The sequence below is a fragment of the Macaca thibetana genome, chromosome 3 (genome assembly GCF_024542745.1).
Source record: "Macaca thibetana thibetana isolate TM-01 chromosome 3, ASM2454274v1, whole genome shotgun sequence".
Classification (NCBI taxonomy): domain Eukaryota; kingdom Metazoa; phylum Chordata; class Mammalia; order Primates; family Cercopithecidae; genus Macaca; species Macaca thibetana.
The window spans coordinates 4,173,617-4,245,705 of NC_065580.1; the positions used below are offsets into that span (position 1 = coordinate 4,173,617).

A 72,089-nucleotide genomic window follows, 5' to 3' on the forward strand; every position below is an offset into this window, starting at 1 on the left:
TCCCCTCGACGCCCAGCCACTGTGTGTGTGCCCGCTGGGGTCTCAGGGTTTTTATAGGCACAGGATGCGGGTGTGGCAGGCCAGGGTAGTCTTGGAAAATGCACCATTTGGGTGTGAAAACAGGAGTACCTGTCTTCACCTAGGTCCGTGGGCACAGGCCTGAAAGTGGAGCCCTCACCAGGGACCCTGCCTTTCTCAACCCAGCACTTCTCTGCCCCCCTCCCGTATCACCCCTACCAAAAAATGGGTATTTTGAGACTAGTATAAAGAATTGTTAGATAATGTAGTTGTCAGAATAAAAAGAATAAAACACGACCCCCATTATTGCAATTTTGGAAGAGGATGGAGACTACATGCACAATAACGAAAGTGGGTGAGAGATTAGAAAGGACAGGCGCGAACCCTTCCAAACCTTTGCCTAGCTTATTTCCTCTGTACTCAGAAAACAGTCTAGAAAGGTGAGGAGGCCTCCTGTGCCGCCAGCCCCTACTTTTAGGCAAGGGGAAACGCAGGCCCTAGAGCTCCCAACGCAAGGACTCACTGGGCAGAGTGGATTTTCCTTTGGTGGACCCCAGCGGGAAGCCTGAGCCCGAAGAAAATGCAGATTTGCTCAGATGATGGTTTGGGTAGAACTGATGCTGCTGCAAAGCGTCTGTATTGGCTGCAGTTTTTAAAACGGAAGGGTGCAGACGGTTGACTGTCTAGCAATTCCGACATGACAAAACCAGTTTGCAGTTTTTCTAGGGCTATGTTAGAGTGAGACCAAAGGTGTTCTAAATTCCTGGGACTCATCTGTTTTTCAAAACTTTTCAGGCAACGTTTTGCCCCAGAGGACTTTGTACTTATGTCCTCATTTATCTAAAATTCAGTTTCTTGATGAAAAAGTCAATATCTTTAAAGAAAAAAAGTAAGTCAATGACTTTGCAAGAGATTGGACACACGAAACTTACCGTCTCATCTGCGGGGAGGATGCTTTTTGGGAACGACTGGAACATTTTATCACACGATTACAGTTGCCAGGTGTGAAGGGAAGGCTTGGGGAGCTCCAATCATCCCTGTACCCTGGAACTCACACCTGGTACAACACCACCTCCCTGGAGTGTGACTCAGACTGGCTTACTGGCTTCTAATGAAGATAATAAGGCATAGATGGTGGATGCCAGATCCAGTATTGGGCAGGGCTGGCCTCTTGGCCACTCCCCTGTGCCCATCCTTCCTTGCCAGGTGTGGTAGGGAAGACAGCGGCCAGGCCGTAAGGCATCCCCGTGGAGAGGGAAGTTAGAAGCCAATTATTTGAGACTTGCCCTCAGCCTCAGCCATTTGAATGAGCTGACCCTGAGCCAGGAGTCAGGAGCCCCATGAGAGACCCTGAGCCAGGACCACCCGCCACGCTACTTCCAGATTCTTGGGTGGCGAACGCTGCGAGCTAACACATCCGCTGTTCTCACCCTCACAGGTTGGAGTGGCTTGCACAGCAGTAGGTAACTCATATACCTGGTTTTGCCATTTACTCGCCATAGGGCCTTGTACACCTCTGAGTCTTTGTTTCCTTATCTTTATTGTTATAAGGCTTGGAGGTAACCTGGGCAGGGCAATGCCCGGCACCCCCAAGAGCTTCAGAGAGACCCCAGCCAGGTTATCACGATTTGCATAATCATATTGCTGTATTATCATCACTTTACAGATGAGGAAGCCATTGTAAAGATGATATGGATCTTCCTTCTTGGAATGGTCACGTTTTTGGAATTGTGTTAACATAGAAGCAACTGGGGATTGGAGACCCGTCACTGAAGGAGGCACTAGGGAGGGACATGATCTGTCAACTCCTTTGTATCCGACGCTGAGACCAGGTGCCCATCTCTGCACCTGGCCTCACTTACAGCTCCTGGCTCTGGTGGAGGTGGAAGACGTGGGCCGGAGATGCCGGCCTATGTTTGCATTCTGGCTGTACCACTTACTAGCTGGGTGACCTTGGGCCCATAATTTGACTTCTGTGAACCTCAGCTTCCTCCTACACAAACGAGGAGAAGCTGGCTCACACCATTGTGATGAGGATGAAATCAGTGGAAACAACAGACGCGCAATGCCGCCTTCACAGCAGCGCCACAGTAAACAGTCTTGCCCTCCTTCCCTCCTCCAGAGTCTGCCCGGTTAGAATTTCTCTACGCTCGGGATCACACAAGTGGAAATAGGAACACGTAAGTAAAAACATGGTACATCCTACACATCCCGTGACTTGACCGGCAATCCTTGTGCAGGTGTTCGATTATGCCGAAAGCCCCGAGGAAGGCAGAATCACACGGACTAAAACAGTGCTCAATACTGCACAGTTCTTCAGTGGGAAAGAGCTTGCCAGGTTCTTAAATTCACTAACAGGAGCTGAGTCCCTTGTTTACCTTGGGCATAATCTCTTACAGAACCGGTCACAGGGCTGAGCTGATGCACCTGTTGACAACTGGTAAACGTTTTGTAACTTGAAATTGAGTAAGTCAGTTTGTGGACAGAAATATACATTTTAGTGATACAATCATAGTTTTAGAGCTGAGGAAACTTTTAGTCGACACAATAGAGAGCTGCATTATTTTAAAGAGGGGGGAAAAAACCCTTGACTAGTGGTTCTGTAAAGCAAAGAACTCAAAGGTGGACCTTTATAAAAGTGCAAAATAAAACCACAGTGATGATGGCTGGGGTGGTGCCTCCTGCCTGTAATCTCAGTGCTTTGGAAGACCAAGGTGGGAGGATTGCTTGAGCCAGGAATTCTAGACTAGCTTCGGCAACATAGCAAGAGCTCATCTCTACTTAATTTTTTAAAAACCCACAATGACAGCTAATGGCAGACCAATCCATGGGTCATATCTTCCTACCCAACACTGGTAAGAATTTGGCCATGATCTGTCATCTTCTGCAGAAGTCATCGCAGAAGGGAAAGAAATATGGAATACCAAGTCATTATTTTGGAAAAGAGAAAACACTTTATATAGTCAATTCACAGAAGAAAATTCTATTTGAATATTCAAAACTATCAAAACTATTAAAAGTATCCAATAGTTTTGAATATTCAAATATAATTTTTGAATATTGAATTTTTAATTTTTACTATTGAATCTACTATTCAATAGCAAAAACTTCCCAATCCATGGAAGACAGAAGGGAATATTCTATTCAATTATTCAATTATTGCTCCTTTCAAAATTGTATTTGCAAGCTCAGCATCTTAACCTCAGGAAAATAAGCTAATAAGTTGTTAAGTCACTTAAAAAAAGTCTTAAAACCAAAGTCATTTGAATAACCAAGAAGAACAGGAATGGATAGGGACAGTTTTAACATGTGGTTAGTGTTCTTCATACAGAGAATGACTAGATATTTAGACCGTGTTGTTTCATGTATGTCTTAGCTTGCTACCCTTTCATTACAAGAGGGCTTTGCTAGAGCTACTGTCTGCCTATCTGAGTTCCTTGCATTAGTCCTTAGTACCTCAAGCAAAGTAGATGAATCTCAAATAAACTGTTTGATTTTCCTGAGCAAAGATGTGTGTGTGTATTTGTGTGTGTGCATATGTGCGTGTGTCTGAAGTTGTATGAAGTTGAAAAGATGAGGACACTGAGAATCCTGTTTTCACAGAAAACTTCTGAATTCTTTCTGATTGTTCTCTCTGAAGCTAGAAGTATTTCCTTCGAGTTGGTACATGTTAGACATTCAAAAAACATTAGAGGATCCTGGGCTGATCAAGAAAATGTATATGAACAACTCTTTTCTTGTTAAGGCGAGGCATGAGCCTCCAAGGAGATTGCTTCCTTCTGCGATTTTTCAACACAAAGCCTTTCTTGCCACTTGTGTAAACACTGGCCGTCAGCTTCTGAGTCAGGAGTGTTTTGTGTTTGTGGGATTTGGCCCAGGTGTCGTCATAGGTCATGAAGATGAGACAAGGGCGTGAGTTGCACGGGATGTGATGAAAAAGTCTGTAGCACATGGGAGCTGTCTGGACCAGGTCTTCTTCCCCTGAGTTCCTGTCTCTCCCTTGACATCTGTGATGTGTTCCACCACCGGGAGGGAAGCTGGTGCAGCCTCACCGCAGGCAGCATTGACACGTGCAGCCCTGATGTGCTACTGAGCAGTTTGTTTCAAGTGTGTTTGATATAAGTGTAGGTGTCCATTTCAGTATCTTATGGGATAGGAACACTTTTCCTGTATAACGGAGTCACTATCATAAATTCTGGAGGAATGGGTATTAGTATACATTAATCAATTTGAGAGGCGCTGACTGATTCTTGTCTGCTTTTAAAGGTGTTCACATAGAGACAATGCCTTTGCCCACGCCAATGCTAGGTTTTAGAAGCATGTGGATTTCTGCATTAATAAAACATCTTAACAACAGAAATTTTTTCTATCCAATAAATGATCCCATTACATGTATTTATTACAAAGGATTGCAGTGGTCTGGAGTTCTATCCAATAGATGATCCCATTACGTGTATTTATTACAAATGATTGCAGTGGTCTGGAGTTCTATCCAATAGATGATCCCATTACATGTATTTATTTCAAAGGATTGCAGTGGTCTGGAGTTCTATCCAATAGATGATCCCATTACGTGTATTTATTACAAATGATTGCAGTGGTCTGGAGTTCTATCCAATAGATGATCCCATTACATGTATTTATTACAAACGATTGCAGTGGTCTGGAGACAGCCACTTTTAGGGAAGATAGGACATCTCCATGATAACGTAGTGGCTGAAGTTTCATTCACACTTTAGAAATGCTATTTGTATAAGAAGTCTCATTAAAATGGGAGAGCCTAAGTCCACAAGGCACCTAGAGACATAAGCAGACTGGAGCTCCATGCATGGAGAATGGCTAGAAAACTATTTTTGACCATCTTAACTTTGAGCTCTTGGTCATTTGCACCAACGCTGGTTGACTAAGTCCACGGATACACAACGGGGATGGCTGCTTGGGCTGAGAGTCTGGAGAATGTGGCTCTTAGGGCTGCTGCCAGCTCTGAGGTTCTATGGCCTGGGAACCAAGGGAGGGGTGGTTAGGAATAGGTTAGATAAATGAACTCAATAAAAGAGCCCAACAAAGGCAGGAGATTTCCAAGATAAGTTAAAGGAGTTAAAGGTAAGAATAGTCTCCTTAACAGGTCAGGCAAACAGCTGATGTTTTAAGACTGAAGTTCTTCAGTTCCAACCTAGGTTTTCCAGCAGAAACCAAATAGAAGTAAAATCTTGCTCCAGGTATCCTGTATTGAGGGACAAAAGTTGGTAGAATAAAAGGAAGGGGACCTGTATTGAGGGACAAAAGTTGGTAGAATAAAAGGAAGGGGACCTTGGGTTATCCTAAACGAGCTGTGAATTAATACAAGGAAAGTGATAGAAAGTCTAGTAATTCAGATGGTGAAAATTAAAATATAGGACATAGTTACCTATATTTTAACTATAAAATATAGTTTCATAACTGTTAGATGGCACAAATAAAAATTATACAACCAAAATGTGGTGGGATTGCAATGAAACTGGCACGCTTATTGTATGACTATTAATAGTATATACCAATATAATTTTGGGGCAAACTATTTATTATATAAAAGTCCACAAAATATTCAAGTAATTTAAAATAGTAATCTTACTCTTGTAAATGTAGAACAAAAAAAAATTCCAAGTGATCATGACAATGATGACTCTCAGGCAGCACAACGTTGCATGACTGTTATTGTTATAGGAGATTTTAAAGCCCAAGTGTGCTCCTCAGGGGAACAATGTACTCTTGTCTGTCTCTAGATCTGTGTGCTTTTTCCTTCTGCAATAATCAAATTATAACAGAGCTTGAGAGAGAGACAGTCACCACTGTAATGATCACTTTGAATTATAGATATACATATATAGAGATATATATCTATATTTATCAATCTATAAATATGTGTATATGTTTGTGTGTGTGTGTGTATATATGTATAGAGAGAGAGAGAGAGAGAGAGAGTGTACATTTCCTTTACATCTTAGCTTGCTGCCCTTAATTACAAGAGGGCTTTTCTGGAGGTATTCTCTGCCTATTTTTAAGTTCCTTATATTAGTCATTAGTACTTCAAGCAAAGTAGATGAATCTCAGATAAATTGAATTTGATTTCCTGAGCAAAGGGGTGTGTGCATGTGTATGTATCTGTCACATATGAACATATGCACACTGACATGCACATATGTCAGTGTGCGTACGTCTATGTGTCTGAAGCTGTAAAAAGTCATTAAAGTAAGGACACCAAGAATAGATGTATATATACATATATTATGTATAATATATAAAATGTATACATTTAACTTACTAATATGAAAAATGATAGTAATATATTTCCTAATATTGAACAACATTTCTCTTCTTAGTATAAATCTCACTTTAACATGGCGTGTCTCCCCCTAAAAATTCACAGGTTGAAATTCAAACCCACAATGTGACTGTATTGGAAATAAGGCCTTTTAGGAGATGATTAAGGTTAAATGAGGTCATAAGGGTGAGGCCCTGACCCAATAGGACTGATGTCCTTCTAAGGAGAGGAAAAGACCTCCAGGCTGCACATGCCCAGAGGAAAGACGGTATGAAAACACTGAGAAGGTGACTGTCTGCAAAACAGAAAGGCCTCAGAGACATCAACCTTGCTGGCACCTCGATCTTGGACTTTCTGCCTCCAGAACTGTGGGAAAATAAATCTCTGTTGTGTAAGCCATTCCATCTGTGGTATTATGTTCTGGCCACCTGCTGTGATTTAAATGTGTCCCCCAAGTCTCATGTGTTGGAAGCTTAATCCCCAGATTTATATGTTGATGGCGTTTGGAGGTGGGGCCTGGGAGGTACTAGGATTAGATAAGGTCATCAGGGTGGCTCCTGTAATTGGACTGGTGGCCTCGTAAAGAGGAAAAGAGACCTGAGCTGTCATGCTCTTACCTTTTTTCCATGTGATATAGCAGGAAGGTCCATGTCAGATGCCAGCACCATGTTCCTGGACTTCTCAGCCTCTAGACCCATGAGCTGAATAACGTCTTTTCTTTCTTTCTTTCTTTCTTTCTTTCTTTCTTTCTTTCTTTCTTTCTTTCTTTCTTTCTTTCTTTCTTTCTTTTTCTTTCTTTCTTTCTTTTTCTCTTCTTCCTTTCTTTCTTTCTTTCTTTCTTTCTTTCTCTTTCTCTCTTTCTGTCTTTCTCTCTTTCTTTCTTTTCTCTTCTCTTCTCTCTCTCTCCTTCCTTCCTTCCTTCTTTCTTTTTTCTTTTCTTTTTTCTTTTCTTTTCTTTTCTTTTCTTTTCTTTTCTTTTCTTTTCTTTCTTTTTGACAGAGTCTCACTCCATCGCCCAGGCTGGAGTGCAATGGCACAATCACAGCTCACTGCAACCTCTGCCTCTTGGGTTCTAGCAATTCTCCTGCCTTAGCCTCCCAAGTAGCTGGGCTTACAGGTGCCCACCACCATGCCCAGCTAATTTTTTTTGTTTTGTTTTTTTGTATTTTTAGTAGAGACAGGTTTCGCCATGTTGGCCAGGCTGGTCTCAAACTCCTAACCTCAGGTGATCCACCCACCTCAGCCTCCCAAAGTGCTGGGATTACAGGAGTGAGCCACCGCGCCCAGCCTGCAACAAATATCTTACAGCCCTAATGTGCACATGGTAATTAATTAATATCACCTTTCATTTAAACTGTGTTTCACATTCGCATTTCATTTTCACACATGTTCAAGACAAAATAAAACAACAAATCATGACTTATTATCAACTCTAGTCTGTATCACGGACTATCCCTGATTATACCAGGAAAACTGACTTACTATTTCCATCCAAATGTTGAAAGTTTGAAACATACCAATCTGTTGATGTTCAACTATGTTCAGGGCACTAACTGGAATTCAATTAAGTAAGTATTTACTGAACCCTTACTATGTGCACAGAGGTCCCTGTCCAAGCTTCATTTGCAAATAATTTCATTTGAAAAAGATGAGAAGTGGACATGCAAACTACTCTATTGTGAAGAAAAAGGAAATAAACTTGTATTTGAATAAATAAATGTTGTCTTCACAAATCTGTGGCCTTAGTCAAAAGCTCTTCACATTCTCACCCAATCAGATCAATCCATTCTGCCTTTCCACTTATCAATCTTATTTATCTATAAAGGTCCAGTAAAAATGTTACTATATCCTGTGAACAGTCTAGTTGTGAATTCATAAATCTTGGCACCTGAAGGATACGTAGGGGTCTGGCTTCTCCCTTAGTGTTACTGCTAAGAAAAGTGGATGCAATTGATGGACACCTCCGGGATGGCCAGCGACAAGGCCAGGAGGAGCCCAGGCACCCTCCCTTCTGGGTACCACTACTCTGGGGTTTGTGCTCTCCGTGGCTTTATTGTACGTTTACCCCTTGACCCCCTGCTGAGATTATAAGCTCTATCTGGCAGGAATTGCCACTTGGGACTTTTGTTCCACCTACGTGGCATTACATGTAGTAGGACCTCAGTAAACATTTTTGCACAGCGTTTTGAAGTATAATTGGTGTATGATAAACTGCATATACCTAAAGTGCACCCTCCATGAGTTTTGATGTATATTTATGCACCCATGACATCATCCCCACAACTAAGACAAAGAGCATCTCCATCGGTAAACATTTTGTTCACGGAAGAGACAGCCCACACATGACAGTGATGAAATGGTGCGAGAAGACAGATGTGGCATCTTCAGGGAGATCTAAGGACTCCGGACTCACGGAAGTCAGGGCATTTTGTGTTCTCACAGTTCTAAGCACACGTTTTCAAATGTCCTTGCCCTGCCTTTGTCATACCTCACTCATTTGTTCAGTTCTGTTATAATTTGATTATTGCAGAAGGAAAAAGCACACATATTCAGAGACAGACAAGAGTACATTGTTCCACTGAGGATCACATTTTGGCTTCAAAATATCCAATAACAATAACACCAATGCAGTATTGTGCTGCCTACAAAGAACAGCTGAGTTTGGGAGACTAAACATTAATACTCACTGTCAAAAGATGGCCAAGAGTAGCTCCCAAGTGTTGGGATGATGAAGGAGACCTGATGCACTGAGTCCTGTGCAAGCCAGTGAGTCCCTCAGCAGCCAGGACAGGGTTCCACATTCCATCTGCAGAGACTGCTCTGGGCTATGGTGCAAAGGGACTGCTTTAGCTTTCTTTCTCTATGTCCACTCATACAGAAAATAAAGTAAAATATTATTTTTAAGAGGCTAAAACTACTTAAGAGGGTTTATGTTTTAGTCACCTGCCTTAAACACCATTTCCCCTGAACTACCTTAAGGCTTACACAAATATGGATTAATAGGGGAGAAAACTGCCCCTGTAATCCCAGCTACTCAGGAGGCTGAGGCAGGAGAATCGCTTGAACCGGGGAGGTGGAGGTTGCAGTGAGCCAAGATCACGCCATTGCACTCCAGCCTGGTGACAGAGCGAGATTCCGTCTCAAAATAATAATAATAATAATATTAATTGCTGCAGGCGTGAATGACTGAGGCCTAAGAGGCTCTTTTGATTAAATGGTCTGCAAGGGCAAAACAAGCCCTGCTACTGTTGTCATGCTGGGACTGCAAACACACTCGCTTTGCCACTGGCTCCCTGGAAGGCTCTGCCAGGCAGAGGAGGATGGCCCCCTTCTTCCTGTTCCCTGTGAGTGCCTTCCAGCAGTGCCTCTTTACTCTACCAGCAGCAGCTGCCCCATCTGACTCCATTTGGCATTTGTCTGCTGCTCTATCTAGCACCCTCCTGCACCCAACCACAGTCACCAGCACCCACTGGGCAGTGCACCTCCATCAAGGTCTGGGGTTCGGCCTCACAGTGCTCCTTCTACAGGCCTAGAGTGACTTCCCTCCTTCCCTCCCCAACTGTGATACCTGGGTGCTTTCTTTGGCCTTTTAAAAAATCTAAAGTAACTGGTCGATAATCTTTATGTTAGCTTTTTTCTGTTAAAAAAAAAAAAAAAGCCGATATGTTTGCTATCTGCTCAGTGGACTCTGGCTGATGTAATAGCTTTTTCTATTTCTCAATACCATCAAAATGTTCTTAAGTTGGATGTAGATACTACATTATGAAAACCACGAAACAATGTCAAAATAATGTACTTACAACAAGTTATTCAAGTGAATTAAACTAGAATATTATATTATGCTTAACTGTAATTAGGTAAATGTTAAATATCCACATAGGTCAAGAATTGAATAGAACCTGAACAGATGAAAGCAGTAATTGTTCATTGGTGGAATTAAAGGAGATTTCACTGTTTGCTTTTGGGTTTGTAGTAGATGTATTAGTTCATATTCACATTGCTATAAAGAAACCCCTGAGACTGGGTAATCTATAGAACACACAGGTTTGTTTGTTCCACAGGTTATACAGGAGGCATGATGCTGACATCCACGCCACTTCTGGAGAGGCCTCAGGAAACTTACACACATGGCAGAAGACAAAAGGGAAGCCAGCACTTCACATGGCCAGAGTAGGACGAAGAGAGAGAGAGGGGAGGTGCCACAAACTTTTAAACAATCAGATCTCATGAGAACTCACTCACTATAGAGTACCAATGGTAGATGGTGCTAAATCATTTCATGAGAACTCCACCCCCATGATTCAATCACCTCTCACCAGGTCACCTGCAACATTGGGGATTACAATTCAACATGAGATGTGGGTGGGGATAGAGATCTAAACCATATCATTCTGTCCCTGGCCCCTCCAAAATCTCGTGTCCTTCTCGCATTTCAAAATACAATTATGCCTTCCCAACAGTCCACGAAAGTCTTAACTCATTCCAGCATTAACTCAAAAGTCCAAAGTCTCATCTGAGAAAAGTCCAGTCCATTCATCCTATGAGCCTGTAAAATCAAAAACAAGTTAGTTACTCCCAAGATATGACAGAGGTACAGGCACTGGGTAAATATTGCTGCTTCAAAAGGGAGAAATTGGCCAAAAGAAAGGGGTTATAGGCCCCATGTAAGTCTGTAATCAAGAAGGGCAGTTATTAAACCTTAAAACTCCAAAATAATTTCTTTTGACTCCACGTTTCACATCCAGGGCACACTGGAGCAAGGGGTGGGCTCCCAAAGCCTTGAGCAGCTTGGCCCTTGTGGTTGTGCAGCATTCAGCTACTGCAGCTGTTCTCATGGGCTGGCATTGAGTACCTGTAGCTTTTTCAGGCACTCAGTGCAAGCACCTGGTGGATCTACAATTCCAGGGTCTGGAGGACAGTGACCCTCTTCTCACAGCTCCACTAGTCAGTGTCCCGGTGAGTACTCAGCGTGCAGGTTCCAACCCCACATTTCCCCTACACACTGCCCTAGTAGAGGTCTTGTGTGAGGGTTCCACCCTGTAGCAGGCTTTTGCCTGGACCTCTGGGCTTTTCCGTATCTCTTCTGAAATCTAGGCAGAGGCTCCCAAGCCTCAACTCTTACATTCTGTGCACCCACAGACTTAACACCACCTGGAAACCACCAAGGCTTATGGTTTGCACCCTCTAAAGCAGCAGCCCAAGCTGTACCTGGGCTCCCTTGAGCCACAGTTGGAGCTGGGATGAAGGTAGCAGCATCCTGAGGCTCTGCAGGACTGTGGGGCCCTGGGCCTGACCCTTGAAACCATTCTTCCCTCCCAGGCCTCTGGGCCTGTGATGCTCTGGAGAGGCTGCTGGGAAGGTCTCTGAAATGCCTTCAAGGCCTTTTCCCCATTGTCTTGGCTGTTAGCAATTGGCTCCTCTTTACAAATGCAAGTTTCTGCTGCCTGGTTGAATCCCTCCCCTGAAAATTGGCCTTTCTTTTGTACCATATGGCTAGGTGGCAAATTTTCCAAACTTTTATGCTCTGCTTCCCTTTTAAATATAAGTTCTAGTTTTAGATCATTTATTTGTTCTCACCTATGAGTATAGGTTGTTAGAAGCAGCCAGACCACATCTTAAATGCTTTGCTGCTTAGAAATTTCTTCTGCCAGATGCCCTAAATCATCATTCTCAAGTTCAAAGTTTCACAGATCCTTAGGGCAGGGGCACAATGCCTCCAAGTTCTTTGCTAAAGCACAGCAAAAGTGACCTTTGCTCCAGTTCCCAATACATTCCTCATCTCCATCTAAGACCTCCTTAGCCTGGACTTCATTGTCCATATCACTATCAGCATTTTGGCCACAACCATTCAGCAAGTCTCTAGGACATCCCAAAATTTCCCTTATCTTCCTGTCGTCTTCTGAACCCTCCAAACTGTGCCAACATCTGCCTGTTACCCAATTCCAAAGCTGCTTCTACATTTTCAGGTATCTTTATAGCAATGTCCCATTTCTTGGTAACAATTTTCTGTATTAGTCCATTCTAACATTGCTATAGAGAAATACCTGAGGCTGAATAATTCATAAAGAAAAGAGGTTTAATTGGCTCAGGGTTCTGCAGGCTGTATGGAAAGTGTAGTGGCTTCTGCTTAGCTCCTGGGGAGGCCTCAGGAAATTTACGATCATAGTGGACGACGAAGGAGAACAGGTTTGTCTTACACGGCCAGAGCAGGAGGAAGAGAGAGAGGAGGGAGGTGCCACAACCTTTTAAACAGTCAGATCTCGTGACGACTCACTCACTATATGGCACCAAGAGGAGATGGTGCTAAACCATTCATAAGAGATCTGCCTCCACGGTCCAGTCACCTCCTACCAGGCCCCTCCTCCAACACTGGTGATTAAAATTCAACATGAGATTTGGGCTGGAACACAGGTCCAAACTTTAGCAGTAGAGTTGTCATGTTATTGTCTATTTAACAAGCTTATTTATAGTATTGATTATTGTGTTTTAATTTTGGTTATCACTTTTAGCAAATTGGGGAAGATATTTTTCATATATAACAAACAGTGAATATACTTGTATAAAGAGCTCTTTCAAGTCTGTAGGAAGGAGAAAAAGTTTAAAGATATCTGGCAAAATAATACAATGGCCAAAACCCCCAAGATTCAAACCTATTAGTAATCAAAGAAAATTCGGTGGAGACAAGAAGAAGCCATTTTATAACCTATTAAGTTATTAACAATTAAAAAACACTGGCAGTAAGTGTGTAATGACTTGGCAGTTTCATATATGTAGGAGGATGAACTGATAGAATCTTTGTTAGACAGTTTGATAATATGAGTGGTAGACAAAAGCCATTTGGGTGCATCTTTACTTATAAAAATGCCAGAAATATGAACTGTCCTTTAAAAATGATGAAGCGTCTACGCAATTTAGTGATTGCTAACAACACTGAGGTTTTAAGAAAAAGTTTCCAAGATGATACATTTTGCAATTCCATCATACCATATTGATACTGCTTAAGCTTCTGAAACCCAAGCAGGAAATATAAATTCTCATGTTAGGTACATTAAGGACCCTTAGTCTTTTAGTTACTTCATAAGTTTTAAAACATGGTTAAGATAATTCGTGTGTCACGGAGCTAAGAGTTGGTGTGAAAAAGAATGGTAATTTCTAAATTTTACTGGTTGATGCAAAAGCGTTTCATAAAGATAACATATTCAAAACCTATACAAAATCTACCCATCTTGATGGTATTAAGAAAAATAACCCATGTGATCACTGTCCTACTGTAGTGCAATTAAATACAGATGCTTTTTGACTATTTATTTTCTGAGAACATAAACCCAACTCAATATGTTTTTCATTTGTATTATTTTCCCCTTTCACAAAACCAAGAGAATTTAAAATAACTGTGGTTTGACCCAGTAATTTTCTCTTCTAATAATATATCTTAAGAAAATGAAAGATATTACTGAATGTTGATGTAATGGGATGTTCATCTCAATATTATTTATAAAAGAAATCATTTAAATGTCTCAAAATAAGAAATGAATAAGTGATAGAATTCTATCTAAATGATACATGCAGCTATTTAAATTCCCTTTCTGAAGAACAATATGAGAAAATGCTCCTAGCATAATGATTAATAAAGACAGTCATTTTAGAAAGAAAGGGAGGGAGGGAGGAATAGAGGAGAGAGAAAGGATAGAAAAAGAAGTGAAATTAAGTATGCCTTTACCGGACTTAGTGGATTTCTCTGGGTAGTGAGATTATTGCAGATTTAATTTCTCCTTTGCCTTGTTGAAAATGTTCCAAATATTCAATGGTTAACATCTGTTCCTTTGATATGGGTGGGGAGGATTAACAGTAATAATTACTTGAAAACAAAAATACACATACACCCTCCAATTCAGGAATTTCTAGAGGAACTTCGGATCCCCCAGGAGAGTGCCTGGAGCCTACAGAGGCTGCCTCACTGATGCAGTGGATCCTGCTGTGAGTGGTGCAAGGTCAGATGTAACCAGGTCCACGCACACTTGTGTCTCTCCACAAGGTCAGACTCTACTGATCCTATTTCAATCACAAAAGCCACGAGTTCCATGGGCTTCCCGAGGAGGCAGTTCTCCTTAGAGCTTCCTGTTTACTCAGGAGTCAGAGCCACAAGCATGCAGGCTCAAGCCACACCACAGATCAATCAGTATTGCAAACCATACATGATAACATACTTAATCAATATATACATGTTACAGATTAAAGTTTTCACATCAGGGTAACATTTAACATCAAGAGAAAAGGGCATAGGAAAAAAAGGATGAATGAACCAATTCGATGAGAGAGGCGTGGACGAAGAGTGTCCTGGCCTGATCCTGACGGTCCTCAACCTCTTGCAAGGAAGAGTCTTTGATTTGGGCATAGCCTTCGTTGGCAGATGGCTGGTGCTGATCATGGGTGACAGTAAGGCGGGGTGTTTGGAGATGCCAATGTCAAGCTGGTGAGGTCTTGTTCTTTTACAGCCCATGAGTCCTCTGGTGAGGACAGATGGTAAAGAGTGTGCCTATGTATGCCCTTGTCTGGTTGGGTGCCATCTCTATTGATTGGGTGAACATCTGATCCCTGCTGGTGTGATGACTTTGAAGTGTAAGATGGGGTCTTTCTCTAAGTAGGAGTCACTAAGTCAAGGGTGCTCTCTACAGACCCATCCACAGTATTCTAGCCCAGCTTTTTTCATGCTGAAGATAGTGAAATCAATTGAGAAACTGAGGACTAAGTGTTTTTACAAGTTGGAATCAATCACAGTAGAAAATAATGGAATTCTTCACATACAGTAAGCTTCATGAAACTTTGTCAGTTATCTGTACACATGCTTTTGTGGTTTGCCACGTGAAAATATACTTCTTCTTGTGAGTGATGGTTAACAGCATGTGAAAGCCACCGGCCCCTCTTACACAGAGTCCTTCACTCACACCCTGTGCCAACCAGGCCATTAGTATGGTGATACGGTTTGGCTCTGTGTCTCCACCCAAATCTCACCTCAAATTGTAATCCCCGCATGTGGAGGGAGGGACCTGGTGGGACGTGACTGGATCACGGGAGCGGTTTCCCTCACGCTGTTCTCATGCTAATGAAGGAGTTCTTACAAGACCTGATGGCATTAAAAGTGGCAGTTTTTCTTGTGCTCTCTCTCCTGTCACCATGTAAAGAAGGTCTTAGCCTCCTCTTCGCCTTCTGCCGTGATTGCAAATTTCCTGAGGCCTCCCCAGCCATGCAGAACGTGAGTCAGTTAAACTTCTTTTGTTTATAGTTACCCAGACTCAGATAGTATCTTTATAGCAGCTTAAAAATAAACGAATACACATGGCAATCAGTTGCCACAAGGAAGCAAAGATAATTCCAGATGCTCTTACTCCCAAAGCCTGGGTGCTTCCTGGACACCCTCATTTTAATGTGCCCTTCAGGGGTAGATGCAGGCAGCCAAAGGCAGGTTTGCTAGAGGATGCCTCCAGCTCTCCTGCTCTAGTGGAGGTCCTCAGAACCAGCACGCAGCTAGCTGCAGCCAGTACCTGCCAGGTGGTCAGAAGGGGCTGAGGGTGCACGGGCAGCCAGACACCTCCCGGGGTCTGCAGACCAGGAGTCTGTGCTTCCTGCCAGAGTTGGGGAGGTCCTTCAGCGTTCAGCCTGAGACCTGGCTCTTTCCCTCAGCGGGGTGAGCAGGAGTCTGACCCGACTCTTTCATATTCGGCTGCTGACAGCATTGAAGTTTCTCCCTCCTCCCCTTCACTCCACATCTGGGCAGCTGTTGGGAAAGCCAGGGGTGGGGGATGGTTCCCTCCTTTGGCACTAGTGGGAGATTAAAACCCCACAAATCCCTCCCATTGGGAACTCTCGCCCCAGCCCACCATCAGTATGAGCTGTCTCTTATTTTCTGTATGTGATGTTCTGATACCTGGGACCCTGCTGACCCTGGGGAGTGGCTCCTCCCACAAACATACAATTCCCTGAACCATCGTCCACCCCACACAGACTTTCCCTATGCAAACCCTGCAATCCAGAGCCCACACCTGCCACCTCCTTTGTGGGCTCACACTCCAGGCCACTGTCCACCCACACTTGTTCCGGGACCAGACACAGGGCAACTCCTGTCCCCAGAGGACTAGAATTATTCAAGCTGGGCAGTCCTGAGCCTGCTGACCCTGCCTCGGCCTCCCTTATCGTGGAAACCACAATAGAAACTTCTGCTCAGTTTCCCTGCCCCTCAGCTTCCTGACCAACCCTGGGGCATCCCTGTGTGGCCCCCATGGCGTGGCCTGACCCCTCCTCTGGGGATCTGTAACACACCATCTTTTCAATGGCAGCCATTCCCAGATCTGACCTGAATAATAATAAAGTCTACATCAAAACACGTCCTAACCACAGAGAAACCCAGGTCGGTCTCTTGTTCCTACTTTTAAGCCTTTTTACACGAGCTAGAGGCTGACTGGCTTTTCCCAGAGTCCCCAGTTACGGGAGTCATAAACTTTCCTTGCCCTTCCATGTATGATGTCACCTGAAGCACGTTCTGGGTGGGGGTTGTCTGCCTCTGCAGAAGACTGTCCCACTGGGCTCACCGTACTGTGCCCTTAATGCAAAACTTCTGTAAGAACCACAATTCATTTCTGTTACGATTTTTAAGACACCAGTTAAACTGACCAGCCACATCATCTTTGACAACTACTCCGGGTCCAGTCAATAAAACGGGAATAAATTGGTCTTTTTCTCAGATGTTTTGTAAGGAATTAAATGGATATTATGTGTAAAATAGTTAGCATAATGACAGGCATCATTCAGTCATTCAGTTAATAATTAGTCCAGTCACTTATTTTTTATTGAGTAAAATTGTAATTCCTAGCACAGGTAAGGCTGCGGAACGCCTTCAGGAGGACTTGTTACGGCAGACACAGGCAGCACGCCTTCACGCCCTGTGCGCTGCGAGATCAGTCTCTGGAAATCAGAAACTGTGCACCCAGCCTGGGCATGAGGATCAGAGACTGCTCTTCACGCACTCAGCTCTTATCACATCTCTGTGGGGTCAATGAAAACATTTAGGGCTACACCACGTGGATTATATTTGATGTAAACCAAGTAAAATGTGCAGAATTTTGAGGGATCTTTTGCTACGATAAAGTGAGGGTGAGGAACAAGTTAGAATTTCTGCTGGATTTCTGTACTGTGAGGAGATTTTCTTGTTATTAAGACATTGAGCCAGAGAGCAGCTCTGCTGGGCTGATCAGAGAGCCCTTTCCCTACTCCTCTGACCCCAAGGGTATGTCAGGGAAGCCTTAGGAAATGAGTGCCTGACTTTGAGGGGACAGAGGAAACACAGATCTGGAAAGCACTGACATGGGCGTGGTTGCCTGAGAGCCCGGGAGGGTGTTAACAACCCCTACTCAGGGAGAACCCAGACAGCAGGCATGGAAAGTCTGAGTTTGGCCAAAAGTTCCGAGGGTCTGAATGTTGCCTTCTCAGAAATCGTGTATGGGGCACACATTAAAATTCTCCCTGTAACTTTCTTATGCTATCCATTAGCAAAACCACCCAAAGAGCCACACTTTTCATATCTGTTACAATTTGTAAGACACCAGTTAAATTGACGAGCTGTGTAATCTGGGGCAGTTACTTACTATTTTGATGCCTCTGGCAAAGTGTGTATGTGTATGTGTGTGTACGTGCGTGTGTGTACGTGCATGTGTGTGTATGCACTGTGTGCATGCATGTGTGCGTGTGTGTGTCTGTGCCTGTGCATGAACATGCATGTGTGTTTGTGTGTGTGCGTGTGCGGGTGTATGCACACCCACAGGGAAGGAAACACAGTTCTGCATGTTGGACCCTACATGCAGTTATTCCCAAGTATTATGAGTAGAAACGTCACTAAAAATCAGTATGCCATTGAATCATATCCTAGGAAAGTGGGTCTGGCACTAGTGTTCTAAATTCCATGGAGCTAGAGAGGGAGAAGAGGGAAGGAGGCAGGAGACAGATAAAAGCACATCCAGGGACTATGCCCTTCATAAGGCTTCTGGGAAAAGGCTTGGGGCCTCTTAGCCAGAAAGATCTTTGGGTGGGGACAATGGTCTCTGGGTGTTTTTCAGTCTCTGACTCCTTCCTTCAGGCAACTAGAGCAAGGAGGTGAAAGGAAACCCCTTGGCTGTTGTTTTAATCCGAGAAATTGCATTGCAGTCTGAGGAAATAGCAAGCTTCTAGGGGAGCAGCTGGGGAAACAGTAGGAGCACAGGAAACAGTCTGCCCTGTGGGCGTGGGCTCAGCTGGGTGCTGGGAGAATTGTTGTGTGGAGCTCTCAGGCGGCACAGACCTGCAGGGCAGCCTGGACATGCTGTTGTGCTATCACAGCCAGCACAGTCTTGCATCCTGGCTCAGGGAGGGACTTCGTAGCTGCAGGCTGGGGGCCTTCAAAGTGTTCTTGCTAACAGTGTATTGTTTCATCGATTGGAAGTGCTTCATACCCAGACTTTGAAAGTGTGATCTGGCCCTTCTCACTACTGAGAACAAGTACATGAGCAGCCACATCTTCCTCTCACTCTGCTGGGGACTCTTTTCTCTTCTTCCAAGGCATGGCCTGCCTTCCACCACGGAAATTTAAGATACATCTGTTCCCATTCCAGCCTTCCTTGCAGTCAGGGTGCAAGCATGTGACCAGGCTCTGCCATTGCTGCACCTGCTCCAGACTCTGAATCTGAATCTTGAAAGGAAAAACTGCCGAATGCTTGGGTGCAGAGGTGCTGGGATTGAGGGAGTTTGGAGTTTGGGGATACTGGGGCTCAGGAATGCAGGAGTTCAGGGATGCAGGGGCCGAGGAATGCTGGAACTCAGGGATGCTTGGACTCGGATGCCAGAACTGAGGGATGCTGGTACTAAGGGATGCTGGGGCTCAGAGATGCTGAAGCTCAGGAATGCAGGGGTTCGGGGATGTTTGGACTCAGAGATACTTTAACTCAGAGATGCTGGGACTCAGGCATGCTTGAATGGAATTCTGGGGCTCAGGAATGCCTGGACTCGGGGATTCTGGGGCTCCCAGGTGCTGAAACTCAGAGGGACTATGGCTGAGGGATGCTGAGTTTCAGAATACTTGGATTCAGTAATGCCGGGATTCAGGGGTGTTGGAACTCAGGGATGCTTGCACTCAGGATTTCTTGGATTCAGGGATGCTGGGGATCAAGAATGTTTGAACTCAGGGATGCCGGGGCTCAGGGATGCTGGGGCTCAGGGATGCTGGGGCTCAGGGATGCTGGGGCTCAGGGATGCTGGGACTCAGGGATGCCGGGGCTCAGGGATGCTGGGGCTCAGGGATGCTGGGACTCAGGGGTGCTTGGACTCAGAAATGTTGGGACTCAGGGATGCTAGGTTAATGGATCCTGGTGCTGAGGGGTGCTCGGACTTAGGGATACTGGGGCTAAAGGATGCTGGGGCTCAGTGTGACTCATAGTGCTTGAGACAACTGAGTGCCAGTCACTCCCCACACCTCACATCCTGGTGCCGAAGACAGCAAGGCTCACACCAAATTCTGGCACATATATCAAACATTTATTGGTAAATAAAAACAAAATAAATTATGGACAAAAACACAGGTCTATTCTTTTACAAATTTCCACCAGCATTTCTGGGACCCTTGGGGATACTCAGACCCCAGAAGGGATGTGGGAAGTGGTGGAAGCTGAGTAAAAAACTAGAGACTGTGCCTGCTGAGTGATCTCATGTCTCCCCCTCTCTTCCCAGAAACCTTTCATCTCACTGCTCAAGGGAGTACGCTTTGCTTCCAGGTTGGCCAGTGGCACGATTGGAATAGAAATGAAATACAAATGACATAACCTTCAAGGGTCCCCCACTGCTGATGGTCCTGTATCCCACATTCCTTCACCAAAATTAGGATTTGTCATTTTTTTAATTGCTTGCAAAAGTCATTAAACTTCCTACACAGCATGTGAAGATATCCATTGTAGTTATCAGGATAAATATTTTGGATACATTTAGGGAACAAGTATCATTTTCATCTATGACGCCGAGCACTAGGCAGGCGTTAGTTAAAGCTGTGGAGGCCACCTCTCTCCTCCTTCACTCTCGCAGGAAGAACCTGAGCCATGGGGCTGTGACCTGCCCACAATGGGGTTGCAGATGGTAGTGCGGAATGAGAACCCAGCGTTCCGACTCTTCCTCTCTGTGTTGTGTTATTCCATGAGGACCACTGGTAAAATTACTGCAGTCAATCAGAAGCCCTGAGTCCTTATGGTTTAAAATTTTTATGGGTATCTTTGAGATGATTCAGGGTAAAGCTGAAAAAGCAATGAAGCATATCTCCGGATTTATTTGTTTAAATGTGTCCAAGGATATTTCTTTACCATTACAACATAAGTCTATCTCAACCCAAAACCTAGCACCATGCTTAATGTAAAATGCTCAGTTCCCATTAACATAGGAAGAAGACAAGGAAACCATGATCACTGCAATTATATACTCGTCTTCTACTGGGATTAGCCAAAATTGTTACGAAAGAGACACATATTAGAAATATAAAACTGATTTTTATTTGTAGGAGAGATGATTGTATAACTGGAAAATCTAAAACCACAACCCAAATCTAAAATCAAACAATAGGAGAATTCAGTAAGAGCCAGTAAAAAGTTATACTGTAGCAATCAATAGCTTCCATGGATCAAACGCAATAAACAATTAGTTGGAAGAAATGACCCTACTGAATAACACAAAACTTAAAATTATTAGAAATAAGCCTAACAAGAAATGTATAAGATCTGTACAAGAAGTGCCTTAAAATATTCTTAAGGCCCAGCATTTTCCGCGCTGAGGTCAGGAGTTCGAGACCAGCCTAGCCAACATGGTGAAACGCCGTCTCTACTGAAAATACAAAAATTAGCTGGGCATGTGGTGATGGGTGCCTGTAATCCTAGCTACTCAGGAGGCAGGATAATCTCTTGAACCCAGGAGATGGAGGTTGCAGTGAGCTGAGATTGCACCATTACACTCCAGCCTGGGTGACAGAGTGAGACTCCATCTCTAAATAAATAAAATAAAATAAAATAAAGTAAAATAAAGTAAAATAAAATACTCCCAAAGGATACAAAAGACACTTCAAGTGCAAAGTCATATGTATTCTTGAGCAGGAAGAACTTCCATAAAATTCTGTTCATTAGTGAGTAATGAGGTCCAACCTACAGACTGAATGAATTAGCCTCTACCTTGTGAGGGAGGGAATATCAAAGAATATGTGGCAATATATTTTTAAATTTTGATGACATATTTTGTTTAATCAAAAATATTCAAAATATTGCTATTTCAATATGTAATCAATATAAAATTATTAATGTTGTAGTTTACATAATTTTTTAAAGTCTTTTTTAAGAGCAGTTTTAGATTCACAGCAAAATTTAGAGGAATGTACAGAGGTTTCCCATGTATGCCCTGCATGGTCTCCCCCAACATCAACATCCACACCAGAAGGTACATTTGCTACGACTGACAAATCTACAGTGACACATCATTGCCACCCAGAGTCCAGTTCACATTTGGGTTCCCTGCTAGTTTTGTACACCTTATGGATTTAAACAAAATATAATGACATGTACCTATCACTACAGTGTACAGAGTGGTTTCACTGCCCTAAAACATCCTCTGTGTTCCATGTGGCGATTTTTTTTTTTTTTCCAGACGGAGTCTTGCTGCATCACTCAGGCTGGAGTACAGTGATGTGATCTTGGCTCATTGCAGCCTCCGCCTCCCGGGTTCAAGTGATTCTCACTCCTCAGCTTCCCCAGGAGCTGGGATAACAAATGTGAGCCACCGCACCTGGCCCATGTGGCAATGTTTTAAAGCAACCACAGAGGGCAAATGGTAAGCATTTGTAAAACAGTTACATTGGATTTGTAGCCCATACCTGATTCTAGGATAAATTCCAAATGAATTTAAAACCTAAACGCAAAAATATTACCCTTGAGTGCTAAAAGAATTGGTGGGAGATTTATAGCCTGGAGCGTTAACATGAAACATAAAATCCAGAAGGCACAAAATTAAAGATTAATAAATGTGACTGTGTGTGGTGCTTTTGCCATGCAGAAATTTGTTTCTTTACATATAGTCAGAAGACAAAATGGGAAAAACACTGGTTACTAATACCCCAGGCAAAGGGTTAATTTTTCTGATACATACAGAGACCACAAGTTGATACAAAGATCTATAACCCAATGGAAAAATGAGAAAAGAGTAAGAAAAATTCACCAAAAAGGAAATTGGAAAGGCACTTAAGATTGAAAAAGGGGTTCAACTTGATTTATAATAAGAAATGCAAATAAAACTATTTTGAGATTTTGTTTTCTACCACTCAATTTGACAGAGATTTGAAAGTTCAACAACTCTTTTATTTTATTTATTTTTATTTTATTATTATTATTATCTTGAGACAGAGTCTCACTCTGTCGCCCAGGTTGGAGTGCAGTGGCACGATCTCGGCTCACTGCAACCTCCGCCTCCTGGGTTCAAGTGATTCTCGTGCCTCCGCCTCCTGAGTAGCTGGATTACAGGCAGGCGCCACCACGCCCGGCTAATTTTCATATTTTAGTAGAGACGGGGTTTCACCATGTTGGCCAGGGTCGTTTTGAACTCCTGACCTCAGGTTATCCACCCGCCTCAGCCTCCCAAAGTGCTGGGATTACAGGCGTGAGCCACCGCACCCGGCCCCAACTCTTTTAAGTCTCATACCTGGTCCATTGGCTAAAGTAGAGAAAGCAGCACTCTACCTGCTGGACTATTGTATGATTGCCTGTGTGTGCAGCTCTTGGAGGATGAGCCAGCAACACTTATTACAATAATCAATCATACTCTTTGACAAAGAATGCTACTTCTGAGAGATGTAGATTATTTATTGTGTTACTGGTTGTAACTGCAACAGATGAGAAACAGTATAAATATCCAACAACAGAATGAATAAACTAACAGGACAGAATACCCCACTGATCCCCACCCCTCACATACTCACACACAAAGATGAAATTCTTATATGCTGATGCAGAAAGAGCGTCACAATATGCTGTGTAAAAAGGAAAAACAAGATGCACAGCAGTGTAAACTGTGTGCTGCCTGTTCTTGTCCTAGAGTGGGTGAAGGAGGTAATATGTGACTGCTGTGAAGGTAAAATCTGAGACGTGCATATTCATCCACAAAGTTAGCTTGGCTTTCTTGAGAATGAGACGCTTCCCGGTCCACTTCAATGTCTGTAAATCATTACTCACGTCCTACGTCACATTTCTGTGAAGGTAAAACCTGAGATGTGCATATTCATTCACGAAGTTAGCTTGGCTTTCTTGAGAATGAGACGCTTCCCGGTCCACTTCAATGTCTGTAAATCACTACTCATGTCCTACGTCACATTTCTGTGAAGGTAAAACCTGAGATGTGCATATTCATTCACAAAGTTAGCTTGGCTTTCTTGAGAATGAGACGCTTCCCGGTCCACTTCAATGTCTGTAAATCATTACTCACGTCCTACGTCACATTTCCGTGAAGGTAAAACCTGAGATGTACACATTCATTCACAAAGCTAGCTTGGCTTTCTTGAGAATGAGACGCTTCCCGGTCCACTTCAATGCCTGTAAATCATTACTCACGTCCTACGTCACGTTTCTGTGAAGCTAAAACCTGAGACATGCATATTCATTCACAAAGTTAGCTTGGCTTTCTTGAGAATGAGACGCCTCCTGGTTCACGTCAATGTTTGTAAATCACCACTCACGTCCTACCTCACGTTTCCTTCTAGACAAGTAGATTGTCATTGAAATCATTCCTCTTTAAGAGGAATTATAGCCTCCTGCTTGAGAGCCATCCAGCTTGCTCCAGAATAAAGGGCTAACTTTAAAATGTGGCTGGACACGGTGGTTCGCACCTGTAATCCCAGCACTTTGAGAAGCCAAGGGCAGATCACTTGAGGTCAAAAGTTCGAGACTAGCCTGAACATAGCGAAACCCTGTCTCTACTAAAAATACAAATAATTAGCCGGGCGTGGTGATGCATGCCTATAATCACAGGTACTTGGGAGGCTGAGGCAGGAGAATCGCTAGAACCTGGGAGGCGGAGGTTGCAGTGAGCTGAGATCGTGCCATTGCACTCCAGCCTGGGTGACAGAGTGAGACTTCGTCTCAAAAACAGTAAGTAAATAAATAAATAATAAAAGTAAAATGTGCACCTATCTATATCTCTGATGTTGTCCAGACACTACTTGCAATGCCAAATGCCTCGGGCTCAGTAAGAATGAGTAAGAGCTAGACTGTGTTTGCAGGAAGCAGATGTTCCCAGAGGAAGGGACAGAAAACTAAGAAATAATGATGCACACTGCACTTGGGGAGATCGCATCACCCCTCAGACCCCTCCCCAAATAAAGCCTTCAAAGCACTGCCATCTGCCTGGTGTGGACTTGGCGGACCTTGTATAGGTGGGCAAACTTTGCAGACTTTCGACCCTGGACTGTTGGGACAGGAGCCACAGTTCCTCTCTCTCATTTCCCTGACGGAGCTGACGGTCAGCTTCAATGTCCTTGGACCCAGATAAAACATCTGTCGACTGAGCCCTCGAGAAAGTGGGCTCAAATTCAGAACTATCAATGACGATAGAATTGGCATTTTGCCCCCAGATCTGTAAATAGAATATGATTTTGGACTGAGGCTGAACAGCTTGGCTTGAAGATTTTCTTCCTCTCTATGCTGCGATGGAGTCTACAAACTGACACAAAGAAAGACTAATGACTCGATGTTTAAAATAGGAAAAAATTAGAGAAATTTCACAGAAAAACAAATAAAAATGTCCCTTAACACCAATGCCGGTCTTCAGGTTGTAACTTAAGCCCACTCCTTGTGCTCATTATTCTAAGCGCGTCTTTCAATACGTACTCCGTGATCAACTGTGGAATTGCTTGAGCTGTTTCTTCTTTCAACTAAGCACGATGTCAATCCAACCTTCTCAGCTGGAGGTATGTTTTGGAGGAGAAAGCTAAAAAAAATAGTCTCGGCTAGGCGCAGTGTCTCACTCCTGTAATCTCAGCACTTTGGGATGCCAAGGCAGGCAGATCACGAGATCAGGAGTTTGAGACTAGCCTGGTCAATATAGTGAAACCCCATCTCTACTAAAAATATAAAAATCTGCCACGCATGGTGGCACACACCTGTATTCCCAGCTACTTGGAAGGTTGAGGCAGGAGAATCACTTGAAGCCAGGAGGCGGAGGTTGCAATGAGCCAAGATGAAGGCACTGCACTCCAGCCTTGGTGACAGAGAGAGACTCTGTCTCAAAAAACAAAACAAACAAACAACAACAAAAAACAAACAAACAAAAACAGTCTCTGTATGCCACCCCCACTCTCCATCCTCCCACCTCACCTGCACCCCCACACGGCCCGTGTGCCCTGACCCCCGCTGCACCCCATGCCCCAGTGGCTGGTGCCATGCTACGCCCATACACAGGAGAGCCAACCACTCCTTGCCCAGAACTTCCAGACCAGATTGGGTCAGGGGCCTCAGGCAACAAGACCGCCTGTAGTTGCCCCCCAGGAGCTGTCTGGGTGGTACCCTCGAGAAACCAAGGCCCTCAGGTGCATCAAAGAATCCCACAGCCCAAGAGAGGGGCAGGGCTCAGCAGAAGTCAATGTGGAAATGTGAGTCTCTCGGAGGGCAAGAAATATGGATGGTGGCAGAGCCGACTCTCATGTTTTGACCTGAAGCCAAAAACACGAATAATAAACCATCTGTAGTAATAATAATGATAAAACTAGTAAAACAAGCATCAGATACCCCTGAGGGATTTTAGCTACCCACAGTTAATAAGTTAATATTATGCCATATTTGTTTCAGAGTTTTCATAAATATGTATGTTCTGTTAACACAGCGTATAGCTTTGTGCCCTAACAATTTATGTAAATAGTACAATGAGGCTAACTCTCTGTGATTTGTTTGTTTCTCTCTCAACATTAAGTTTAAGCCTTAGTCATGTTATCAGGCACAGAGTACTTCATTCATTTTGATAGCCATGAAGTGCTCTGTCGTAGGTATGACTATCCCACAATTTATTTGTCCATTTCCCTATTGACAGATTTTTCCAGTTTTTCACTACTTCCAAGTGAAGGAACATTCTTATATGCAAGGAAGACTCTTAGCTTCTTTCTTAGGCCGGGTGTTTCTTTAGGATGTGTGTGCGCTGGGTGCCCAGGTTGGGGTTCCTGGGAACAGATCCTGGGGTGGAGAAGAGGATATGGGCATTTGGGGTATGTACTTGGCATCAACAAGTGTAGGAGAGAAAAGGAAGTGGGTTGGGCATTAGGGGCCGGGGAGCTGCAAGGAGGTAACCACAGAGAGTCCACTGATGCCACAGGGCACTCTGGATCCCAGACAGCCCTGCAGAATTGGCCTGATTTGGGGCTAGTGTTTGGAGGCAGATGCTTCTATGCCCACTGCAGTAAACAACTTAACCTTACCCAAAGGGAGGGCTGGCCTTTGCCTCTGGGATGCAGAAGCCCTTGGATTGTCCCATCTGGTAGGATACCTTTCTTTCCCTGGGGCCCTGGGCCAGGCCAGATAGTGTGTGCTAACAATGTGATTTATGGTGGGACCTTGGGTCACACGGCATCAGTCTGACTTCTGGGGCGCTGGAGACGGAAGGCCAGCCACACCTAGAGTCAGTCAGGTCTGTGCGACAAAGCTCCAATAAAGACCCCAGACCGCAACTCCACATGCGCTTCCCTGGTTAGCAACGCTCCCTGGTATTGCCCCAGGCTGCTGCTGGGGAAGTGGGTGCCACGCGCACAGCTCCACGGGGAGAGACGCAACAGTTCCACGCTTGGAGCTCTCTCGGGCCCTGGCCACACACCTCCTTTCTTGACTGATCTTCATTCGAATCCCTTCACTGTCAACCGTGCTCATGCATGAGTATGTGTATGTGTGTGCATTCATGCACAAGTACACGTGTGGGTGTGCATGTGTGTGTGTGCACGTGAGTGCTCCTGCACGGGTACACGTGTGCATGCATGTGTATGTGAGTGCTCATGGACAGGGATGTGTGTGTGTGTGTGTGTGTGTGAGTGCTCATGCACGGGTACACGTGTGCATGCATGTGTATGTGAGTGCTCAGGCACAGGGATGTGTGTGTGTGTGTGTGTGTGAGAGTGCTCATGCACGGGTACACGTGTGCATGCATGTGTATGTGAGTGCTCATGCACAGGGAAGCTTGTGTGTATGTGTGTGCGTGTGTGTGTGTGAGTGCTCATGCATGGGTACATGTGTGCGTGCATGTGTATGGGAGTGCTCATGCACAGGGATGCATGTGTGTATATGCACGCGTGTGTGCGTGCGCACATGAGTGCTCATGCACAGGTATGCGTGTGTGTATGTGCGCGCATGTGTGTGTGTGTGCACGTGAGTGCTCATGCACAGGTATGCGTGTGTGTATGTACGTGCGTGTGTGTGTGTGTGTGAGTGCTCAGGCATGGGTATACGTGTGTGCATGCGCTTGTGTGTGTGTGTGTGTGTGTGTTGCATCTGGTTGTCGAGTTGTTGACTCAGGGATCCTTTGTGTGACTCTGGGGTGTGGTCACAAGAGAATGGGGGTGGCCGAAATGACAGACGGAAGTTTCCACCACCCTTTGGGGACAGAGGCTTGGAAATGCATCTAAATTGATTTTGAAAATTAAACGTTTTTGGAGGAGGTGGGTTGGAGAAATTGTAGTTACCACCTCTGAGGCAGCTGGAGTGTGAGGGAAAAACAGCTGCCACTCAAAGGCTTAGGGGAGACAGTGGCATCAGGGAAGAGGCAGGTATCAGGTTAATGAAATAAAATACCCTATTTGCTTGAAATTAAGTGACGATTTTTGTCATTTTGAGAATCTGCATTAAATGCACATCTAATCCGATTGTTGAACTTGGGAGGAGAGAAGTCTGTCCTGTCCTACCACCCTTCTCCGTGAGAGGAGGCTCACTCCTATTCCCACTTCCGACCTTCTCCGTGAGAGGAGGCTCACCGGGTACCGCGCCCTCCTATTCCCACTTCCGACCTTCTCCGTGAGAGGAGGCTCACCGGGTACCGCGCCCTCCTATTCCCACTTCCGACCTTCTCCGTGAGAGGAGGCTCACCGGGTACCCGCCCTCCTATTCCCACTTCCGACCTTCTCCGTGAGAGGAGGCTCACTCCTATTCCCACTTCCGACCTTCTCCGTGAGAGGAGGCTCACCGGGTACCCGCCCTCCTATTCCCACTTCCGACCTTCTCCGTGAGAGGAGGCTCACCGGGTACCGCGCCCTCCTATTCCCACTTCCGACCTTCTCCATGAGAGGCTCAGAGTACCGCGCCCTCCTATTCCCACCTCCGACCTTCTCCGTGAGAGGAGGCTCACTGGGTACCGCGCCCTCCTATTCCCACTTCCGACCTTCTCCGTGAGAGGAGGCTCACCGGGTACCGCGCCCTCCTATTCCCACTTCCGACCTTCTCCGTGAGAGGAGGCTCACCGGGTACCGCGCCCTCCTATTCCCACCTCCGACCTTCTCCATGAGAGGAGGCTCACCGGGTACCGCGCCCTCCTATTCCCACCTCCGACCTTCTCCGTGAGAGGAGGCTCACCGAGTACCGCGACCTCCTATTCCCACCTCCGACCTTCTCCGTGAGAGGAGGCTCACCGAGTACCGCGACCTCCTATTCCCACCTCCGACCTTCTCCATGAGAGGAGGCTCACCGAGTACCGCGCCCTCCTATTCCCACCTCCGACCTTCTCCGTGAGAGGAGGCTCACTGGGTACCGCGCCCTCCTATTCCCACTTCCGACCTTCTCCGTGAGAGGAGGCTCACCGGGTACCGCGCCCTTCCGACCTTCTCCGTGAGAGGAGGCTCACTCCTATTCCCACTTCCGACCTTCTCCGTGAGAGGAGGCTCACCGGGTACCGCGCCCTCCTATTCCCACTTCCGACCTTCTCCGTGAGAGGAGGCTCACTGGGTACCATGCCCTCCTATTCCCACTTCCAACCCTCCCTGTAGCCACGCTGGCTTTGGCCCGGGTGGCCTGCCCCATCCTTGGTGCGGTCACATCCACGCAGCCCACCTTTCCACCCCTCTCTGTTTTGTGACCTCCAGTGACCTGTCTCCCATCCCACCGTGCCCACACACTCCCAGGACCACACCCTTTCCCGTGAAGAACTGAATTGCCCCTGAAATCTTTACTTTGAGCTTTGAACCCCTTTGTTTTGAGCCCCCACCTCCTGTCCTTCCAGCAGTGACACAGACGTCTCCACTGGTGATTCGGGCTCAAGAAACCTCCAAGTCACTCCCCCTGTGACCTTCACTACTGACCTCCCTTCTCTCCCAAGGGTGAGGCCATGGCCCACCATGTAGCACTTCATGCAAACTCTTCCAAAACCGAAGCTGATATTTAGAAATAAATTAAAGTTAGAAGTGAACCTGATCTTACTTTAAAAGTTGTTTATTTTTTACTATTAAATCCAACATCTGCATTTTGGTTTCTGAACACTAAAGAGCACAGCCAATCACATCGTGTGGCTCCACCACCGCTTGGGCCTTGCTGGCGGGAGTGCGTCCACTCGGCACTCTACCCACACCCCTCACCCTTCAGTGCGTGCTGCCTCGATGTCCCCCTGCAGAATCCCAGTTCTCGCGGGAGCCTGGGGTCTTCTTAGGGCCTGATGGGCTGCTCCTATGGCAAGTCAGAAAAAGCAAGGACAGGTCCCAGGACAGGTCCCACAGGGACTGAGGTTCCTCTCTGGTGGGCTGCGTTCCACTCTGGCCCAGAGCCAGGCCTGCGTGTGAAGCTCTGTTGGCCCCATGGTGGCATCCTGATGACACCGTCTTCATTGTGTGCACCTCCACCTGTCCCACCTTCCTACTCCGCTACAGGGCTTCCCGGATCATCTCCCAGATGAAGGACACGCACCGATCCTTGTCTCACGTCTTATTTACAGTTTCTGTTCACATTCAATGTATAGACTTGTGTTGTGGATGTGAAAGAATCAGAAACAAAGGATTTCCCCAGCTTCATGTTTATTTTATTACGCTTCCGGTATATGTTTAGATCTAAGTCAAAAGAGGTTCAAGAGAAAGGTTCTTTAATGCAGTTCAGTGATACTCATCTATTACTTGGAAACACAAGGTAGCACCAATTTTCTCTCTCTTTCTCTCTGCATACATCCTAGGCTCGTGCTATTCAGGAGTTATGTGCTGGTTAGGAAGGCACCCTGATACAGTGCTTGGTGATGTGTTCAAAGATGATAAACCAGTGAGTAGCACAAGTTTCCGAAGGATATGAGGGCCCCTAAAGCAAGGGATCTATTTTAGTTGGGAAGGTGTATCAGCCCATTCTCACACTGCTAATAAAGATATACCTAGGACTGGGTAATTTATAAAGGAAAGTGGTTTAATTGACTCACAGTTCCACAGGGCTCAGGAGGCCTCAGGAAACTTACAATCATGGCAGAAGGAGAAGCAAACACATCCTTCTTCACATGGCAGCAGCAAGGAGAAGTGCAGAGCAGAGCAAAGGAGGAAAAGCCCCACATAAAACCATCAGGTCTCATGAGAACTCACTCAGTGTCATGAAAACAGCATGAGAGTAATCACCTCCCACCGGGTCCCTCCTATGACACGTGGGGATTATGGAAACTACAGTTCAAGTTGAGATTTGGGCGAGGACACAGCCAAACCATATCACAGTGTAAACGTTTAACAAGGAAAAGGGTTTTAGGGTTGGGCACAGTGGCTCACACCTGTAATCCAAGCACTTTGGGAGGCCAAGGCAGGTGGATCACTTGAGGCCAGGAGTTCAAGACCAGCCTGGCCAACATGGTGAAATTCCCCTCTACTAAAAATAGAAAAATTAGCTGGGTGTAGTAGTGCATGCCTGTAATCCCAGCTACTCAGGAGGCTGAGACAATTGCTTGACCTTGGGAGGCAGAGGTTGCAGTGAGCCAAGATCGCACCACTGCACTTCAGCCTGGGCAACAGAATGAGATTCTGTCTCGAAAAATAATAATAATAATAATAAAAGAAAAAAAAAAGAAAAGGGTTTTAGGGCACTTAAAAATTCATACAAAAATCATTTAATATTCATTGTAGAAAATACAAACTTCTAACATTTTTAAATGCCCATAGAACTAACCACTGTTAATTTTCTTGTACATATACTTTTATCCTTGTTAAAATAAAAATACTCAATATATGCGTATTTCCTACGAAAAGAGCATAATAATGTTGATTTTCTTCATTCTACATGATAGATAATGCCAATAAACACTCATCTTCGTCTGTTGCTTTCATGTTTTGCTCCTTAGGGGCTGCCACAGAGGGAGGCAGCATAACAGGGCTCTGGGCCTCACCCCAGCCCAGCCAGAGGAGCTCCACTTTCAGCTGTTCTCTGTATTGGGATTCCACTTTGGGTTTTTTAATTCAATTTTGTTATTTGGTTTTTAAACAAAAGTTGCCATCTTAAAAATGTTAGAAATATAACTAAAAATAATGTGTTTGAAAGCTTAATAGTATTTTTTAAATGTCATAATTTAATCAATCCATGGTTTGCTGAATATTTGTATTGTTTTCAACTTATTTTTACTATTTTAATAAAGCTATAAACAGGTTGAATTGCTTACTAAAGATATGCACATATTTTATGTTTGGAAGCACATTTCTAAATTGTCCTCTAAAAAATGTGTATTTTCATTGTTAGCGTGCAAAATTACCTGTCCTTGTTAAACTTTGGCAAACTCTAGGTAATCTTATCTTTAGTTTAATAAAACATGCTGATTATGTACCTATAAAGCCTAGAGAAAAAGAAAAATCATGAATCAAAATTCCAGTGCCCAATGGTAACTATCATTAATATTTTGGTGCCTTGCCTTTCAAACATCTCCAATTCTCAATCTCTTGAAGTTTTAAAAATTTCACATGATACAAAAAACTAGCCGGGCAAGCTGGCGGGTGCCTGTAGTCCCAGCCACTCGGGAGGCTGAGGCAGGAGAATGGCGTAAACCCGGGAGGCGGAGCTTGCAGTGAGCCGAGATCCGGCCACTACACTCCAGCCTGGGCAACAGAGTGAGACTCCGTCTCCAAAAAAAAAAAAAAAAAAAAAAAAATTTCACATGAATATACACAGGGTTTTGTGTATCACGGAAAACACCTTTCTCTTCTCTTCAAAGCCTTTGCCCTCCACTCCCTCCACTGCTCCTCCACTCCATGTTGGCCATGAACTCTGTCTGGGGGGTGTTGTGCAGCCGCCTACCTCAGGGTCACACAGAGATCCATGAATACTGAATTATTGCTATGCGAGTTCACATAAGGGCTGTGTACTTTGTTTTACAGAAGACTGTATGACACATTTTTCTGCACACTCTGCTATTTTTGCAGAACAATACGACATGGAAATCCCTTCCAGTTATAAATCCGTCCTCTTCTTTCCAGTGGCTGAGACTGTGTGGTACTCCACGCAATGACTGCATCATCACCCCGCCGTGTCTGTCGAGGTCTCTACGCCAGTGTGAGGTGAGGGGTTCTACTGCCAAATGGGTGAAGAGGGTTCAAAGGGATTATTTATGATCATGCGATAGTAACCAGAAAAAATTAAAACCACAAAAAGAATTGTTAACTTTCAAACTGAGAAATCAAACAAGCCCTGGAAGATATTTGTGTATGACAGAGCTCATTTTCTGACTGTATAAAGACCTCTCAGAGATCCTAAGTGGTAGCTATTCATTTTGCTTATGGTGCTCTTCAATACATAAAAATTATATGTTGTATGGTCCTATCCATTTTATAATGGGTTCTGTCCTTTGATTTCATGTTTGCAAAGTCTTCCTCATATATATATACATATATATATATATATATGAAGTTTGATGTCATGTTCTAATTTGCTTTTTTTCTAAATTGATAGGCAGTTGTCCCTGCTGATCCAAAATGCTGGATTGATCACAGATCTCAGCCCTAAGTGCCTGCATCTGCTTCTGGACTTTCATAGAGTGCCACCAACCGGCTGTGATCTGCACCACACATTGTCAGTCACTGGGGGCTGTGTGAAGCCAGGGTGATGAGTTGGGAGGCCATAGAAGATGCATAGAACCTGAGCCCAGCCCTCAAGGAAAGAAGTGCCCAATACATACTCAGTTTAGTTCAGCTCACTCGTTTCCTTGCCAGGATGGGTTGAGCCCTTGATGGGTTGAGCCGTTCGAGACCCAAGAGCCATGTGGACTGTTTCAGCACAGAGAGGTCAGGACAGGGTCAGTGATGGGGTTGCAGGGATCATAGTGACCATCCCTTCACAGAGGAGCTTCCAACCCTATTTACCTGGCCTGTTTGCTGATCAAAATCCTTGATGGATCCAACTGTGGTCTCAGAGAGCTGCAGTGAAGGCAAAGCCATCTGCATCTCCCAGTAACAAAGCTCAGATGCTCCCTCTCGCTGGAGAAGGGGTCACAAACACTGCTGGGAGCCGGGCAGGTGGAGGTCTCATGAGCTTCCCACTGTCATCGCATAACGCACAGTGACTTCAGGGCCACGTGGGAAGCACATGACCATTTAAAGGTATTTTGATTCACTTTTTCTTTTTTTTTTTTTTTTTTTTTTTTTTTTTTTTGAGACCGAGTCTTGCTCAGTTGCCCAGGCTGGGGTGCAGTGGCCCGATCTCGGCTCACTGCAAGCTCCGCCTCCCGGGTTCATGCCATTCTCCTGCCTCAGCCTCCCGAATAACTGGGACTACAGGCACCCGCCACCACGCCCGGCTAATTCTTTTGTATTTTTAGTAGAGACGGGGTTTCACCGTGTTAGCCAGGATGGTCTCTATCTCCTGACCTCGTGATCCGCCCATCTCGGCCTCCCAAAGTGCTGGGATTACAGGCGTGAACCACCGCGCCCGGCCGATTCACATTTTTAAAAGGCATACAACATCCCCAGGTAGTCAGTTCTCTTAAAGTGAATATGGGTCTCCATCCAGACTTTCAATAAACAGAATGAGATCTAATTAATAACATCTATGAGTTCTGGAGGAAAAAAAAGTCTTTCAATTCTTATGTGTAATCATTAGAAAGGGTATAACACTCCCATGCACCCTGTGTGTATGTTAACAAGATGAACTTCAGTCTCTCTTTCAGGGGTGAGGCTCTCTAGTTAGGAGGGCAGGGTGCTGCTGTCAAGAACATCACCCACAGCATCATTTAGAGAAAGGGGAAAAGCCACACCCAGAGTGCACCTGCAGTCAATGCCCTCAGTCCTCATACCAACCTCCGAATCCTGGGTGAACATTTTTGACAGTTTGTACCCGATTAAGAGTCAAAAGCCCCTGCCTGACAGCTGGGAGTGCTCTGTTCTTCCACGTCTGCACTTTTCTGGGACAGTGCACTTGACTTGAGGGAGATGGCTCCCCAGCCATTTCCCTGCCTCTCCCGGGGGCTGCAGTGGACTCCCTGGCCTGGTTGCCCCAGAGACAGCCAGTTATAGGGACTTGATGTCTGCCCTCCTTGGGCGCTGGGTGGCCTCCACCTCCAATCTTGTGTGTGAGACCCTCGTTGCCACCATTTCTTCCTCACACTTCACTGATGGCCACCCAGAGTTCTATCCAGAACACAGTGAGATTCGCTACCCTATGCACCACAAGAAACAAAAAAGGAAGGAAGGAAAGAAAAGTATTAGGCATAATAGGCTTGTACCATATGACTTAGTGAGTTGATCAAAACGTAACAGTTGGTCATTTGGTTTTCTGTCATTAATAAGCCACAGGGAGAAATCAGCGGGGCAGTTTGGCAGCTCCCCTTAAACATCTAGTTCTAGAAAAGAACTTTCAGCTTTTGGTAACTTATAATAATATTCATTAGCATGTTTTTCCCCTGGACTTTAAAAGTATGTGAAACATCACCCAGTGAGCAGTACAGAGATCATTAACTGCACATGAATTCCAGTTTAAACTTGTTTCTCTGCCTTCAAAACCAGTTGAGAACAGATTAAAAAGCTTAAAAAGGAAGATAGATCAAAAAGATTTAAAATAAAGGCTTCATTTTCAACTGAATTATTAAGCATAAACCCACCCTGTGGGAATGCCCCCCAGAGACATTTGGAATTCCTGGAGAAAAATGTTGGGGAAACAGTTGCTTCTTTAGAATCTTAGCATAGTTTCATATTTCTGTGCTTAATTGGCTTCAAAATAACCTGGGATAGAATTAAAGAATCAGGACACTCTGATCTACTGTTTATATTAATTCAGGACAGCCCATAGGACAGGTTTGGTCTTGTACAGCAAAGTTCTATTAACCCCTTTTTTGTTTTCTTAAGTCAAGAACATTTGTGTTTTAAAAAGTATTGGGTGAAAATAATGTTTGCAAGCAACTAGAGCTAAACATTTGTTCTCTGCTGTCTTTTCCCCCAATCATGTCCCCTGAGACTCCCCTGAGAAGTGCGTCTTTTGCGTACAGGTGCTGATTTGTGGGCTCACCTCTGTCTCAGGTCGTCCTTCTCTCCTAATCAGGATGCCTCACCTCCCCCTCACGCTGGTGCGAACATCAGTCTCACAACATCCATACAGGTCTGCAGTGACCTCATTTATGGCCTCTTCAGAAGAAGTTCGACTGAGGAGGCAGAAGGCAGAAGGAGAGACCAGCTGAGGCAAGGTTTAGAGCAGGAGAGAAAGTTAATTAAAAAGCTTTAGAGGGCCAGGTGCAGATTACACCTGTAATCCCAGCACTTTGGGAGGCTGAGGCGGGCAGATCACAAGGTCAGGAGTTCGAGACCAACCTGGCCAACATGGTGAAACCCTGTCTCTACTAAAAATACGAAAATTAACCAGGCGTGGTGGCGTGCACCTGTAATCCCAGCTACTCAGGAGGATGAGGCAAGAGAATCGCTTGGACTGGGGAGGCAGAGTTTGCAGTGAGCTGAGATCACGCCGTTGCACTCCAGCCTGGAAGACAGGGAGAGACTCCACCTCAAAAAAAAGTAGCTTTAGAGCAGGAAGGAAAGTACACTTGGAAGAGGGCCAGGCAGGCGACCTGAGAAACAAGTGCACGGCTTGACCTTTTGACTTGGGGTTTTAGACACTGGCATACTTCCAGGGTCTTGTGTTACTTCTCCCCACTCACCCGACTCCTGAGACCTTATCAGGAGGCTGCTGATGAGTTCCAGGTGTTTTCTATCTGTTAGTAGACTGCCTTTTCCTGGCACTGGCTGCAACCAGTTATCAGTTTAGAAAGAGGGTTAACAACTGCCAGACCCTCACTTGATGGTGGCCCAACACCCCTGGTGTGTGGAGGGGAGCCTTCTCCTGCCCCACTCACACCCGACCAGCTACCTACTGTGAACATTCTCTTCTTCCAGTCTCTTCCACACACAGAACTCCTCCTCTTCTTCAAGCACAGTCCCTCGCCTCCCAGTTGGTTGTGTTTTGTTTTGAGGATATTGGGCATTGAGTTATGAGATCTTGTGTTCTGCAGCCCTTAATACCTGCTTAACCATTTGTTAGGTTTCCCTGGAGTTCGTTGCTAGGCCTTCTCCAAATCCTTCAGGGCTCAGAGCCTCATTCACATGTTTGGAGGTGAACTCTGCACTGCATGCTGGTGAGATGGAGAGGGCAGGAGCTGTGTCTTTGAGAAAGCTCACGGTCCGCGGAGATGGTGCTACCATAGAAGCTTGATGACGTTTCGGAAGCGTGGAGGAGGATCCCACAGAGAAGTCTGCTGGGGAGAAGGTGATTCCCCAGTGGTCTTGGGGGAAGGAGAATTACCCACGCAGACCCTTTACACACTTCACATTAGCCTGGCATGTTCTCATCCCCTTCAGAGCTGAGTGCAAAGGCAGCGTTTCCCTACCTGTGCATTGCGGGACACCATTGAGATGTCTGAGCGGGGAGGCTCTGGGGTGGGATGGAGGTTTTGTCTTCAATACACTTAGGCCAGGGTTTCTCAGCCTCTGCACTGCTGACCTATAGGGCCGGATGGTTCTTTGCTGTGGGGGCTGTCCTGTGCACTGTATGATGGTCTTTGGTTTCCCTGGCTTCCACCCGCTAGATGTCAGTGAAGCACCTCCACCTTCCCTTCCAGTCACTGCCCTCAATTTTGACAGTAAAAAATGTCTCCAGGCATTCCAAGGTCCCCTGGGGGCATTCCGTTAGGGTTTTATTCAAGGTCCTTCAAGACTTACAAGGTAAGCTTTTGTAGGTCTTCTCAGACATGTGCAAAGGTCTTTTTACTCTGCACCTCTTTCTGTTCACATAATATCTGTCAGCATTCTTGGAAGTTGTGGTTTTATGGAACACGCCTTGGAAAGGCTGGTTTAAGAAACGCTCCTTCTGTGGGAGTCCTGCTGGAGGGTCCCATGCCGAGAAACAGAATTGCGCACGTTCTGTGAGCAGCACCAGAGAATTCCTGAAGCAGGTGCAGCCGGAAGCGCTTCTCTTCCGCTCTAAGTGCACTTTCCTACTCACTCTGTTTCTTTGATTATCTGCTTCTGAAGATGAGTGTTGGAAGCAGAAATACGCCCTGGAGATGGAGACATTGACATCTGCATAGGTTTTAATCTTCCCGGGGTAGAAAACATGGGAGGAACCGGTGTTGCCAAAGTCCTGGTGGGTCCCAAGCCCTCCACTCTACACCTGCTGCTCTCCTCCACCTGCAAACTCCCTTAGAGGTGCTTCTATCTCCTTTGTCCTCTTCTAAGTCTTCAAATGATGTTCTGAAATGCCGTATTCCCCTCCCCTAAGTCCCAGCAGACAGCCTCACATCTACTAAGAAAACATGGCGACATTGTCAGCTCACATGGTCTCTTCCAGGCTGAACCCTGCAGATTCCTCACACGCAGTGTGTCCCAGCTGGACTTTTATGTGCAGTGTCAGAAGATTCTTTTTTTCTCCTTGTAGTGCTTGGGTTCAGGCAAGCAAGAGATTTGGGGTTGACAAGTTGTTCTACTCGGTAAAAATGTACTTTTTCTGCCTTACATGAAGCATCAGGGAAACCAGATGTATCCCCTTGAATATTTATGGTCTCACAGCTTCTTCTATTAATAATTCATCACACACGGTAGTGTCTACCCATCAACAAGGGCTACACAGGCAAAGAGAAGGAACAGAGAAAGTCCCCCTCCTCCCTCACCCTGGAAGTCCCTGAACCCTAACCGGACAGATGGGGAGCCACACGTCTTGCTGGGCTCACCCTGTGAAAGATAATAAAACACACTTTGTTGGAATTTTCCATAACAAGCCTTTATTACTTTAATAAATCACGGGGGGAAATCAACAGGAAAAGCATTGCTTTTCCAGCCAAATGCCTAAAAGGAACAGTAGACCTCTTTTGTCCCTTTGGGGCCAAACATCGTTGCTAAATTAGTCTGTTTGAAATACATAAAGAAGCTTTTAGCCTCATACAAGTTAGCTTTGCCTTCAGCTCATAGAACTTTCAGGATTATAAACGCCTTTGTTTCTGATTATGTTATATTCACTGTAAGAGTGGCAGACAATATTAAAGTGAACAGATAAAGTCACCTGGAATCTTAACACATAGAGACACGCTTTGGCACCTTCATGTCTTGCTTTGTAATCTAGGACTGGCGAGCCTGCATGTATAAATATGTACTGAAAAGCAAAAGCGATCTCACACTCCAAATTCTTGTTTTATGAATTGCTTTTAGTATAAACAAATTGTAGTCCTCATTTCTTACAATGTATACACATAGGTGCACACATGCATGCACACACGCACGCACACACACGCACACACATACACACGCACGCACATACATGCACACACACGCACACACACTCATGCGCACACACACATGCACAGACGGGTGCACACACACATGCACACACACAACGATGACTTCATGGCATTTCATTATACGTATTATTCTGTGACAGTTCACCTAATTCTCTAGTGGTTAATATTAAAGTCGCTTCTACCTTTTTCCTATTATTTGAAACAAATGCTGTGATGAGTATTCTTATATTACCATGGCTTGTGGCTAATTTCCTTTTTGTCTCTCCCTCCTCTGTCCCGCCAGAAGAAGGTCTGTGCCCACAGATCTCTCCTTGTCGAACCACCTCACTCCAGTCAGTGTGGAGCAGCAGGTGACAGAGTCTCCAGCGTTCTGCCGACACTTCAAGTTTTTCCTTCTCCGCTCAGACACAGCCTCGGGAGCCATCAGTACAGACCGCAGGAGAGCCGTGCCCAGACTGATCCCTGCAGGGCGGTCTCCTGCTCAAAGAAACAATTGGGAAATTAGTCACAGAATCAACCTGCAGGGGACTTAAAGCCTCTGTGATGGGATTTATTGCACTGGAGATTTGAGAGCTCAAAAACCTAGTGCATAAACATTGGATTTTGACGTTATAATAAAATAAGCGCGGGGTTTTCCCGAGGTTAGAGGCTTCCCAGGTTGTTTTCTCGGGGACGACCTGTCACAAAGTGAGTGTTGGAGCGTTCAACAGCAGAGGCAAGCTGCACAGCAGGGTCACGCAAGTCCGAGGAAGGGCTCCGTATGCAGCTGGCTGCCCCTGCCCTCCTGCAGCACACTCCCCACTGTGGCATCTGTTGCCCCCGGGGACACTGGACATCCTTGGTTCCTCAGGTCACAGTCAACCGGCTCTAGCAAGCTCTCCGGTGTCTCTTCTTATAAGGACACTAATCATAACTCAATTATATGATGACTTCTTCTAACCCTAATCACTCCCAAAGACCCCTCTCCAACTACCATCACATGGGGGTCAGGGTGTAAATGTATTGAGGGGAGCACGGTTCCTAACGGTGGGGTTTGCACCTTACGAGAAATGTTTGAAATCAATGTTCACACAGACTAGAGGATATAGACGCAGATGAGATGAAGGAAAAGCTGTATTTGGGTAAATTTTTATTCTCTTTCCTTGGAGCCAGCTCTAATGACCTCTAACACAAAACAGTTTTCAGTTTGTTGTTGAGTATCAGTAGATCTGTTTCTTTCCTTTTACTTCTTTAAACTGTCCGCTTTTATTGTCTTAAAGACCCCTGTGCAGATGTGATTAGTTCAAAAACAACAAGCCCATCATTTTACAAACAAAGATTCAATGTGTTAAATTCTCTGATTCATTAAGAGCTCCTTTAGCTCTGCAAACCCTGCGAACTAGGCTGCCGGCAAGCTGTTTGTTAGAACAACAGGTCTGTAAGGCATGTCCTAATCTCTAATTAGGGCCTCAGCCAGCAAGAATGTTCTCAGTTTCTGGAGAACATTATCTCAGCTTGGGTGCCTGGGGCATAAACAGGACCTGCCGCTACATTGGTTGTTGTCCTCGTACCTACAGGAGGGAACTCAGAAAATAAAAGGCATTTAGCTCCCAAGCAGAAACCAACCGACCAACCCAAGGAGTAGGAGTCAGCTGATTTTTCCATACCAGGAGTGAACACTGGCTTCCCATGGTCATGAGGAATATAAAATTATGGTTCTTTTAGACCAAAATGAGTTTACTGGAGTTAGGCACCCCTACGTGGGTGCGGCCTGAACACAACACCTCTACGTGACCAGCAATAGCAGTAACAGCCCCCTCAGCACAGTATGGGCTCTTGCTGTTCACAGGGTCTGCTTGGATGCCCCTGACCTTATTTCCTTTGTACTTCTTAGTGTGGGGAGGAGTTACCAGGCTTCTTGGAACTTGGGAAGAGAAGTAACCAAGGCGGTGAGCTGAAAAAATAATTATATTTTCAGAAAAGCAATTATTCCTGCCAGACATTCTGATAAGTCTCCTGAAACGCATACAGGTTTTATTACAACAATTATTTTATTGTCTTGTTTTCTGAGAGGCTGCCTCAAAATCTTCCAAAGACCAAGAAGGGAACTAACAACTTTGTTGTGAACTTCTATTAGTGTGCAGGGGCACAGCTGGGGTGGAAGTGGTGAGGGAAATATGTTTATTATTTTTTGAAGTAGGCAGTTTACACCATGGAGAAGATACCAGTTGAGCCCAGTTCTTTCCTTCCCGAAGCATTTCTATAGAAAGCTGTGTTGTGCTGTTGATCAAGAGGAGATACGCAGCTCTCAGGGCCTCCTCACCTCAGAAAAGTCCCCGTGGGGATTGTGGCCACATGGAGGAGAGAATAAATTCAATATTCATGAGGCAGTCACTCACTTGAGCCAGCATGCTTTAGGGCTCCTTGTTACCCAGCAGAGGGAGGAAAAGGCAGCTCAGCCTCTGAGCCCCACACCTGTCACTGGGCTCTGCCCCGACATCCTCTAGAGAACGCATGCACTGAAGAAAGGCTCTGTCACCAAAAAGAGTCAGACTCTGTAAAATATTTGAAGGGATTTATTCTGAGCCAAATATGAGTGGCCATGGCCCATGACACAGCCCCCAGGAGGTCCTGAGAACATGTGCCCGAGGCGGTCGGGGTACAGCTTGGTTTTATAGATTTTAGGGAGGCAGGAGACATCAGTCAAATACATTTAAGAAATGCATTGGTTTGGGAGGCAGCGGCGAGGCCGCTCCACCGCACACGCACACACAGACCCCGGCAGTGGGGTCGCAGATGACAGGCCTGTCACATGGAAGCCCCCGCCGCCGCCGCCGCCGCCGCCGCCGCCACCACCGCTCCGTCGACAGCAGCAGTAGCCACAGCAGCAGCCCTGGGCAGCGCTACACTGAACAAAGGCCATCCCAGCTGCGGCCCAAACGCCCAGGCTTGACTGCCGTGAAGGCCAGCCCCGAGAAGGGGGTATGTTCTGTTTTGTGCTTTTTCTTTTAGAAGCTACTAAAGGGTGTCGGGGATGCTTCTGACTATTATGAAGGCCAAAAGGCCTGTTGACTGGGGCTGCTTTTAACCCTTTCCCGTTTGCTGATAATGCAGCTGTGTGACAGTAATCTAAGCTCTTTCCAAAAGGTCAAGTTTCACAAGAACATCTCCTCAAATTCATGACCATGGGGGATAGGAAGACCCCAGACTTTGATGACCCCCTGGCAGCATTTGACATCCCAGATATGGCTGATCCTAAAGCAGCTATTGAGAATGGACGCGATGACCACGAAAGCCACATGAAGCAGAATGCTCACGGAGAGGATGACTCCCACACACCATCGTCTTCCAACGTGGATGTCAGCATGATCTTCAAGAATGTTAGGAATGTCGGCTCCTCGGAGGGCGGGAGAAAGACGGTTACAACCACCAGCAATGGCCGACATAATGGGTTTCTCACAGCGTCCTCTCTTTACAGTTACGGTAAAGATGGAGCGAAGTCCTTGAAAGGAGACATGCCTGCCTCCCAGGTGACTCTGAAAGACGCGACGTTCAGCCAGTTTAGCCCGATCTCCAGTGCTGAAGAGTTTGATGACGATGAGAAGATGGAGGTGGATGAACCCCCTGACAAGGAGGACGTGCGATCAAGCTTCAGGCCGAAGGTGTTGACGGGGTCGGCTCCCCAGCAGGACTGCAATAAGCTGAAGGCACTCGGAGGGGAAAACTCCAGCAAAACTGGACTCTCTACGTCAGGCAATATAGAGAAAAACAAAATTGTTAAGAGAGAAGCCAAAGCCAATTCTATAAACCTGAGTGTTTATGAACCTTTTAAAGTCAGAAAAGCAGAGGATAAGTTGAAGGAAAACTCTGACAAGGTGCTGGAAAACAGAGTCCTGGATGGGAAGCCGAGCTCCGAGAAGAAGGACACCGGCCTCCACGGCATTGAGCCACAAAGACAAAGTCATCCTCCAAGCTCTCATCCTGTATTGCTGCTATCGCGGCTCTCAGTGCTAAAAAGGCGGCTTCAGACTCTTGCAAAGAACCAGTGGCCAATTCCAGGGGATCTTCCCCATTACCAAAAGAAGTAAACGACAGTCCGAGAGCCGCCAACAAGTCTCCTGAATCCCAGAATCTCATCGACGGGACCAAAAAACCATCCCCAAAGCCACCGAATAGTCCCAGAAGCATCTCAAGGGAGAAAAGCAGCAAGGGCTCCCCGTCCTCTCCCACAGGGTCCACATCAGCAATCCCCAAAGTCCGCATAAAAACCATTAAGACATCTTCTGCAGAAATCAAGAGAACAGTGACCAGGGTATTGCCAGAAGTGGATCTTGACTCTGGGAAGAAACCTTCCGAGCAGACAGCATCCGTGATGGCCTCTGTGACATCCCTTCTGTCATCTCCAGCATCAGCCGCCATCCTTTCCTCTCTCCCCAAGGCACCTCCTCAGTCCGTGGTCATGACCAATGCAGTTTCCCCTGCAGAGCTCACCCCCAAAACAGGTCACAATCAAGCCTGTGGCTACTACTTTCCTCCCAGTGTCTTCTGTGAAGACAGCAGGATCCCAAGTCATTAATTTGAAGCTTACTAACAACACCACGTTGAAAGCCACACCCATATCTGCTGCCTCTGTCCAGAGTGCCATCAGTGCCATCATTAAAGCCAACAATGCCATCCAGCAGCAAATTGTCGTGGTGCCAGCATCCAGCCTGGCCAACGCCAAACTCCTGCCAAAGACTGTGCACCTTGCCAACCTTAACCTTTTGCCTCAGGGTGCCCAGGCCACCTCTGAACTCTGCCAAGTGCTAACCAAACCTCAGCAACGAATAAAACAGGTAACAATCAATGCAGCAGCCTCGAAAACCCCTCCCCAAAAGATGTCTCAAGTCCAGGTGGTGTCGTCCTTGCAGAATTCTGTGGTGGAAGCTTTCAACAAGGTGCCAAGCAGTGTCAATCCAGTCCCTGTTTACATCCCAAACCTCAGTCCTCCTGCCAATGCAGGGATCACGTTACCGATGCATGGGTACAGGTGCTTGGAGTGTGGGGACTCCTGTGCACAGCACTTTGGGAGACCAAGGCAGGTGGATCATGAGGTCAGGAGATTGAGATCATCCTGGTTAACATGGTGAAACCCGTCTCTACTAAAAAAAAAAATATATATATATATATATATATACAAAAAATTAGCCGGGCGTGATGGTAGGCTCCTGTAGTCCCAGCTACTCGGGAGGCTGAGGCAGGAGAATGGCGTGAACCCGGGAGGCGGAGCTTGCAGTGAACCGAGATCCCGCCACTGCACTCCAGCCCAGGTGACAAGGCAAGACTCTGTCTCAAAAAAAAAGAAAAGAAAAGAAAAGAGTCTGACCCAGAGCTGCGACAGATGGATCGTGTGCATCAAAGTAATGTGCAACCATTGTACAAACAACCTCATTTTTTACAACAAATGCAGCCTCCTTTCCTATGCCCGTGGGCATAAGGAGAAAGGGGTGGTAATGCAGTGCTCTCACTTAATTTTAAAGCCAGTCCCAGCAGATCAAATGACAGTTTCTCCATCAAGCAATACTTCCACTTCAACTTCCACTCTTCAGAGCCATGTGGGAGCCGGCACACACACTGTCGCAAAAATTCAGTCTGGCATAACTGGGACAGTCATATTGGCTCCTTCAAGCACTCCCATCATCGCAGCCATGCCCCTAGATGAAGACCCCTCCAAACTGTGTGACATAGTCTAAAACGTTTGGAGTGTAATGAAGTCTTCCCGGACGAGACGCCACTGGCTACACATTTCCAGCAGGCTGCAGATACGAGTGGACAAAAGACTTGCACCATCTGCCAGATGCTGCTTCCTAACCGGTGCAGTTATGCATCACACCGAAGAATCCATCAGCACAAATCTCCCTACACTTGCCCTGAGTGCGGGGCCATCGGCAGGTCTGTGCACTTCCAGACTCACGTCACCAAGAACTGTCTGCACTACACGAGAAGCGTTGGTTTTCGATGTGTGCATTGCAATGTTGTGTACTCTGATGGGGCTGCTCTGAAGTCTCACATTCAAGGTTCTCATTGTGAAGTCTTCAATAAGTGTCATATTTGTCCAATGGCATTTAAGTCTGCCCCAAGCACACATTCCCACACCTACACACAGCATCCTGGCATCAAGATAGAAGAACCAAAAATAATATGTAAGTGTTCCATGTGCGACACCGTGTTCACCCTGCAAACCTTGCTGTATCACCACTTTTACCAACACATTGAAAACCAGGAGGTGTCTGTTTTCAAGTGTCCAGACTGTTCTCTTTTATATGCACAGAAGCAACTTATGATGGACCATATCAAGTCTGTGCACGGAACATTGAAAAGTATTGAAGGGCCTCCAAACTTGGGTATAAACTTGCCTTTGAGCATTAAGCCTGCAACTCAAAATTCAGCAAATCAGAATAAAGAAGACACCAAATCCATGTATGGGAAAGAGAAATTGGAAAAGAAATCTCCATCTCCTGTGAAAAAAAACCAATGGAAACCAAGAAAGTGTCCAGGCCTGGGTGGACGTGTTGGGAGTGTGACCGCCTGTTCATGCAGAGAGATGTGTACATATCCCACGCAAGGAAGGAGCACGGGAAGCAAGTGAAGAAACACCCCTGCCGCCAGTGTGACAAGCCTTTCAGCTCGTCCCACAGCCTGCGCCGGCACAACCGGATCAAACACAGAGTCATCAGGAAAGTGTACGCCTGCTCACACTGCCCGGACTCCAGAAGTACCTTTACCAAATGATTGATGTTGGAGAAGCATGTCCAGCTGGTGCACGGCATTAAGGACCCTGCCATGAAAGAAATGACACGCCACCAAGGAGGAGGAAGCAGAAATAAAAGAAGACACCAAGGTCCCCAGTCCTAAGCGGAAGTTGGAAGAACCAGTTCTGGAGTTCAGGCCTCCCCGAGGAGCCATCACTCAACCACTGAAAAAGCTGAAAATCAATGTTTTGCAGGTTCACAGGTGTGTCGTGTGTGGCTTCACCACCGAAAACCTGCTGCAGTTCCACGAACACATCCCTCAGCACAAATCCGATGGTTCTTCCTACCAGTGCCGGGAGTGTGGCCTCTGCTACACGTCTCACGTCTCCCTGTCCAGGCACCTCTTCATCGTACACAAGTTAAAGGAACCTCAGCCAGTGTCCAAGCAGAATGGGGCTGGGGACAATAACCAACAGGAGAACAAACCCAGCCACGAGGATGAATCCCCCAATGGCGCCGTGTCAGACAGAAATGCAAAGTGTGCACAAAAACTTTTGAAACTGAAGCTGCCTTAAATACTCACATGTGAACACACGCATGTGAGTATTTTTTGGATTCATCAAATCCAAAAGGATGAGCTCAGCCGAGAAACAGCCACAGATGCTCCATGAGGAAAATCCCTGTCCACATTGGAATAAAAAAGACATTTTTGTTACAAAAAGTTTGCAGTATAATAGAGTTAACAGTACTGTGTAGGCTGTTGCAATATATTCTCTTTCAACATACCTTCCTTCTTCACCTCATCGTATATATCCTCAATAAGTATTAATTTAAACAGTATTTGAGTTTCAAAGAGTTTGTATATATTTAAATGAATAACTTTTTATACTCTTTGCTACACGTTTGTGTCAGTATTTAGTGGAAAACGATTTTAGTTGTTTTGGGTTAGAATTTTTCTTTTGGTACTGTTTCTTTAAAACAGAGTTCTTAGTAACAGAGGCAGTTCTGAATTCAAATAAACCATTTTGTATGTTTGGATTTTGAATGGGTTAACTAAAGACAGGCTAAAATAATGCCTTTTTTAAGTGTTTTCAATTTTTAGAATTCACTACATAAATCGTAAGTAATTGTGGGTCTCAGAAACACTAGGAACTTTTAAGTGTCTTAGCACTTCCTGGATATGCCTGCCCTGAGGGAGTGAGTTTGAGACAACGGCACTCCAGTGTGGGTGCAGCTTTGCCTTCAGGCCACGCCAAAGGGTGTTTAAAGCAGCCTTGCAGGTCGCTCCTTTCCCAGTCGTGGATAAAAACTGAAGCCAGGAATCTACTAAGGAATGCTGATTTCCTCAATTCCATTTTGAGGAATGGGGAAGGCTATTCTAAAGGAAAAAAACATGAGGCTGGTTTTCTGGGCAGATCTGCAAGGCTGGCTTTAAGAGCGCAAGGCGGGAAAGTAACGAAATGGCTGGACTACTAAGTTACAAATACGTAGTTAGACCAATAGATTTATATAGTCAGGTTTTTGTCATGCCATTTATTAACTATTACAGAAACGCAACTAAGAACATCAAGTATTTCTCTGGCTCTTGACAGAAAAAATACAATCAGTTGACTTAACCCTTTGCTGTCAAAAGAGTTGGCGTTTCCCGTTCGGTGTGCGGCTGCCAAACGTTGTGTGTCACGCGCGTCCGTGTGAGGAGACCAGCAAACAGACTTTGTGTGAGCAGCAAGGCTGTTGGTTTCACCTGGGTGCAGGCGGGCTGAGTCCGAAAAGAGAGTCAGCAAAGGGTGGTGGGATTATCATTAGTTCTTTCAGGTTTGGGATAGGCGAACAAAGTACCTTCTCAAGGGCGGGGAGAGAATATTACAAAGTACCTTCTTAAAGGCGGGGGAGAATATATCGTATCAGTTAGGGTGGGGCAGGAACAAATCACGATGGTGGAATGTCGTCAGTTAAGGCTATTTTCACTTCTTTTGTGGATCTTCAGTTGCTTCAGGTCGTCTGGATGTGTACATGCAGGTCACAGGGGATATGATGGCTTAGCTTGGGCTCAGAGGCCTGACATTCTGGTACTTGTCTTTTGGGAGGCACAACGTCAACCACCGACTTATCGGTGCAGCCGCCTGTGTGTTGCAATTGGCGGTTCCCTTAAGCACTGAGCCACCCGGGTTTAGTTCAGCCATTTCAAGAAGTATATTTAATGTCCGTAGTTCTGCTCTATTAAAATGCAGCAGAGGTACTCTTCGGTCCCTTCCGTTTACAGTCCTCTGAGACAGTTCTATTTTTTGGTTTTGTTTTGTGTTTTATTTCGCATTTTATATTTTGTATTTATCCCTGAACATGTTTTGTACTTTTTTTTTAAGAAAAGGAATTATTTTGTGTATATATAGAGACTTGCATGATATACTGTAGTCAACGTTCGGTTCCTCGAAAGGTCTTGCTGCTGTCAGGTGTTATACACTCCATCCATCATAACTATATGAAACACATTTCATATGTAAATAAATGTGGGACATTTGGCAAAAAAAAAGAAAAGAAAAGAAAAGAAATACATTGGTTTGGTTCAGAAAGGCAAGCCAACTCAAAGCAGTGGGGAGCTTCCAGGCTATAGGTAAATTTAATTATTTTCTGGTTGACAATTGGTTGAGTTTATCTGAAGACCTGGGATCCATGGAAAGGAATGTTCAGGTTAAGATAAAGGATTGTGGAGACCAAGTTGTATTGTGCAGACGAATCTTTCAGATAGAAGACTTCAGAGAGAGCAGATTGTAAAATGTTTCTTATTGAACCTAAAAGGGTACCTGTCTCTTAGTTGATTATCTCCAGGATCCGGAAAGAAAGGAGGGAAAACAAAGGGGGAAGGGGATTCTCTACAGAATGTGGATTTTTCCCGCAAGAGAATTTGCAGGGCAATTTTAAGATATGGCAGAGAAACATGTTTTGTGGCAAAACTTTTTGATTTTTTTCCTTTGTTATGCCAGAGTCAGATTGGAAAGTAAGTCACGATACACAGGATTAAATAAAACCCATCTGATGAGAACGTACGGTTTGTAGCGCATGACTCCCCAGACCCGTTAGAATTTGGGCAAGATAAAAAAATCAGAGCTTAGTCCTCGGGTTTCATGGCTCAATGAGTTTGAAAGCAGCCCACCTGGGATATTAGTCTTCAGTCTAGTAAGTACACACTGAAATCACCCCAGGAAGAGAAGCTGGCTTCCCTGTGAATGGAGAGCCCCTTAGTTGATTGTCCCTTCACATTCGACTCAGCCTGGACTTCAGGAAAACTCTGGGCTGGGGGCTGTGAGTGGAATTCCTACACACATGCTTCACCTCCTGCCCTCTTCAAGTCCACTAATAGTTGACTTTGGGTGAAACTGCAGGGGATGTTTTAAAAACGGCTTTTATTTCTATTTGTATAAACAAGCAGAAGTCAGGCTCCTATTGCCAATCCAAGCCTTTTTGGGAAGTTTTCCTCCAGCCCCAAGTCTTCGTGTGTCCTCCAAGGTCAGAGTCACCATTCTTTGGAGCAGCCCCAGAGGAGTGAAGTCTCCGCCTACCTGGTCTTCTTCCCCCCGAGGGATAAACCTGGGCCCAGCACCCAGCTGCTGTCAGGGCAGAGTGATTATAAGCCAAGGAGAGGAGGGTCCCTGTAACACTGCATGACCATGCCTTCGTGGGTGGGGGGCCTCTGGCCCTGCCCATCACACACAGTTGCTGGGAACGCTTTGGCCAGCATTTCCTCCCGCAGTGAATTACCTTGTCGATTTCCAAATTCAATCAGTCAGCCTTCAGGCTGACTGGTCTATGTGCCCACTAAGCCACATGTTAAGTCCCATGTTCTCACTGCGGACGCTTACCAATACAACTTTGAAACTCTGAAGTGCTTCCCAGAAGCAGTGCCAGGAGGAGACACCAATCCTAGGTGGGTTTGTTTGTCCTGAGGCTAAGCTGTCCTCTCTACCCATGTTGTAGTCAGGGAGGTCCTGGCGTCAGTGAGGTTGGTGCCCTGCCCCATGTCCTCTCAGCCACCTTGAGTCCACCCCATGCTATAGCGGACAGTCCACATGCACACTAGAAGCTTCCCTGTCTACGTCCTGCCTCTGTCTGTGGCTCTGCCTATTTTTATCACACCGGGGTGAGGTGGGGTGGGGGACAGTTTACTTAGCCTGGCCTGGAAGTGACAAGGATTAAATGCCCTTAAGGGTACAGAGTTATGGATAAATAGCCCGTATTCCATGTTTCTTGGCAGGTCAGTTCTGAGCCATATTCTACACAGTTCCTCAGAGGGTCCCCAGGGAGACACCCAGCTGCTCGCACGGGCAACGTGCTCCTGAGTGCACCCTGTAATAGGTCTGCCTCCCTCCCTCAATCTTCCTTCCTGGGATCGCTTCCCAAAAACACATAGAGGCCAGGTGCTGTGGCTCATGCCTGTAATCCCAGCACTTTGAGAGGTTGAGGCAGGCGGATCTCCTGAGGTCAGGAGTTCAAAACCAGTCTGTCCAACATGGCAAAACCCTGTCTCTACTAAAAATACAAAAAATTAGCTGGGCTTGGTGGCACATGCCTATAGTCCCAGCTACTTGGGAGGCTGAGGCAGGAGAATCACTTGAACCTGGGAGGTGGAGGTTGCAGTGAGTTGAGATTGCACCACTGCACTCCAGCCTGGGCAACAGAGCAAGACTCCATATCAAAAAAAAAAAAAAAAAAAAGAAGCGTATGGCAGCCAAGCCCTTGTCTCAGGGTCTGAGACAAAGACGATTATCAAGCCAAGCATAGCAATCACATTTCTTTGACGGTGATTGGCTTAGTAATGGCCATGTGACCCCATCCGGCCAGTCAGGGGAAGTCGGCTGACCGGTGGGAAGAGAACTGGGGAGAGTTTTCTCACTTCTGAAAGAGATTGTCCCTCTTTTCTTCTTCGAGTCGCTGTTGAGGGGACTCCAGCGATGCTGCAGCCCCCTTGGCACCTCAAAGGGAAGCAGTGTCGGATTCAGCAGAGGCGGAGAATGTGTGAAAGAACAAAGCTCTCTGGGCATTCCAGGCTTCGTGAAGAACAGAGGCTTCCTAACTCCAGTGTGTGGAAGACAGCAGAACTCCCACTACTTCAAAACCCCAGAGGCCGCTGCGACTCAGCCTCAGAGAAGGGAAAGGTTTAGTTTGAAGAAGGGACGGAGGTGGAGGGGATGCGGAAGGCTTGGTCAATTTGTGTACAGTTCAATTACATCTGGACTGGAAGCCAGCACTCCTGGAGGATCCGAGCTTGGGCTGTGACTTTTCACAATGACCGAAAACATGTCTTACAAACCTTGATGTCCTCATGACTGAAGATGACATTTGAATGGGTAAAATGAGGCAGGCAGAATCATGGCCTCCCAAAGATGTCCAGGACCTAATCTCCAGAATTCGGGATTGTGTTACAGGTGAAGGGGAATGGAGGTTGCCAATATGCACATAGGGAGACAATCGTGGGTTATCTGGATGGGCCCAATGTAATACATGGATCCTTACAAGTGGGGCAGGACACAGTGACTTATGCTGTCATGCTAGCACTTTGGGAGGCCGAGGCAGGTGAATTGCTTGAGTTCAGGAGTTGGGAGGCCGAGGCAGGTGAATTGCTTGAGCTCAGGAGTTCGAGACCAGCCTGGGCAATATGGTGAAACCCATGTCTACAAAAAAATACAAAAATTAGCTGAGCATGGTGGTGCATGCCTCTAGTCCCAGCTACTGGGGAGGCTGAGGTAGGAGGATTGCCTGAGCCTGGGAAGTCAAGACTACAATGAGCCATGATTGTGTCACTGCACTCCAGCTGGGGCAACAGAGTGAGATTCTGTCTCAGAAACAAACAAACAGTGGACGAGGGAGGAGATGAGAGCTACACAGGGTGTGACTGTGGACAAAGGCAGAGGGAGGCAGCGCTACTGGCTTGGAAGACGGAGGAAGGGCACCAGTCAAGGAATGTGGGCAGCCTCTAGACCTAAAAATGTCATGGGGACAGATTCTCCCCTAGAGCCTCCAGAAAGGCCTGCAGCCCTGCAGAAACCTCCATTTTAATCTAATGAGGCCTGTGTTGGCCTCCAGAACTGTCAGGTAATCCAGGTGTGTTTTAAAGCCACCAAGTTTATTGCAATTTGTTATGGCAGCCATAGGAAGCTAACACAGCACTCATGTATTTTTGTCATATGGAGGATACCAGAAAAACTGTCCGTGGGACGGACTAGATCCAAAACATATCACATATGTCTCGAGTCCTCTGCTGCAGACTGAGTGGTGGGCCTGCCAAAGTTTTATTTTGTTCACTAGGTTGTGGAGTTAGCCTCTTGTGTTAGCATAAACACAAGCTCTGAATAACTGTAAGGCTGGGCGGCTTCCTTCCTTGCTTCCCCTTGACTAGAAGGTGGTTCCCTCCTTCAGGGAGGGAGTCATGTTTCTGATCCATGCTTTTTTCTCAAAGAGGGGACTGATTGTACTCTGTTTTCATGGATGGAACAAACTGAACCATGATTCTCATGTCTGAGGCCCACTTTACCTCTCAAATTTGCATTCAGAGATCCTATATTTTCCCCACTTTTTAAGTGAAAGTTTGCATGTTGATATTTGCAGTCAAAAGCATTGTTTAGTGAAGTGGCAGCTTTCATAATTCCTGATTCACAGTAGAACTCCAGATTTCTCATGTAATGATTTGTTTTCCTTTTAAAAACACATAAAAGGATTTTTTGCATGAATTCTACTTCCTTTGCCATCAATGTTTATGAAGCTACAGTAGGGTAGGCCCTATAGGAAACGTGATTTGTCACATAGAGAAAACCAAGAACACGTCCTGCATGGGCAGCAGAAGTGGAATTACACAGGGGCCCTCCAGATAGCGCTTCCATCAGGAACTCAGCTGAGCAGAGAGCTTTCATAAGGGTCTCATATTTACCTATTCCTAATGGGCGTTTGATGCCTCAGTCAGCACCCAGGTTCCATAGCAGCCCAACCCCTCGCGGTGGTAGATGCAGCCGCAGAACCTGCTTCAAGAGAGGACTGACTGCCCACTGCAAGGGATGCAGGCAGCAGGCAGCCTGCACTGTCAGGAATCCCAGGGTCTTCCCAGCTGCAAGGTCCTCAGCCTCCAAGGTCATGGCTATCCCTGGGTAGCCTCTATTTGCTGACTAGGTCAGCTGGGGGGGACAATGGCTGAGCCATATTGACCCAACACTGCACACTTTCAAAGGGGCAGCTGCCATCCTTTCATGCAAAACTGACGCTAGGGGCATGCTGGTTGTGTCTTCAAACATACCCTCCCCTCATGACCAGCAAGGACTGCTGGGCAATGCCCTTGCCAGAGACCAAGTCCAAGTTGACCCACCCATCAACATTGGCATAATGGGTACATTAGCTCGAGAGTAACAAGGATTCGTGCATCAGATGTTCAGCTTTCATAAGAGCTCAGTAGAAGGCTAATGGCTGCCCCCCTTTTAAAGAGGGGTGCACTTAGTAGCTATGTCAGGAAATCAATGAATCCAAAGTGTCAATGTGTGCCTCTGAGTGGAGACTGCCTCCCTTCCCCAGAGAATTCGATCAGCAAGACCAGCAGTCAAGCAACTCGTATCTCACTAAAGAGGACATTAGAGTTGTGCAGACCCAAAGGTACGGAGGGGTGCCACAGCTCACTGGACAGCTTCCTATGCCACTCACTGGATTGGACCCCACTTAGAGGTGCTGGTTTATGAGTTAGACGATATAAAGAACCAAGTAGAATGCCCAAGAGGGCATATTTCTGTCTCCAGTTCAAAGAATCCCCCTACAGAGCACTGGGCTTCCTTTTTGGAGGTGGGTGTGAGAGGCACAGAAGTTTTTCTTAAGGGCTAGAAGGCTCAAAAAGCAGTGTATATACACACACAGTCCTGGGAAACTTCATGTGTCGGTAAGTATCAGCCACCCCTGTTGATAGAGGCATGATAACATCACAACTGGGTTCTTTTAGAAGGAGCTACTGTCTCTTGACCTGCAGGGCAGTATCTGTACAGTGGGAAGTATGGACATGAGAGGGCAGGGAGGCTTCTGCTGGATCTTAATGTATGCCCCAGCCCCCAGGGGCAAGTGGCAGTGCAGCTTGTCCCACTTGCAGCCTTCCACCTGGAGCTCCTCCCCAGCTGGGAGGATCCCCTCTGGCACTGTAGGGATTGGGATGTTCAAGCATGTACCGCATTAATTATTTCCTCTTCCTCCTTCTCCTCCTCCTCCTTCTTTTTCTTCTTCTTCTTCCTTGAGACAAGGTCTCACTCTGTTGCCCAGGCTGGTGTGCAGTGGCACCATCAAGGCTCACCGTAGCCTTGACCTCGTGGGCTCAAGCAATCCTCTGACTCTAGCCTTCCGAGGAGCTGGGACTATAGGCACACACCACCACACCCACCTAATTTCTGTGGGTTTTTTGGGTTTTGGGGTTTTTTTATAGACAGGGTTTTGTCACATTGCCCAGCCTGGTCTGGAACTCTTGGGCTCAAGCAATCCTCCTACCTTGGCCTTACCATCTCAATTTCTAGATTTGGGTCTAGAAGCAACAAGAGTGGCACTTCAAATTGGCCCAAAAGGTACACTCACAGATCCCTTTAGCTTCCCTTCCTACAGAGGGTTTTGGCCAGGCCCATTTCCTCCTGTGGGAACACAGGCAGAGGAGTTTAACATGCACACTTGGGATGTGTCAACAGTCACAGGGGACCCGGAGCTCAGGGAGAGAAGATGCCAGCCCGTGGGGCTGCTGTGGTGAGTGGGGAGGCTGCTTTTCTTTGGCTTCTCACTCTAGGGTGGGCATCGCCCCATCTCGCATGTCTCTCCCAGTGCAAAGCCAGCGTCTGGCAAGTCCATGAGCTCGGGGTGGGGACCTTCTGACCTCACAGTCACATGTCCTTTGCTTGGGACCTTGAGGCTTGCTGTTCACGGACACAATAGCATCTCTTTCTCCTCCCTCCAGAAGAGACAACAACCCCCGAGCACCATTTGGGCAGCTTATCACAATCCTAGTTCCCACTGCTCAGTCTCAGTCTCCAATAGGCAGGCAGTGGAGGACCCCCTTCAGCCCCAACCTAGCCCATCATTTGTTATCAGATCCCGGGGAATCGTCTCACATCCCCTAACCCATGTCACAATGGCCCTTGTCCCCTCTCTTCAGAAAGTCACGTCTGTATCCTCACTGTATGCACGATATCCTCACCTCCCAAGCTCACTGCCTAAACTATCAGCAACCAGAAAGGGTCTTATACCCCAGGAAGCCAGCCAGGGACCGTTTCTGGATGCTGGTAGAAGACATGAGACTTGTGTGTCACAGACAAAGGACTTTTTTTACTTTTTTTTTTTAAAGAAGAAATCAGTGTGGTATATGGCAAAAGTAATAGCCAGAATTTTCTGTTTCTTTTTCTGCTGTTCTAATACATTCCTAACGTAAACGTACTAGCTTAAAGAGTGAATATCTGGCAGCTCTTATATGTCCCATTAGTAGACTGATGATAATTCTCAGTGTTTTGTGGTATTTAATATAAATCACACTGGCTTATGTTGCACAACAGGGCTTGTCTAATAGTAGAGAGATATTGTCTTAAATGCGTTTTAGGTTTTCTATAATCGTCTTTGAACTATTGCTATGGTTGAATGTGTCTTTCTGTAAACTCAGGTGTTGCCAGTGTGATGGTATTAAGAGGGGATTCTTTGTGAAGGGATTAGGCCATGAGGGCTTCTTCCTTGTAAATAAGACTAAGGCCCTTGTAAGAGAGGCCTTATGCAACGTTCGTCTCAGAAGGCACCATCTTGGAAGCAGAGAGCAGACAGTAAACCCACTGGCGCCTTGATCTTGAATTTCCCAGACTCCAGACTGTGAAAAATAGATTTCTATTCTTTATAAATTAACCAGTCTGTGGTATTTTGTTATAGCAGCACAAACCAAGACAGCTACTAATGTAGCTAATTTATATAAACATTTTACAGTCAAGATTATTTAAATGTATATGTTAGGGTGTGTCTTAAAGCAGGTGTAGTATTTGCTGTTGAGATACATTTGCTTACTTAGTCTTCTATATTCTATTGGGACTCCGGAATTGTAAAGTCCTTGCTGCTCTGTAAAAACGAACATGAGCAGCATGACAAAATAAATAATTTGCATGTGTCCCATCCATAAAGTTGTATCTAATGTATACTATGATATTTTAAATTTGCATTATCTAGAAAAGTTTAAAAGTCATATTAATTTACAGATTAATGTGGATTCAAATGTATAATTTATATGCATTCAGCCAAAAAGGTCAATAAAATGGGTAATAGATTGTTTTAAAGTTCCACGGGAGCAACAGGTGAGCTTGGGTGGATGATGCCCATGCAAGAGGTTGGGTTAGAGGAGAGGATTATTGAGCTTGGAGAATCAACTGCCTTTGTGGCAAGTGGAAGCAAGCCTGCTCCTTGTCCGGGGCCAGTGTTACCTTTTCTCTCAAGGATGTTCACTGCACACGCTACCTTGAGAAATGGCCCAAGTAAAGAGCATAAGAGTTCAAGAAAGAGGAAAGAAAAACTAGAAGTGTCTCAACAGTCAAAGACAGGTTTGTTTCAGAGAATAAACCCGAGAGGGACTTCTAGCCAATCTCGGTCAGGAACATTCTCTCTTACAGACTAAGGATATTTAAGGGTTTTGGAAGATGGGAGCTTATAATAGGTTCTGAATATTTATATATGAGGGATAGTCTATTGCGGGGTTGAAATGTCTCTGGTTGGCATGTTTCTGGCCAGAGAGGGGTTTATCTCAGGGTTAGAATGTTTCTGGTTATGCTGACATTAGCCATTAGGCTAATGTTTGGAGGCTAGATTTAGGCAGCTTTTTAATCAAGGGGGACTTAGAATGGTGGTGTTTGTCCAAGATGGCAGTGCTCCTGCTCTGTCAAAGAGAAGGAAGGGTCTTGCATTCCTGGCATGGTCAGCAAACTTGTGCAGGTGTGCTCAGGGACCATGGCACATTGTGCCCAACAGGCAGTAAAGTACAAGATAAAACTGGCGCAGGAGTGGCTAAGAGGATAGTGGAGGAACAGGGGCCTGTAGAGGAGGCTCCTGCAGGTGGCCTGCAGGTTGGGGGAGAGGTTGTGCCACCACCACGAGGCAAGATGGCAGCCTCTGACTCTCAGGATGGAGAAGGAAGATACCCAACCCCTGGCTCCCTGGTGAGCACACTGAAAAGGTGGCCAAGACAGGAGCAACCCCAGGCCAGGATGCTGTGCTCCAGGGGAAGCACTCTGATGGCTCCAAATACCACTCACGGAACTAGATACCATGTTTTGGGTTAAGTTTCATTCTGTGCCTATAGTCCATGTGCAAACTTGCTATAGAGGAAGCCTACCTGGTTCAATGTAGTAAATGTTGTCAAATTGGCACTGATCTCAACCCCACCCCCACATCGGCAGAAGTTTCAAGATCACCAGGTGGCATAATAACAACATATGAATGTGCTCCCGGGATCTTAGACTCATCTTTCAGAATGTGGTCACCATGGTCTTGTAATTGAACTGAAGTTATTTGAAGTCACAATACTTCAGATAGCTCTCGTATTCCCACAGAACCATAACTACTCACATCATTAAAAGCAGTGGGGGATGGGAGAAGAAAGTCCCTGGAGTTGGGGTAGGAGTGTGGGGACTGCATGCTTGCACATAGTAGCAGCCAGACGGCACTGAGGCCTCAGGAGCCTCAGTCCTCTCCAAACCGCTCGGTGGAGGAACACTGCTCAGAACACCACAGTTCCCTAATGCAAAGAGCAGCGAACCTCAGGAGGACAGAGCTAACACCTTCCCCAATTCACAAAACAATGACTGTTTGCCTTTTGACGATATGAAAGGATGCAGGATTTAACAGAAGGGCACCCGCTACCTCTATTAATTTCCTATGGCTGCTGTGATAAACTACCACAAACAGGGCACAGAAATTGATTATCTTCCAGCTACAGAGAGTTTGCGTCTCTGACTTTTTAGGGCTAAACAACAATTTCTACAGTGGGCTTTTGGAGCAAGAAGCCTTGCAGAGAGCCTGGAGTCCGTCTTATACTGTTGTGGTCCTGGGAAAGCCTGAACCAGTGTACAATTATATAATGCTCCCTAAAGCTGTAAAGGAAAATCTCAATGACACTAACCCCGTCAGGAAAGTTCTGGGTATAGCAAACCAATCTCTGAGGGAAAAGAGACAGGGTCTCACTCTGTCACCCAGGCTGGAGTGCAGTAGTGACATCACAACTCGCTGCAGCCTCCATCTCCTGGGCTCAAGCAATCCTCCTACCTCAGCCTCCGGAGTAGCTGGGACTGCAGGCGAAAGGAGAAAACTTCCTCTAGAAATAGGTCCTATGTTGACAGCTGCCCATGATGGGGGACTTCATTGGCTCTCCGGCTTTTCTAAGCAAGGCTGGCCAGGGTGGCACCCGGTTGGGGATTCATTCGGTCTTAGATTCCATTTCTTCTTCTGCTCCTACCAGGAAAGATTCAAGGTAAGAGAACCCAGTATGAGGTGGAAACCTATGTTCATTAAGAAGGCTTTGTTCTTGGAAATAAATGCTTGCTGGAGGATTTGATCTGAACGCTGCGGTTAGAACTCTCTGTTCTCCTAAACCACAAGACATATGAGTAGCCTGACTGCAAGATAAGCTGGGTTAGGGAGTGATAAAGAATGAGGGTATTAAAACATAATAAAAGACAGCCCTGCTTCTTGGATAAGATGATCCAAAAGATTACAGTTTGATTTAGGCATTGAGGCATTTAATATAATCCAATAAATATGCCAACAATGTTGTATCTGGAGCTAGACAAGTTGATGATGTTTAATTGGAAAATATTATTTAACAATATTAGAAAAGCCATGCCGTGAAGAACATGAGAATAATAACATGATATGGAGATGTTTAATTTTGTGTGTCAACCTGACTGGACCACAGGATGCCTACATATCAGGTTAGGCATTATTCTGGATGTGTCTGTGAAGATGTTTTCAGATGAAATTAACATTTAAATGTGTAGATACATGAAGCAGGTCACCCTCCCCAGTGTGAGTGGGTCTCAACCAGCCTGTTGAGGGCCTCAGTAGAACAAAAAGGTGGAATAAAGGAGAGTTCCCACCTCTGCCTGACTGTCTTCAAGCTGGGACATGGGTCTTCTCATGACTTCGGTCTCAGACTAAGATGGAACTTACAACCCTATCAGCTTTCTAAGTTCTCCAGTCTACCAACTGAACCTCTTAATCTCTCTAATTGTTTAAGTCAATCTCTTATAATAAATCTCATAGATAGATACATACATATATACATACATACATAGGTAGATAATATAGCCATGGCTATAGATATATTAAGACAAGTATGTACTATGATATGTACAATTTTGGTTTTGTTTCTTTGGAGAACACTGAAGTCTTATCCGTTTCTGCTGCTGTAACAAAATCTCAGACTGAGTAATTTACAAGGAATAGAAGCTTATTTCTCACAGTTATAGAGGCTGAGAAGTCCGAGATCAAGGTGCCAGCAAATTCAGTGTCTGGTGAGACCTGCTCTTGGCTTCCAAGATGGTGCCTTGAATGCTCTGTTCTCACATGGCAGAAGGCAAAGGGGCAAAAGAGACAAACATGATAGTAGAAGAGATGGAAAAGCAAAAGGGCCTGGCAGTCCACTGAAGCCTGTATTTTTTTTTTTTTTTTTTTGAGACGGAGTCTTGCTCTGTGGCCCAGGCTGGAGTGCAGTGGCGCGATCTCGGCTCACTGCAAGCTCCGCCCCCCCGGGTTCACGCCATTCTCCTGCCTCAGCCTCCCGAGTAGCTGGGACTACAGGTGCCCGCCACCTCGCCCGGCTAATTTTCTTGTATTTTTAGTAGAGACGGGGTTTCACCGTGTTAGCCAGGATGGTCTCGATCTCCTGACCTCGTGATCCGCCCGCCTCAGCCTCCCAAAGTGCTGGGATTGCAGGCTTGAGCCACCGCGCCCGGCCTGAAGCCTGTATTAACAGGACACAAATTCCACTCATGAGAGCTGCACCCTCATGACCTTATCGCCCAAAGACCCCACTTCCTAGCAATATTGCCTGGGTTATTAACTTTGTACACTTGAATTTTGGTGGGACCCAAACATTCAAACCATAGCATATGACTAATACAAAGGCCTACTAAGTATCATAACAAACTCTAAAGCCTCTGTTGGTAATTTTTTTAAGTGGCATAGATAGTGGTGCATGAATAGACAAACAGCCGAGTGGAGGGGAATACAGAAATCCAGAAAAGGAGAGAACATTACGATGTTAGTGACCATAAGCTGATGACGTAGTGTGACAGAGGCTGAAGCTACTGTGCTGTAATGAGACCTCCTGTATATTCTACCTTTTGGTTCATTTTATTTATTTATTTATATACATATTTTTTTGAGACGGAGTCTCACTCTGTCTCCCAGGCTGGAGTGCAGAGGTACGATCTCAGCTCACTGTGACCTCTGCCTCCCAGGTTCAAGCAATTCTCCTGCCTCAGCCTCCTGAGTAGCTGGGATTACAGGCACCTGCCACCACGCCCAGCTAATTTTTATATTTTTAGTAGAGACAGGGTTTCGCTATGTTGGCCAGGCTGGTCTCAAACTCATGACCTCAAGTGACCCGCCTATCTCAGCCTCCCAAAGTGCTGGGATTACAGGTGTAAGCCACAGTGCCTGGCCCTACTTTTTGGTTCATTTTAAACTCACAGAGTCTAGGGTACACACACACACACACACACACACACACAGAGTGATCTCCAAGCTGGTTTTTGTTTTTTTAGCATATTTTCTGTGACACTAAGAACCCATTGACCCAGTTCTCTCATATGCACCTGTTGGTCCTATTTAAATGGATCAAAGAGCTGGGCTGTTCTTGTTCTATCAAAAGTGGTTTTGGTTGCACTGACAGGCACTTTCCTCCAGCTGCACTTGCGAAGCATCACAGGGCACAGCCAGAGTTATTCCTCTAGCCCTTCCCCCTTCTCAGCCTCATTTAAACATTAACTTGGACCTAGAATACATAAAAAATAAAAAATAAAAATTAAGCTCAGCAAGATAAACTGAATCCTGTCAAAAAGATTCTAAAATGCCATATTTGGTTACATCAAAAGGCAATCCCTTTTGTTGTAAAATAATAAGGGAACATACTGGTGCCAATGGTGTGGGTTATCATTGTTGCCAGGCCAGGGGAGTCATTTTACACTGTGTTTGCTTGTTTTGTCTATCTTCCTTTCCCTGCAGGCCGATTGTAGGAATAACTTTATCAAGGGGAAAAAATCCAGCTCTCTTAAGGAGTGGGAAGGATGAAGAAAGCAAAGTGAGAGACAGCCCCTTTTATTTAACTCCATCCCCCCACCACCCTCATCTCATCGCCTTCACTCCTAGACCAAGGTCCCATTGCACCTTAACGGTGCCGGGACAGGACAGAGGCACCCTCAGTGAGGGGACAGGAAGCCTATCGATGGCCAAACAGGAAGCTGGGGGCTCGTCTGTCTTTGTAAATCAGACCACCTCCTCTTTCAGCTATGTGGAAACTCTGACTTGTCCCATGTTGGGAAGGTAACAATCCAATGGGGCACCAACTGTCTTCCCTTCTAATCCCCCAGTCCGGTTTCCAACTGAGCTGAAGGTGCACATGGGATCACTGGAGCAGCTGTTGAAGTCCATTTCCAGCTGAGCTGAAGGTGGAGATGGGATCACTGGAGCAGCTGTTTCTGTAAATGCCACAGTCTCAAAGTTTGTCCACCTGTGCACAGAGGGCTTGATATTCTTCCTTCCTGTTAACAGAAACCTTTGGGATACAGCCTGAGGTGATAGCTCTGTGCACAAAATATGACTCACTAAATCAGTTGTGGGGGAGGAGGCCTCAAATTAGGTGGCTTTCCGGGGTCTCGGCAGCCGTGGGCAGGGTTCATCACATTAGGTGATGTGTAAAGGCCTTGTAATGAATTGTACCTCCCACTCCTGAGTCAGGAAACTCCCGCTATGCCATAGGCTGAGACACGCGGGGCTGTGCCACTTAGGCCTCATTTTGATGATGACACCTGGCTGATTTGTTTGCAGCGTTGTTATTACGGCTGAATGCTTGATGGAAATCTTCTGTATGCATGCATACATATGTGTATGTGTGTGTGTATATGCATGTACACACACACACATGCACACACTCTCTCTCTTCCTGTTAACCGGAGAGAGATACCCAGGTTAGTGGCACCAAACAGGGGAGCAGAAAGGAATGAGAGAAGCAGTCTGTTTCCATGTGGCCACTAATGCTTTGTGTGTCTGTGCTCCAGGCAGCAGCCTGATCCAGGCTGGGCAGCCAAGGGCTGAGTCTTCCTCCTGCCTTGCCCTCCCATCCATCACATGTATTGGCTAAAACTCTCAGCAAATAGAGTTCTGAGTGCTCTCCAGATACATGAATTGAGTTTTTATAAACAGAAGTCTGTTTAAAATCTGCTACCTTAATCCTAAAGCGATGCCTTATAGTTTGATGAATTATATTTGTGTATTAAATTAACCCAGTTTGTGTAAATTCATATCTAGTTTGCATGAAACAGAGTATAGCAAAATGGAATTCTATATCCTTTCTTTTCTGTTGAATTTATCCTTTCTTTTCAGTATTAGATTCAAGTTCCATACTTAGTTTGTTTTAGGTTAAAACAACAATAATCCTTTGTTATCTCATAGTTTCTGTAGTTTAGAAATTTGGGAGTGGCTTAGTTGGGTTCTGCCTCGGGATCTTCCATGTAGTCAAGTGTAGTCCTGACACCAGCTGGGGTTATAGTCATCTGAAGGTTTGACTGAGGCCGGAAGACCCACTTCCAAGATGGTGCACTCAATGGCTGGCAAGTTACAGACTCACTTCAATTTGCTACCAAGTTTCTCCTCAGCTCAAAATCCCTTCCTCTTTTTTTTTTTTTTTTTTTTTTTTTTTTTTTGAGATGGAGTCTTGCTATCTCCTAGGCTGGAGTGCAGTGGCACGATTTCAGCTCACTGCAAGCTCTGCCTCCCGGGTTCATGCCATTCTTCTGCCTCAGCCTCCCAAGTAGCTGGGACTACAGGCACCTGCCACCATGCCCAGCTAATTTTTTGTATTTTTAGTAGAGACGGAGTTTCACTGTGTTAGCCAGGATGGTCTCCATCTCCTGACCTCGTGATCCGCCCACCTTGGCCTCCAAAAGTGCTGGGATTACAGGTGTGAGGCACCGCGCCTGGCCCTCATCCTTTTCTTCTCATGCAAAGCCCCATTCCCCTTCAACCTATTCTCACCACATGCAGATGTCATTCTAAATACCCAAGATGACCCCCAGGAAGACATTTTTTGTTGTCAAAATTCTTACTATTTTAATTTGAAGTATTTCCATTTAAGGTTCTGAGCAGAAGAACCAAGACAGATTTCTTGATTTAAATTTTCACAACTATGGGGCTTGCCAAATGTCAAATTCTGTCCCCAAATTCCAGCTCCTACCCATTCCTAGTTAATTACTAGGAATGTTAATTCTAGTTAATTCCAGCTCCCACCCATTCCCAGTTAATTACTAGGGTAATTAACTCTTGGTCACTTAAAAATTGCTTCCTTTCGGCTGGGTGCGGTGGCTCATGCCTGTAATCCCAGCACTTTGGGAGGCTGAGGCGGGCAGATCACGAGGTCAGGAGATCAAGACCATCCTGGCTAACATGGTGAAACCCCGTCTCTACTAAAAATACAAAAAATTAGCCGGGCACGGTGGCAGGTGCCTGTAGTCCCAGTTGCTTGGGAGGCTGAGGCAGGAGAATGGCATGAACCCAGGAGGTGGAGTTTGCAGTGAGCCGAGATGGTGCCACTGCACTCCAACCTGGGCGACAGAGCAAGAATCTGTCTTAAAAAAAAAAAAATTGCTTCCCCTCATCTTCAGAGAGTATTTCTATACTGAGAAGCATCACAAGCATCAGGGCCCAGGCACAAACCCCCGCAGCCCAGGTCTCCCCTGCATACAGGGTTCTTTCCGACTTATAAAGAGCAGGAGTGTTGTCCATGCTGGGAAAATGATATGAAGAGAAATCATCAACTTGAAGACCCTGAGCACTCCTTAAATGCCTGTCTGGTACCGCAGCCTTCCCTGTCCTCGGAGTGAATCTGGGCACTTGTTATCTAAACAGCCATATCACTCTTCCTCTTGGGGCATTAGGTCAGTTGTCTATGTCGTTCTTCTGCATTGTCATTTCTGATTGCCACTGGAATCCACCGTAGAGAAGCTCCAATGGCTGCCAAAAAGTAAAACAAAACGAACCTTGAAATTGGAGAGGGAAAAAAATACCGCAGTAGTCCCTGAGGAAATCTTGGGCAGTGGCCGGTCGTCCTTCGCACCCCCTGAACCACAGCCAGAGGGAAAAACTTCCACCTACATCTGGCTGCAGAGCCCGACGCCATTAATCTCAACTGAATCTACTCTACCAAAAAACCTCAAAGGCAGTTAATTTGTTATTTTACATGCGTTTATTATTTCTGCTGGCAAACTGTTTACTCACAGGTAAGGTAGTCAGTTGACAAACTGAATAAAGAAAAAAAGGTGAAATCCTAATATATAAGAGAGGAGAGAAGGGGCAGAAAAACCTGCAGGCCGTGTAGAAACAATAGCACCACCATGGACCCCATGCCCTTCCACTGGGGGAATTCTTGAGTAGGATCAACCTCCAAACCCTCTTCCAGCTCTGGGATGAGATGGCTCCACTCTTGGTCACAGGACCGTAGATGAAGTGGTGCCGCTCTCCACAGCGAATGGTGTGGCAAACAGAACATGGTGGTTGCTGGGGCAGACCCTATGGCAGCCAGACATGGCTGGCCGTCCACAAAGGGTCTGATCCCCATCAGGGCTGTGGCACCCTCGGACAGGAGGGGCTTCTGGGAGCTGTGCAGGTGCAATCTGAGCATGAGGCATGGCGGCTGTGTCCCCTTTGGGTGTCCAGAGTCTAGCCAGGAAGTAGATTTAGTTAATGTTAACAGAGGGATTTAATACACAGATCTGTGAGTCAGCGATTAGAGAACTGAAGAGGGGAAAGTGAGGCATAGCGGCGTTATCTCAGAGACGGTCCCGAGGGAGGCAGCTGCCACCGCCAGGCCAGAGGGAAAAGAGGAGGCTTTGAGAGTTCTGAAATCTAGACGTTCAGGGGAGAGGCCCAGTCAAGGTGCTGCTGAAGCCTCCAAGAAGGGGCTGGTGCCTGTCTCCAGGAGCTGGGAGTGAGACCCATACAGGGGAGAGGCTCATCTGCCCCAAGAGCTTGGGGATGGGCGCTCTGCTGAGCTGGGTCTAAGGCCCCCCAGGTTGGTGCCGGCATCTTCGAAGAAGTCCAGACAAGGATAAACGCAAACTAGAGGCCAGGTGCGGTTGCTCACGCCTATAATCCCAGCACTTTGGGAGGCCAAGACCTCAGATCACCTGAGGTCAGGAGTTCAAGACCAGCCTGGCCAACATAGTGAAACCCCATCTCTACTAAAAATGCAAAAATTAGCCAGGCATGGTGGCCCGTGCCTGTAGTACCAGCTACTCGGGAGGCTGGGGCATGAGAATCACTTGAACCTGGGAGGCAGAGGTTGCAGTGAGCCGAGATTGCGCCACTGCACTCAAGCCTGGGTGACAGAGTGAGACTCCATCTCAAAAAAAAATAAAAGGCAAGCTAGAACAACCTGCTACTGCTGAGTGCACACTTGCTGCAGTGACAGCCGGTATTGCAGCCTCTCTCCAGGTCCCCATGGCACAGCCTGACAGGGAGGAGCTGGGAAAGCAGACATGTGTCTGCAGGGGCTCAGCTCCAGCCTTGCAAAGCAGGGCATGATCCTCCTCCCCAACAGCATGTTTGCATAGTGAATGATAATTTAAAGATGGCACCAGGGAGAATCTCAAGCCCATTGTTTTATAGATCATGGGAAGGGCAGCACAACACACTTGCCATGTACGCGTTCACGGTATGTATCGTCATGTGCTGCGAATAACGACTCTTCTGGTCAAGGACGGACTGCATATACCGCAGTGGTACCATAAGATTATAACGGAGCTGAAACCTCCCATCCCCTAGTGATGTCGTAGCCATGGTAAAGTCATAGTGCAATGCATTTTACTCACACAAATCTAGGATGAAAATAAAGGAACAAACCAAGCAATCCACCACGGACATCTTTCTGAAAAGAGTGACATATCTTCAAGAAAAGCCTCAGGCAGGTCCTTCAGGTGTCCAAAAGAAGGCCCTGTTCTCACAGGAGATGACAGCTCCATGTGTGTTATGGCCCTGAAGACCTTCCCGTGGGACAAGGTGTGGAGGCGCAAGACAGCGACCTTGATGATCCTGACCCTGTGTGGGCCTGGGCTAATGTGTGTATTTGTGTCTTCATTTTTTTTTGGGTTTTTTTTTGTTTTTTTTTTTTGTTTTTTGTTTTTTGTTTTTTGAGACGGAGTCTCGTTCTGTCGCCCAGGCTGGAGTGCAGTGGCGCGATCTCGGCTCACTGCAAGCTCCGCCTCCTGGGTTTACGCCATTCTCCTGCCTCAGCCTCCCGAGTAGCTGGGACTACAGGCGCCCGCCACCGCGCCCGGCTAATTTTTTGTATTTTTAGTAGAGACGTGGTTTCACCGTGGTCTCGATCTCCTGACCTTGTGATCCGCCCGCCTCGGCCTCCCAAAGTGCTGGGATTACAGGCGTGAGCCACCGCGCCCGGCCTGTGTCTTCATTTTTAACAAAAAGTTTAAAATGTAAAAAAATAAAATAGGAAAAAAGCTTATAGAATAAGGATACAAAGAAAGAAAATACTTTTGTATAGCTGTATAATGTTTGTGTTTTAAGCTAAGTGTTATACAAAGAAGTCAAAAAGCTTTTTAAATTAAAAAGGATATAAAGTTAGAAAAGTTACCGTAAGCTAAGGTTAATTTACTGTTAAAAATGAAAAATATTTTTTAGAATTTTAGTGTAGGCCAGGCATGGTGGCTCACACCTGTAATCCCAGCACTTTAGGAGGCTGAGATGGGTGGATCGCCTGAGGTCAAGAGTTCAAGACCAGCCTGACCAACACGGTGAAACCCCATCTCTACTAAAAATACGAAAATTAGCCGGGTGTGGTGGTGAGTGCCTGTAATCCTAGCTATTTGGGAGGCTGAGGCGGGAGAATCACTTGAACCCGGAAGGCAGAATTTGCAGAGAGCTGAGATCGCACCACTGCACTCCAGCTTGGGCGACAAGGGCAAAAACTCTGTGTCAAAAAAACAAATTAAAAAAAGGCCGGATGCAGTGGCTCACACCTGTAGTCCCAGCACTTTGGGAGGCCGAGGCGGGCAGATCACGAGCTCAGGAGATCGAGACCATCCTGGCTAACACAGTGAAACCGCGTCTCTACTGAAAACACAAAAAATTAGCCGGGTGTGGTGGCGGGCACCTGTAGTCCCAGCGACTCGGGAGGCTGAGGCAGGAGAATTGCTTGAACCTGGGAGGCGGAGGTTGCAGTGAGCCAAGATAGCGCCATTGCACTCCAGCCTGGGCAACAGAGCAAGACTCTGTCTCGAAAAAAAAAAGAAAGAAAGAACAAAGACAAGAAAGAAGAAGTTGCCTAAGTGAACAGCGTTTACAAAGTCTACAGTAGTGCACAGCAGTGTCCTGGGCCCTCACACTCTCTCTCCACTCACTCCCTCACTGATCCACCTGGGGCTACTTCCACTGCAGCAAGCTCCATTCACGGCAAGTGCCCTGTACAGGTGCACCATTCTCAGTCATTTTTTACTGTACCTTTTCTACATTTAGATACGTTTAGATACACAAACCCATTACCATCGTGTTACAATTGCCTACAGTATTCAGTACAGTAACAGGCTTCACAGGTGTGCAGCCAAGGAGTACGAGGCTACACCGTACAGCCTATGTGTATAGCGGGCTGTCCCCTCCAGGTGTGTGGAAGTGCACTCTGTGACGTCTGCACGATATTGAAATTGCCTAATGATGCATCCTCGTGGTTATGCATCCTGCAACTGTACATTAATCTCAGCCCCTCCCCTTATTAGCACCAGGGGGCAGAGATGTCATCTCGCCTGCTTCCCATCTGCCATGGCTCAACTGCTTGTTAGGTCACCTGGGATTGGTGCAGTGTAGATCACGGTTAGGTTATTCCTGATCTCTGGGGCAGATTTGGTCTGGGAACTGGCGCCACACAGAGGTTGACCTCCAGTCACCAAATATCAAAAAGGAAAAGGGCACTGTTCAAAAGGTGTCCTGTGAAAGCTGGTGCTTTTGCAGCTCTATGTGGGCTGTACTTGGTGGGGATGCCAGAGGGGAGGAAGGGGTTGTTTTAAGTCCCTGCAGTCATCTGGCTCCTGCAAATCATTTCTTATCCTTTAGGAGTTGTTTCTGTGCTAAAGTACAGAGACCAAGAGCCAGAGTTTGGAGCCGGGTTCTAGGGTTCTGATCCTGGCTCTAATTTTCTAGCTGTTTCATCTTGGATGAGTAATTTAATTTTCACAAGACCCAAATGACTTTTGTGTTAAATCTCCATAGTACCTCCAAGGGTTATTGTTAGGACCAAATCGGGGTGGCTTTGAAGGGCATAGCACAGTGCGCTGTGTGGGGTCAGGGATTAATAAATGTTGACGATCATTTGCTTGGTTGTGGGGAAGCTGATTAAATTTGCTGCATGTTGTGGTGCATCTTCCTTGATTCCTTCCCCCTGTTTGCGGAGCCTTGAGCCAGACCTCAGTGAACACAGCTAGCAGCCGACCCAAGCTATTGCAAGGGAGGCCATGACAGAAGGGATAATGAGTTTGAAAGATACACCTGATGGAAAGGCAAATCCCTTTCAGGAGGAGAAAGAGGAAGACGGAAGGCCGGGTGCAGCTGGACCACAGCACCCTAGACTGCTAGAAAAGAACTACCTGGGGCTGGCAGTCCTGACAGAGCCATTTAATCAGCCAACAGTGGCCAGGCTGGACCTCCATCCTCCTGAAGCTGGCCCCTCCCTGGCACAGTGGGGACGGTGGGTGCCAACGTCCTGACGGGGTTGCCTCACGAAAGCAGGGAAGACAGCTGCCAACCACAGACAGCCCCAGTGAACCATCAGGGCCCAGCCCATGAGCAGTGCAGAATCTCTCCTTTCCTGATATGGGACAGAGGCTTTGAGAAGCCCACCTGTCCCCTCCTCTGATCCCATTTCCCAGATGCTACCCAAATCCCTGTTTGGCAATCACTTTCACTCAGCACTCGAGCTGTGGACTCAGTCTTTATCTTCTCTTTAAAAGAAACATGGCAAAGTGTTGTCCCTACAGCCTCTTTGGCTATAAGCAGGGAACTGTGAATCCAACAGACCAACATAGAAGCAAAAATGCTCCTCCTGGGAAGAAGAGACAAATAACAAGCTTTTTATCAAGAATTAATCCCTACAATATGGTCTGATATCAATACAGACTCAGGGACATCTTCCGCTTGTCTTTCACTACCATACAATAAAAATGTAAAACTGATAGTGACCCCAAGAGGTCCAAGATCACTCATCAGGAGAGAATTATCTCCTTTGTACATTGTCTTTAGGCAGGAGAGCAGAGCTGTGCATTTTGTTCGACATATTCTACAAGAGCTGAAAGGAGAGCTTTGGATTGGTTCACCTCAGTCACCCTACAGACAGGGCTTGCAGGAAACCCTCCAGCCTTCTCTAGGTGCACCGTCTAATAAAGGTTGTTGCTGCAATCTGGCACGGAAACAGGATTAGGTATTTTGAGCAATTACTATTGTTTATGATTCATATACATTTCTAACCTGATAAAATATTAGCAGTCAAGCGTAAACAAAAGTGTTTCACAAATATTTGATTTGCATAATAGAGACTCAAAGTCAATGAATGTCTACATTTCTTACCGTGGTATAAACAACGTTTGCTATTGAAATGGAAGCAAAATAATTCATTAATTGCCACTTCTTCCTTCTCTTATATGGAATGTTTCTTGCTCTAGATAGCATAGGCAGAGTGTGTTGTATATAATGTATAATTTAAGTGACACCTGAGAGGTGTTAAATACATACTGAGTGACAAGAATAACGAGGCTTATTCATCTTATGAAAACATTAATAAAACCCTCAGCTGGAGATTAAATTAATATTATAATAACATTGTTCTCCAACTGGGGTATACAGAATCCTGGGAGAGCTGGGGAGTATTTGAAGACACCAGAAAAATGTGGCACATCTTCCTCAAGCTTCGCTTTACTGAAGACTATGAACTTTTTTAAAGAGTAAGACACTCGCGATTTATGGAGTAAAAGTTTTCACATGGATTTTCAGGTAGAATAGACTTAAACTTTTACCCTTGATTCTAGTGTCACCTCTCCAGACTCCTCTTGTCTGAATTTTTCTTCTCTGCCATGGAGTACTTAATAAAGCTTTTGAAGCACTTCCCTTATTAAAACACTAGAATACGATAGCATTTCTTGTTCTCTCTGATTTCGAGTAATAACAGGGAAAAGTAACTTGAGTAAGTGAACAGTCTGTATTTTAAAATGCTTGTGAGTTTAGCACTTCAAGTGATATATAAAGAAGTAAGAAAAATCTAAGGATGTTTCTAAATAAATTCTTCAATTCTTATCACTAAATTTCTCAATGAATCTGCTTGAATGCATAAAGATCTGCATTTAGCATATTAATGGTGACTTCGCAGGTGTCTAACATTTCTTTATCTGCTCACATTCTTTTGATAAAGCTAGTTTTGCAATAAAGACAAGACTAAACTTCAAGCCAAGACCACATATAAATTATCACAAATTTCCTATGTTTGAACTCTTAATTGATATAATTTATTATATATAACATACTACATGAATTACAATAAATCAGAGATTATTATATCATTCTTTAATTCATGCATTTAAAGAGTCAGGGACATAGCAGACCACAGGCAGTTTTTTTTTTTTTTTGAGACGGAGTCTCGCTCTGTCGCCCAGGCTGGAGTGCAGTGGCCGGATCTCAGCTCACTGCAAGCTCCGCCTCCCGGGTTTACGCCATTCTCCTGCCTCAGCCTCCCGAGTAGCTGGGACTACAGGCGTCCGCCACCTCGCCCGGCTAGTTTTTTGTAGTTTTAGTAGAGACGGGGTTTCACCATGTTAGCCAGGATGGTCTCGATCTCCTGACCTTGTGATCCGCCCGTCTCGGCCTCCCAAAGTGCTGGGATTACAGGCTTGAGCCACCGCGCCCGGCCCACAGGCAGTTTTATTGCCTAGGATTGTTTTTAAAGTTTTGTATAATGGCACTGGTTTTACATGATCATCCAAATGCTGCATCATCACTTAACTGCCTCACCTCACAAACTATACTGTCAATTTGTAGAGGACTGGGGCTACATTTTACCATTGTTCTATCTTTTTCATTGCCCGCTAGCCTTGGCTTCCTAGCGGGTATTCACATATCAACAAAAAAATAGCAATTAGCAAATTAATCAAGGATGCCCTTAAAGTGCCTGTGTTTGGTGAGTGTGCCTTCATACTCATTGGTCATGAGATGCCCAACTCTATAGCAGTTGTTTTACTCTAATCTCATGATTTGAGGATAAAGGTCTTTGCCTAGAAACACTCGAACATATTCCACACATGTGAAACCAGTAGCAAATTAGCAAATTTGACAGATTCTATGAAACCAGTAGACTTTTTTACTCTTTATAAACTGTTGCTTCAAAATGAAAGGAAGTAGTTGACCCTCAGTGCCTGCTTCATGTCAAGGGATTGGATTTTGGAATAAACTAGTCAGCTAGAACACCTGCCTCTTTTACAGTTGTGTGTGTGTGTGTGTGTGTGTGTGTGTGTGTGATTGCCACAAACAAAACCTTAAAGTTAATATTCCCTGCTTTCATGGATAGGACTATGTACTTTAATATATTTGGAGACAGTGTTTTGTGGTCAACTATTGGGACATACCCCATCAGTATGAGGGTATATGTACTAGGACCATATAGGAGAATATTTGAAATACGGGCTGTTCCAGAAAGCCTGGAACTATGGTCTCCTATCCCCAGATGTCTACATCATGACTTGTTCATTCTTTTCTATCCATTCTCAACCTGCCCATATTGTTTTACCTCTTCCTTCTTATCTGCCTTGTTTGACTTCTTTAGGACAATGTCGACCACCATGCCGAGTGAATCTGGGGAGGAAAGGACACTTTGTGGGCAAAGACCGTGGCTGTCAGCACAGAGAAAGGGACAGTAGGTGAGTTAGATACATCATGTCACCAAAACTCTGTGAGGAGTCATATTCTTACTGAGGAGGTGGAAAACAGGCCAGTGCAGTTCCGAAGATGACCCTGGAGAATGGTGA

General features: G+C 45.8%; 1 protein-coding gene and 1 pseudogene across 2 annotated transcripts in view; one reads left to right on the forward strand and one right to left on the reverse strand.

Moving 5' to 3' along the window:
* The first annotated feature begins 42,052 nt into the window (after positions 1 to 42,052).
* Positions 42,053 to 46,542, forward strand: LOC126949894 (zinc finger protein 532-like; annotated as a pseudogene).
* A 24,587-nt stretch (positions 46,543 to 71,129) lies between these two features.
* HTR5A (5-hydroxytryptamine receptor 5A) overlaps positions 71,130 to 72,089 on the reverse strand; it is a 14,900-nt gene continuing 13,940 nt past the window's right edge. The window contains exon 2 of one of the 2 annotated variants that reach the window (XM_050784884.1): positions 71,130 to 72,089. This exon is cut by the window's right edge and continues 438 nt beyond it. The gene's annotated coding sequence lies outside the window, so the exon portion shown is untranslated. The other variant, XM_050784885.1, reaches the window with a different exon arrangement.